Source organism: Chrysemys picta, chromosome 1, assembly GCF_011386835.1.
Source record: "Chrysemys picta bellii isolate R12L10 chromosome 1, ASM1138683v2, whole genome shotgun sequence".
Classification (NCBI taxonomy): domain Eukaryota; kingdom Metazoa; phylum Chordata; order Testudines; family Emydidae; genus Chrysemys; species Chrysemys picta.
In genome coordinates, this window is record NC_088791.1 from 88,958,800 (window position 1) to 89,019,747 (window position 60,948).

The 60,948-nt window shown below is 47.4% G+C and overlaps 2 protein-coding genes across 3 annotated transcripts in view; both read left to right on the forward strand.

Annotated features, from left to right (window-relative positions):
• The window catches only part of DDX47 (DEAD-box helicase 47), a 12,001-nt gene extending 7,440 nt beyond the window's left edge, over positions 1–4,561 (forward strand). Inside the window, exons 7-12 of the mRNA XM_005308923.5 lie at positions 1–34; positions 189–335; positions 653–790; positions 2,378–2,448; positions 2,684–2,813; positions 2,928–4,561. The exon at positions 1–34 is cut by the window's left edge and continues 83 nt beyond it. Of these exons, the coding sequence (XP_005308980.2) occupies positions 1–34; positions 189–335; positions 653–790; positions 2,378–2,448; positions 2,684–2,813; positions 2,928–3,059 (652 nt within the window). The 3' untranslated portion in view covers positions 3,060–4,561. The remainder of the gene's footprint in view (positions 35–188; positions 336–652; positions 791–2,377; positions 2,449–2,683; positions 2,814–2,927) is intronic.
• A 36,909-nt stretch (positions 4,562–41,470) lies between these two features.
• Positions 41,471–48,824, forward strand: LOC101932743 (retinoic acid-induced protein 3). Of its 2 annotated transcripts, XM_042859739.2 has the most exons (5): positions 41,471–41,712; positions 42,923–43,105; positions 43,943–45,028; positions 46,123–46,181; positions 47,046–48,824. In XM_042859739.2, exons 3-5 carry the CDS (start codon positions 44,098–44,100, stop codon positions 47,136–47,138), a joined length of 1,083 nt encoding a protein of 360 aa, XP_042715673.2. In that variant the 5' UTR covers positions 41,471–41,712; positions 42,923–43,105; positions 43,943–44,097; the 3' UTR covers positions 47,139–48,824. The 2 variants fall into 2 exon arrangements, with proteins under 2 accessions (XP_042715673.2, XP_005308979.2); XM_005308922.4 differs by lacking the exon at positions 42,923–43,105 and having other exon boundaries at positions 41,472–41,712.
• Positions 48,825–60,948: the final 12,124 nt, after the last annotated feature.

Below are 60,948 nucleotides of genomic sequence, written 5' to 3' on the forward strand. Positions count from 1 at the left end.
GCAGCATTATATTTTCATCCCCTCCAAATTCAAGGTAATGCCTCTCTTCTCTCCCCATCCTCAAAGCCATTCTTGCCCCTTCTTCATAGTTACTCTCCTGCTCTTTCCCATCTTCTCTGGCTTATGGTTGAACTTGTCCTTTGCTCTCATGTAGGCTGTACCACTGCTGTGTTTGTTGATCCTTGCAGGACAGTTACCTGGTTTATATCCTGAATGAACTGGCTGGGAACTCCTTCATGATATTCTGCAGTACCTGCAACAACACTCAAAGGACAGCTCTCCTGCTCCGCAACTTGGGTTTCACTGCCATACCCCTCCATGGACAGATGAGTCAGGTAGTAGCCTATCTCACTCCTTGTTGTGTAGGTGTATATGAGCTGAGGATGTGCCACTGTGTCATGACCAGCTCGGAGAGAAAAGAGACCATAACGTGTGTAGGACTGGCTTCCTAGAGCTTAATTTAACATTAATGCAGCCACCAAATTCCAGTGTACCAGTATCAGTTGTTCTAAGTGAAAGCTTAATCTCCCAATCCTTCTGTATACAGAAGGATAACAATAGTTTAACAAGAACAGGATCAGTACTTTGCTGTTTGATTCCTTAACTTTTGAATTATAAACTTGTTTCTTTATTTTTCTTTCTACTATCACAGAATAAGCGACTGGGATCCCTGAACAAGTTCAAGGCAAAGGCCCGTTCCATTCTGCTGGCTACAGATGTTGCAAGCAGAGGTCTGGACATCCCACATGTGGATGTGGTGATAAATTTTGATATTCCCACACATTCCAAGGTGAGATACTCATCTTGATAACCAGGGGTGCCTATCACCTGATGCTTAAGATTGATCACCGAAGCTCACTACAGAAGACTTTCTCTTCTTTCTCCTCTGCTGACTGGAGCTCTTAGCTCACTCTTCTAGATGAAGCTGTACCATTTCTTTCTATGATGAAATTTTTACTTGGTCTTGCCTTTTGGGTATATTGGTATGTACTGCAGAGCAGGGGGCGTGATAAGTAGGGATGCTTTCTCTGTGCATGGGGGGGAGTGCCAGGGGATAAATTCGTTTCTGTTGCATCATGCTAAAGGGAAAATATCCACTTTAATCTTGGGCAATATTCCAGTTTATAATGATTCCAGTTTCTGTATGTTGTGGACTTTAAAAAAAAAAAAAAAAATCAGTCAGTGGTAGGGTTTTTTTTTTTTTTTTCTGTGTTTATAATGAATTTTCTTTGCAAGGGAGAAACTGATTAAACTAGAGTGCTGTGAAATTGTACAAATTTATCAAACGGAAACAGACACTTTACTAAACCTGAAGAGTTATTAAAATCTTAGGACATCTCTCTATGCAAGTCATAGCATTATCAGATGTGACTTTTCAGATGGCATTGCTTGTTAAGACTAACTTATAGCTCAATATCTGCTGTTAGGTAAACAATATTCAGTATTCTAGAAATTAAAACAGACTATTGTTTCCTGTCATGCTTATGGTGTACTAGACTCTGCAAACAAATAAGAGGGACATAGTCCCTGTTCTTGAAGATCTTAAATTATGAAAAGACTACGGGTAGATTATAAACCTATTGGGTCATCTAGTCCAGGATTTCTCAAAAGTGGACCACATCTTAATAGTTACTTGTGGACACCTCCCCTTGCAATTCACTGTCTCAGACCTCTTCCCCTCTTATTTCTTGCAATCGTATAACAAGCCAATGGAAAGTGTAGAAAAGTGGCTAAAGTATTTTTATCTGCCTTACTGTGGTTTAGGAAATGAGTTAGTACCATACAACTAGCAAGTGCTCCTCCTCTCAGTTAGGAGACTTCAGATCTAGTTCATCTTGCCCACTCAAGGCTGTTTCCCACTGTATGTTCTCCAGAGCTTTTGTCTAGTATTAAATGACCCTAGCAATGGAACTTCCACGTCCCGTAGACCATTCCACAGTCCAACAGACTACACCCAAAAATGTCTTGATAGTTCACCTTATTTATATAATGGTTTAATTTTGTCCTGCAGATTTTGCAGTGCAGTTGACTGTCAGAAAAGGAAAAAATGAGGAGGGGCACTGTTATAGGCCTATACCATAATTCAGAGATGGGTTAATGCCAGAGAACAAACTAGACAGCTGCTTTCACCATCCCCTCAATTCTCAGGGAGCTACACATGCTACTTCTTTGAGCATAAATCCTGACCGTTGTTTCTCCCCTTCCTCATGGCTTCTATTTTGTCCTAGGGAAATGCATAGTCCTCCCTGCATAGCCATTTACCTGCTGCTTGTTGGGGCCTCCGTATACTTGGGCACAAAGTGCACTTCCAGGGACTGTTTTCAGTTCAGTATTTGGCGGAGCACATCCTGTTGCTGACTGAGATATTTGCTTTTAGGATTACATTCACCGTGTAGGGAGGACGGCTCGAGCTGGACGGTCTGGCAAATCCATCACCTTTGTCACTCAGTAAGTACCCTCAGGGTGTGCCTGCCTCGTCCATCCTGCTTCAGAGTAGGACACACCTGTCCTCCTGCTCCATGAGTAGGGAGCATCTTTTTTGCCCTGAGGAGCAGACAGAGTTCAGTGTGGTGAGCTCTAATAGGAGCTACATACGGCTGGCTGACTCTGGGTGGAGGCTGTGGTTAAGGAAAGCCCATACAGATCAGTCTTCCCAGGAATACTTTGGTTCTCATTTTTCCAGGTATGATGTGGAACTATTCCAGCGCATTGAGCACCTCATTGGCAAGAAGCTGCCTGTATTCCCCACACAGGAGGAGGAGGTCATGATGCTAACGGAGCGTGTGGCTGAAGCCCAGAGATTTGCTCGTATGGTATGTTTCCCTTTGTCCCTTGCTTCTCTCCATTGCCCTGAATTTCTCTCTGAATGGGGAGAGTTCTTGCAATTGCTCACCTTGTATGGGGGTGGGCGTTGTTTGTTTTTTCAGGAGTTGCGGGAGCAGGGAGAGAAAAAGAAGCGATCCCGGGATGAGGCCAATGATGACGATGACACAGAGGGAGCTACAGGTGTCAGGAACAAGGTGGCTGGTGGGAAAATGAAGAAAAGGAAAGCCCGTTAGCCAGATACTTAGACTTCTGTCCCCTTTGAGTTTACATGGGCTGGGGCAGTACCTACCACACAGTATTTCCATCAAACCTGAAGCCTCCAGAACTACACTTGTAAATGGCAGGCCAGTTGGAAAGAAATTTTCCATCATGTCTGCGTCTCCAGCACCGTCTTCAGTCATAGGGTGAACCTGCACCCTGGTAGTATGCTGGAACCCGTCCTCCTACTCAGGGTTGGTATCTGTTCTAATGCTGGGCTGTAAGCGGGAGTCGTCTCCTGCAGCTGGACTGTCCCCTGGACCTGGAAGCAACAGTCTCCTGGCAAAACCCATTTTTATAGGGATTAAATGGGAAGTGTTGGCCTATGGATACCTTTTCCCCCAATCATGCTGCAGCCTATCATCACTCACCATCCAAACCTCAACGAGTGCCTCTTTATAAGACAATTGGAAGGAAGAAGAAAACTGAGAAGCACCTTAAATTTTTCAGAGTATGCATATGACGCTCCAGGATGGGATTCTTGCCTTGAACAGAGACACTCCTGCTGGGGCAAAAACTCCAAATATATTTTGCTTAACCACAAATCAATTTGCTTTTCTGTGTATTCTAACTTATTGTGCCACTTCTGCTAACTTTCAAAGTTATCTGTTTTAAGGGGTTTCCCTCCCATGTAGGTCAACATCATCTCCACCTATCACCATGCTTTCTGTGACAGCTGTCTGATGTCCCAGACATTGCAGTGACTTCATATAGTCTACTCCCGCTGGAGGAGAAATGCCAAGAAAATAGAGAGGCATGGGCAGATTTATGTATATGGCTTTCTATGCTCCCACTAGTAGTCACTGACTCCTGTAGTACCTAAGAGCCAACACGAGGGGGCAGTGTTACACAGTCAAGCAGCGAAGCCCTTTATGCTGGAGGAACAGTAATAGATTATCAGATGTTCTATTTCTGGCTTTTCCTCTTTATCCCAGTACTGCTTTCTTTGTGTATTGCTTCTGAGCTTAGTAGACTATAAGAAGTAAGAGAACCTCTGTGTAAAAAGTGGAAGAAAGAATTCAACTTCCTTTTCAATACACCAGCAGTCTGGTTCTAATTCCTACCGGTAGTAAACCAATGCTAATATGAGCTGAAAGGGTGCTCTTCAGTTACTTTCTAAAACATGCCACCTCCTCAGGCAACTGAATAATTTTGCTGTCTGGGTGGTTTACAAAGTGTCTGTTAGAGCTGGTCAGAAACAAGAATTTCCGTTCCCTAGAAATCCACATATATGGAGGAAGGGGTTCTGAATGGGAAGGAAAAACCAAAATTTTGACATTTAAAAATTCTGAAAAACTGATTCAGGGCCAGTTTGTTAATGTCAAAACATTAAATATTAAATGCAATATATAAAAGTCAGGAATAGTTAAGGTAAAAGTGTTTATCAAAAGCAAGTGTTCTAACTTTCTTGTGAACGTTCATCAAGATTAAACACATTCCTGCAAAATTTCAGTTTACAATAAATAGCATTTTCCAATAATACTTCTGACAAACGGTTGATGAGCTCTATGGCCTATAATACAAACATATGCCTAAGGTGGTGGTCAGCTGATGCATAATATTTATCATTAACCTTGACTGCCTTATCAGCTATTTATCCTGGTCATTTGCAATAACAACTTACTCATACCAAACATCCAAGCAGCTTCAACTGGATGTGCACCACCAAATTCTCAAGTCCATTCCTTCCCAAAAGAGTAGAATGCTATCACTTGGTTGAAGCCTGTGTAAGGGTGACAGTTTGTAACTCCTCAGTGCTAGACACAAGAGCGTTATGTTATTGTAAAGGAGTGTTTCGCTTTTCAGTGGGACTTCAAGCACTTGTTTCTGTCTCAGGAGCAGCTCACAATCCTGGACTTTGTGATCTTAGTTTTAGGTAAATTTGTACATATCAAGTACTCATTTAAAGACTTTCTCGTGCTCAGATTTAAAAATTTTATTAAAGTGAATGTTTAAAATTAAATATACACAGGTTAAGAGGGAAGGTACTGTACAGCTGGGGTCAGGCTTGGGTTGTGGGGGGTTACAGGTATCGGTTGCAAGGGTGAAGAGATACATACATATCACATAACTGGCCTAGACCCGGGGGGGGGGGGGGGGGGTAAGAGTTTTTAAAGTGTCAGTGGATAAGTGGGCTCAGGTACGCCACCCATGGAATGTATAAGGAGTCCAAGTCAATATCGGTGTAACGAATGAGTACGTGGGTGGGGTGCGTCCCTTGGTTCGTCAGGGAAGGAAGTGAGTTATTTCCCTGGGCGGTGGTCTCAGTTACTCAGTGTGGTATTACTACAATGATACAGTTAATCTTCACAACACCTCTGTGAGGTAGGGAATTGCTGTTATCCCCATTGAAGCACAGACCAAGGGCTTGTCTACAGGAACAATTAGCCTGCAGGAAGCTGGATGTGATTCTACCCCCCCATCCGTCTGCTACAGTCTCTTTGTGGGTACCCTGCTGGCATGTAACAGCTCCGTGCAGCGATTTGATCTAGTAGTTCTTTTTGAGGAAAGCACATTAACAAGCATCTGCAAGGTGCAAAAGAGCAGTCACCCAACTTGCTGCCCCCCAGTTGTTTTTGGTGACAGACGCTGAGTGGTGATTTGCACCAAGTTTCATAGGAATTGTGTGGTGGAACAGGGAAAACAACCCCTGCTAGTACTCTAACCACTAGGTGCGCCTTCCCTTTTAAAAGCTTTAAATAAACCAGTGGTTCTCAACCCATGGGCTGCATGCGGCCTAGTTAGCACACAGCTGTGTGCTAAAAAACAATTCAAAATTTGCTGCTCCGGCCTGGCAGGGCCAACGGGGGGGAAACGGTGGCAGACAGCCCTGCTCGAGTGCTCCTGCCAGCAATGGGTCTGTGAGTGCTGCAGGGGCCAGGGTGTGGGAGAGTGGGTCTCTGGGGGGGGGGGGCTCTGGGCATTGAGGGGGTATGGGGTGCTGGTCAGCATAGGTGAGGGAACTATGGGAGTGGGGGGTGCTGGTGCACCCCTGGATTTTACGTGGGTCTCTGCTCCTGGCCCTGCACCAGGGTCCTATGTGTCCAGCAGGGCTCAGGTCTTGTGCCCAGTGTAATAGGGCCCTGCTCTATGGATAGGTCTCTGGGCATGGGGCTTGTAGCGGGGGGGGGGTGCTGTGGTTCTCAACCTGTGGCCCTTGTAACACATTGCTACACAATGATAAATAGGTTGAGAACCACTGCTTTAAGCTTTATTTCTCCCTAAGCCCTACACAGTTAAACTAATGGTAATAGACCCTGGCTTTACAGATGGAGAGAGAGAGTTTAAAAAAAAAAAAAGGAAGCAGCTTTTTAAAAGCTACCCTATACCTGCTGTGTAAAGTGTTTTATTTGGGCTCATTAGTGAGCTGCCGAGCTAGTAGCTTTATCACTCATGACTAACATAGTCAGCTCTGCCAAACTCGTGCTGATTAGCATGTTTGTTGCATAATCCTCTTATTGTCTGTTCTAAATATTAGTTGGCATGTGGTATGAGACGGCAATGAGAGACTTTGTCTCTTCTGGCCATTAACAATAGTACTGCCTCTGCCCTGGCAAAAATGTTGTTTTCATAGTTCTGTATTCCCAGGAGGTGAGACATTCCCAGTGCTCCATTCCTCCTGCCGCTTCCTTACAGAAATGATGTTTAAAATACTGCTTCCCGCCGTTGGAGATTCCAGACTAGTCACAGGGGCTGGGGCAAAAGAAGAGTAGTGGTGGTGGGCAAGAGTTATATGACCCTGAATCCACTGTTTTCCCGCCTGAAATTGTCCTTAAAATCTACATTCTCTCCCTGCGTCTACAGTGATCTCGAACACAACTGCCTGTAGGATTCAATAGCAGCTCACAGGCACAAACGCTGTGAGAGCATCTCAGTCCCCCAGCACTACTAAGTGATGTCCCCCGTCCCATCTACCCTGAGCAGCATGTAGCTTTCCACTGAGTAAGGGGAGTAAAACTGAAAATAAACACACAAAATAAAGAGAAAGGAGGGTGATTGGTAGGAAGGGAGAGCATGTTTATCCACCAATGAGTAAGGGAGCTTTGAACAAAAAGACTGAGAATTGCTGTCCTAAGGTTCCACACCTATAAAAGTGAGAGTTCCACCTTGGCTTAGGACAGGGGTTCTCAAACTGGGGGTCGGGACCCCTTAGGGGGTTGCGAGGTTATTACATGGGTGTCATGAGCTGTCAGCCTCCACCCCAAACCCTGCTTTGCCTCCAGCATTTATAACGGTGTTAAATATATAAACAAGTGTTTTTAATGTATAAGGGGGGTCGCACTCAGAGGCTTGCTATGTAAAAGGGGTCACCAGTACAAAGGTCTGAGAACCCCTGGCTTAGGATCTCAAGCTAAGCAGGGTTGGCCCTGCTGGTCAGTATGTGACGGTATGTTTATACAGCAATTAAGCACCCACGACGGGCGCATGTCAGCTGACTCAGGCTCATGGGAATCGGGCTGCAGGTCTGTAAAACTGCAGTGTAGATGTTGGGGCATGGGCTGGCGCCCAGGCTATGGGATCCTCTCTCCTCACAGGGTCCCAAAGCCCAGGCTACAGCCCTAGCCCGAATGTCAACGCCACAATTTTACAGCTCCAGAGCCTGATCCCTGAGTCACTTGACACAAGCCAGCTGGGGTGTTTAATTGCTGTATGGATATACCCTCAAAGGCCTCCAAGGAAAATCCTTGTATAGCTGAGAGTGGTGGTGGTGACTCAGTGAATGGCAAGCTTTTGTCTGAGTGAGTACTGAACAAGCATTGCAGTATGATTTAAGGGGTACTATGCTGTTGGAGTAGGGAGCTACCTTTTGATGAAACTTAAACCACAACTCAAGGAGCACCGTGGGGTAAAAGGCGAGCCAGAACACAAGCTTCTTCCTTCCAGTGGACATTGGCTCTTGTTCCATGGCACAGGATTGTGAATCTCAGATTCTGTCTTGCATGGGCACTAGGGATCCAAGATCCTCTGTTTCCTAGAAACTTTATAGGGAGAATGTGAGAGGAGGAACGCTCAAATTTCAAAGAAAGCAAAACCACTCCTTGTGAAGGAATATAGGGCGTTCCTCATGAGAAGGGGAGTGGTCCTGAGAGAAGAGGTATTGACGTCCTCCCCCGGGCTGGAATGACAAGAGCTATAAAATTCCTAGCACTAGAAAACCAAAGTGCTTTCCCCACCCACATTCCTGCGCTGCGCCTCACCTACTCAAGCAATGTGTGTTAATTTCAGCTAAAAATATCACAACACGTTTGAATACCGGGAAAGAGTTTCTTGATATGATTGTACCAAGAGCGGGTGCTTACGTAACCGAAACAAGAGGGAGTGGGGAAGCATAGGGTCCTAATACTTATTCTGTCCAGGAGGGTAGAGTGCTAATCTCACCCGCTATTAGCAACACCTGTATCTGATTTCAGAGTTGCAGCCGTGTTAGTCTGTATCTGACTTCACAGGATATGAGCAGGAGACACCTTTCTGTGGGGAGGGTAGCTTATGTCAGCCTAACTATGGAAGTGTCAACACTTAAATTTCACTCCCACCCACGGGCAGCTAGCATAATAGGCCTCGGGAGGTTCCGCCTCCGGCGCAGCTACCAGACCCCCGGTTGCAGGGTTTGGCGGCAAAGTTTTTGCTTTTATTATGCCCTATGCAGATTCCAGGACGGCTGAGGAGGCACATACTGCCTTGGCAGCTGCCCCAGAACCTGCATGGAGCATATCAAAAGCGTCTTCTACAGACGCTTTTCCCCTGGGTGGTGGGCAGGTTGGGTCCAGGGAGGGGAGGCACAGCACAGCTTCGGCCAGCCCGGCCAGAGCTCCTCCAGGCTTGAGGGGAGGCTCAGGGCTTTGGCCTGTCTGGCTGGGGCTCCTCTGCTCGGGGAGGGCTCAGGGGCTCCTCTAACCCAAGACGGGGGACGCTCTGGGCTGCAGCTGGCCCCGGGCTCCTCTGGGCAAAGGGGGGGAGTTTGTGGCTCTGACCATGGGGCGGGGGAGGCGCAGGGGGTCTCGGGGCTCTGGCTGTGGGGATGGTGTGGGCGGAAGGGGCGGAGCTGGGGGCTAGCCTCCCCAGAGGGGGGCTCCACCCGCTGCCCATGCTCCCACCGATGTCATTGCACTGCTACGCCAACTTAACTCCACCTCCACGAGCGGTGTAGAGTCAAAGTCGATGTCATTCGGTTGATGCAGTGTCAGTGTAGATACTGTGTTGCTTATGTCGACTGTTGTTGGCTTTCAGGAGGCTCACACTGACAGGACAATCAATACAAGCGCTCCTGGTGAGGACGTGCACCACTGACGCAAGGAGCAAAGTGTAGACACACACAAGCAATGTAATTACTGCGGCAGTTCTATGGTGATGTAAATTAGGTTGACTTAATTTTGTAGTGTAGATGTGGCCTCAGTCCTTGGCAGAGATTGCTAATAAGGCGGTCATGAAGTACTAATTTTGAGACGGCATTAGACTCCAGCAACTTATTTCAGTTAGGTTGTAAATTGTTCAATGTGATCCTTGATCTCATTCCCTCCAAGCTTGGTCTACAGTAGCCTGAATTTGGTGGCATTCAGGGTTAAAATTCAGATGAGGAATCTGGCTTGAGGCATTGTAGGGCACTGGGATGTATTTGACAATGGGTGTATTGTTGAAAGGGGGTGGGGGCTGAAGATGATCAGGAAATGGATTGTACTGGTTTGTAATTTAAAGTGATGACAGGCTGCCCAGAGCCCTTTTTATGTATAATTTGAAATACATTTCCCTTTGGGGGGTCTCTATACCTGTTACTGAGTGGGAATCCTTGTCTTAAAAAGTAAAGGGAGCCTTTCTTTTCAACACCCTGCTGTTAATGGAGGGAGGCAACCTAAAAAGATTAGGCCAAGGAGCGGAGTTGTCTCCTTTTGCTAGAGTCTAGGATCAACTGACCAGAGGGGTTGAAACTTGAGCTGCCTCGGCCATATCCCTGGACTATATAGGGTGAACCTGTGACCCATCACAGAAACAGGGTATGCAGTGCTGTGAAACAGGTACCCCCTTCATAACCAATGACCTAAATAATTTAGGAGCTAAACCTGGCAGTTTTCTACCAGCACCACTAGCGGGTGGTGTACATTGAGCATTTGGAAGAGGCCCAACTCTGGAGGGAGCTCCCAGAATAACAAATGATTTGGAGTCTGGAGGGACTAATTTATGAAGTGAGACTAGGGTGACCAGATGTCCCGATTTTATAGGGACAGTCCCGATTTTTGGGTCTTTTTCTTATATAGACTCCTATTACGCCCCACCCCCCGTCCCGATTTTTCACACTTGCTGTCTGGTCACCCTAAGTGAGATTGAAATAACTAAACAGCCATAGTTCAGCCAAATATCTATATCGTATTGTAACTGCTTACAAGTATTTTGAAGGGTGTAAGCACCAAGGAAGGAATGGGTATCGGTCAAGGTTGAGCTCAGTGACTTGCACAACAGAAACAAGTATGTGCAAATATTTGTTTCAAGAGAATTTTTGGCTTTTCTGTAGCTGTACTTTGATTACTTTCTGCGAGCATTTGAGTGAGTGATTAATTCTTGAAAACATTGTGCAGAGCAAAAATCTCATGCGTGCACACATAAACCTGGCACCAAATTCCATACAAAACCACAAGTGTGTGTTTGGCCATTTTGAAATCAGACTTTCCCTCGTGTTGAAAAACTTGTTATCAGCAGAAATTACCACCCGGTGAGTTTAGGTGGCTAGCCACACTCCAAGAGTAGCAAATAATTTAAGACTGATCGTTTGCAAGCAACCCGTAGGCTGAATCATGTCCCTAGAATGGGTTTGCATGTGCATGGAGTGAGGGGGAAAGGCAATGTATTTTTGTGCTCTCTACATAAAAGTGAAACATAGGGTTTAAATAAGTAGTACAGCAAAGCCTACTAAAAGTCCTTTTCCAAGCAGCCTCCCTCCCTTCCTTCCACCACTTCCCTTCACCTCTTACATTGGACATTGTTTTGGGGGCAGAACTATCCCATACACGCCCTCCTTTTCTCCCCCTCCCAAAAATCCTTTAGTAGGTTTTCTCCCACAACTCCTTTCAGGCAGTGTAAGTAGTGATGGCTGGGTTTACCTTGTTCTTTTGTGGGGTGTGGAGAGGGGTCTCCACTTTGACCTTGTCCAGAGAACCTAGCATTCTAGAAGGGCTTTAAATTGGGTAACTAATAAGATTCAGTTAGGAGCTTGGCTCTGACCAGAGGAAGTGAGCTCCCTCCCACACATCAGGCTTTGAGCCTTCCTTCCCTGGGGCAATGGAAGAATAATGCACAGGAGGAACCTGGGCTACTTAGCAAGCCTTTAAGAAAGCAATTGGAGGAATGTTATGTTACACCAGAGAAGAACGATCATTGGGGTGTCCCAATCAATGGTATAGACAGACATTGCATGAGGACTGTGGAGCATAGAAGATATACTGTTGTTACTGTATATAGTTCAGTTTCACAAAAGGAACAATAACCATTTAGTTGCAATAGGTTATTGCTCAGACTCTTTCCTGCATAGATGTTTTCCTTCTATAATATGTGCACGTAATGTTTACTTCTATTGTTCATACATCTTTTTATAGAGTCCGCAGATTTAAACGTTGGCCATGGTACCAACCCTGTTTTTTACTCTGTAACTTTGTCATAAGAATGACAGGGAGTCAATAACAGTAGGATTGCACGTACACTGATCTGCCCTCACTAACACTACTGTATTAATATAACATGAGAGGAAGCAGGGAGGTAACTAATCTACCCAAGTAAGAGAACATAAAAGCTGTTGTACTGGTTGAGAGCAATGGTTCATCTAGCCCAGTATCCTGTCTCTGACAGTAGCCAGTACCATAGCTTCACGGAGAGTGTACAGAACAGGACAGTTTTGAAGTGATCATCCTCTGGCTTCTGGCAGTCAGAGGTTCAGAGTTGTCCTGAGCATGGGATTGCATCCCTGACCAGCATGGCTAATTCTTTATGAACTTATCCAGTTCTTTTTTTAACCCAATTATACTTCTGCCCATCAAAACATCCCATGGCAATGAGTCCCACATGTTAACTGTGCATTGTGTGAAAAAATATTTCCTCTTGTTTGTATTAAACCTGATGTTTATCAATTTCATTGTGTGACCTCTGGTTTTTGTATTGTGGAAAAGGGTACATAACAATTCTCTATTCATGTATGCAGTGGTGTGGTAGCCATGTTGGTCCCAGTACATTAGAAAGACAAGATGAGTGAAGCAATATCTTTTATTGGACCAGCATCTGTTGCTGGGGCCTGGTCTACACTACATGGTTAGGTTGATGCAAGCAACTTATGTCATCACTTACATTTGCATAATGTAAGTGCCCCACTACGCTGACTTAATAACACCACCTCCCCAAGCAGCATAGAGTCAGGGTCGATGTAATCAGGTCAAAGCAGTTTCAGGGTATGTCTACACTACGAAATTAGGTCGAATTTATAGAAGCTGGTTTTATAGAAATCGGTTTTATACAGTCAATTTTGTGTGTCCCCACATAAAATGCTCTAAGTGCATTAAGTTGGCGGACCGCATCCACAGTACCGAGCATCAACTTCCAGAGCATTGCACTATGGGTAGCTATCCCACAGTTTCCGCAGTCTCCGCCACCCATTGGAATTCTGGGTTGAGATCCCAATGCCTGATGATGCAAAAACAGTGTTGCGGGGGGTTCTGTGTACATGTCATCAGGCCCCTCCCCCTCCGTCAAAGCAACGGCAGACAATCGATTCACGCCTTTTTACCTGGGTTACCTGTGCAGACAACATACCATGGCAAGCATGGAGCCCGCTCAGCTCAGCTCAGCTCACCATATGTCATCTGGGTGCCGGCAGACATGGTACTGCATTGCTATACAGCAGCAGCTCCTTGTCTTTTGGCAGTAGATGGTGTATTACAACTGGTATCCATCGTCGTCGTATTCCTCAGTGAGTTCGGTCAGAGGCACCTGGGCAGACATGTTTTGTCTCCTGGAGACTCAGTCCTGCCGGCAGTCCTATTAAACCGTCTTGATGATGATGGCTAGCAGTTGTAGTACAGCATCTTCTACCAAGCACCCAGAAGATGCCGATGGCTATCAGTCATGCTGCACCGTCTGCTGCCAGCTTAAGATGTAAAAAATAGATGGACCAGATTTGTTCTGTATTCATTTGCTTCCCCTCCCTCCATGAAATCAACGGCCTGCTAAACCCAGGGTTTTGAGTTCAATCTTTGGGGGGGCCATTCTGTGTGACAGTTGTTTGTGTTTCTCCCTGATGCACAGCCACCTTTGTTGATTTTAATTCCTTGTAAGCCATGTCATCACTCGCTCCTCCCTCCCTCCCTCCGTCAGAACAATAGTTCGCGCCTTTTTTCAGCCCAGACGCCATAGCACTGGGATCATGGAGCCTGCTCAGATCACCGCGCCAATTATGAGCACTATGAACACCACGCGCATTGTCCTGGAGTATATGCAGAGCCAGAACATGCCAAAGCAAAGGAGGCGATTGCAGCGATTGCAGCGCGGCGACGAGAGTGATGAGGAAATTGACATGGACATAGACCTCTCACAAAGTACAGGCCCCAGCAATGTGCAAATATTGGTGTTACTGAGGCAGATTCATGGCGTGGAACGCTGATTCTGGGCCCGGGAAACAAGCACAGACTGGTGGGACCGCATCGTGCTGCAGGTGTGGGACGATTCCCAGTGGCTGCGAAACTTTCGCATGCGTAAGGGCACTTTCATGGAATTTTGTGACTTGCTTTCCCCTGCCCTGAAGCGCCAGAATACCAGGATGAGAGCAGCCCTCACAGCTGAGAAGCGAGTAGCGATAGCCCTGTGGAAGCTTGCAATACCAGACAGCTACCGGTCAGTTGGGAATCAATTTGGAGTGGGCAAATCTACTGTGGGGGCTGCTGTGATCCAAGTAGCCAACTCAATCAAAGACTTGTTGATATCAAGGGTAGTGACTCTGGGAAACGTGCAGGTCATAGTGGATGGCTTTGCTGCAATGGGATTCCCAAACTGTGGTGGGGCGATAGACGGAAACCATATCCCTGTCTTGTCACTGGAGCACCAAGCCACCGAGTACATAAACCGCAAGGGGTATTTTTCAATGCTGCTGCAAGCCCTGGTGGATCACAAGGGACGTTTCACTAACATCAGCGTGGGATGGCCGGGAAAGGTACATGATGCTCGCGTCTTCAGGAACTCTGGTATGTTTCAAAAGCTGGAGGAAGGGACTTTCTTCCCGGACCAGAAAATAACCGTTGGGGATGTTGAAATGCCTATCGTTATCCTTGGGGACCCAGCCTATCCCTTAATGCCATGGCTCATGAAGCCGTACACAGGCAGCCTGGACAGTAGTCAGGACCTGTTCAACTATAGGCTGAGCAAGTGCCGAATGGTGGTGGAATGTGCATTTGGACGTTTAAAAGCGCGCTGGCGCAGTTTACTGACTCGGATAGACCTCAGCGAAGCCAATATTCCAATTGTTATTGCTGCTTGCTGTGCGCTCCACAATATCTGTGAGAGTAAGGGGGAGACATTTATGGAGGGGTGGGAGGTTGAGGCAAATCGCCTGGCCGCTGATTACTTGGAGCCAGACACCAGGGCTGTTAGAAGAGTACAGCAGGGCACGATGCGCATCAGAGAAGCTTTGAAAACCAGTTTTGTGACTGGCCAGGCTACGGTGTGAAACTTCTGTTTGTTTCTCCTTGATGAACCCTCCCCCCCACCCCCCCGGTTCACTCTACTTCCCTGTAAACTAACCGCCCTCCCCTCCCCCCTTTGAGCACTGCTTGCAGAGGCAATAAAGTCATTGTTACTTCACGTTCATGCATTCTTTATTAATTCGTCACACAACTAGGGGGATAACTGCCAAGATAGCCCAGGAGGGGTGGGGGAGGAGGGAAGGAAAAGGACACACTGCAGTTTAAAACTTTAAAATTTTAACACTTATTGAAGGCCAGCCTTCTGATGCTTGGGCAATCATCTGGCGTGGAGTGACTGGGTGGCCAGAGGCCCCCCCACCGGGTTCTTGGGCATCTGGGTGAGGAGGCTATGGAACTTGGGGAGGAGGGCTCAGTTACACAGGGGCTGAAGCGGCGGTCTCTGCTCCTGCTGCCTTTCCTGCAGCTCAACCATATGCTGGAGCATATCAGTTTGATGCTCCAGCAGCCGGAGCATTGACTCTTGACTTTTGTCAGCAAGCTGACGCCACCTATCCTCTTCAGCCAGCCACTTGCTCTCTTCAGCCCGCGATTCAGCCTGCCACCTCTCCTCTTGTTCATATTGTGCTTTTTTGCATTCTGACATTGACTGCCTTCATGCATTCTGCTGTGCTCTGTCAGCGTAGGAGGACATCTGGAGCTCCGAGAACATATCATCCCGAGTCTGCTATTTTCTCCTTCTAATCTTCACTAGCCTCTGTAAAGGAGAAACATTTGCAGCTGGTGGAGGAGAAGGGAGAGGTGGTTAAAAAAGACACATTTTAGAGAACAATGGGTACACTCTTTCACGTTAAATTTTGCTGTTCACATTACACAGCACATGTGCTTTCGTTATAAGGTTGAATTTTTCCTCTTATATTGAGGGCCTGCCAGTTTGGTGTGAGAGATCACTCATGCAGTGCCAGGCAACAGATTTCGGCTTGCAGGCAGCCATGGTAAGCCACAGTCTTTTGGCCTTTTTAACCTTCTTAACATGTGGGAATGGTTTCAAACAGTAGCGCCCTCATTTCCCATACCAAGCGCCCGTTGGGTTGGCCATTTAAAATGAGTTTGCAATGTAAAAGGAGGGGCTGCGGTTTCCGGGATAATATGCAGCACAAACCCAACTACCCCCCACACACACCCAATTCTCTGGGATGATCACTTCACCCCTCCCCCCCCACCGCGTGGCTAACAGCGGGGAACATTTCTGTACAGCCGAGCAGGAACGGGCACCTCTGAATGTCCCCTTAATAAAATCACCCCATTTCAACCAGGTGACCGTGAATTATATCACTCTCCTGAGGATAACAGAGAGAGATAAGGAATGGATGTTGTCTGCATGCCAGCAAACACCGGGAGCATACTCTGCCATGCTTTGTTATGCAATGATTCCAGACTACATGCTACTGGTCTGGCATGGTAAAGTGTCCTATCATGGTGGACAGGATAAGGCAGCCCTCCCCAGAAACCTTTTGCAAAGGCTTTGGGTGTACATGAAGGAGAGCTTTCTGGAGATGTCCCTGGAGGATTTCCGCTCCATCCCCATACACGTTAACAGACTTTTCCAGTAGCTGTAGTGGCCGCGATTGCCAGGGCAAATTAATCATTAAACACACTTGCTTTTAAACCATGTGTAATATTTACAAAGGTACACTCACCAGAGGTCCCTTGTGTGCCTTCAGGGTCTGGGAGCACGCCTTGGGTGAGTTCGGGGGTTACTGGTTCCAGGTCCACGGTGATAAACATATCCTGGCTGTTGGGGAAACCAGTTTCTCCGCTTCCTTGCTGTGAGCTATCTTCATTGTCTTCATCATCATCTTCCTCGTACCCCGAACCCACTTCCCTGTTGCGTGATTCTCCATTGATGGAGTCAAAGCACACGGTTGGGGTAGTGGTGGCTGCACCCCCTAGCATGGCATGCAGCTCCGCGTAGAAGTGGCATGTTTGCGGCTCTGCCCCGGACCTTCCGTTTGCCTCTCTGGCTTTGTGGTAGGCTTGCCTTAGCTCCTTAATTTTCACACGGCACTGCTGTGTGTCCCTGTTATGGCCTTTGAGACTTTTTCTAATATTTTTTCATTTCGTTTACTGCTACGGAGTTCAGCTAGCACTGATTCGTCTCCCCATATGGCGAGCAGATCCCGTACCTCCCGTTCGGTCCATGCTGGAGCTCTTTTGCGATCCTGGGACTCCATCGTGGTTACCTGTGCTGATGAGCTCTGCGTGGTCACCTGTGCTCTCCACGCTGGGCAAACAGGAAATGAAATTCAAAAGTTCGCGGGGCTTTTCCTGTCTATCTGGTCAGTGCATCTGAGTTGAGAGTGCTGTCCAAAGCGGACACAATGAAGCACTGTGGGATAGCTCCCGGAGGCCAATAACATCGAATTCCGTCCACACTACCCCAAATCCAACCCGCAAAGGCCGATTTTAGTGCTAATCCCCTCGCCAGAGGTGGAGTAAAGAAACCGGTTTAAAGGGCCCTTTAAGTTGAAAAAAAGGGCTTCGTCGTGTGGACGTGTCCAGGCTTAATTCGATTTAACACTGCTAAATTCGACCTAAACTCGTAGTGTAGACCAGGCCTCAGTGTAAACACTGAGTTACTTGTCTCGACTGTTATTGGCCTCCAGGAGCTGTCCCACAATGCCCTACACTGACCACTGTTGTCACCATTGTGAAACCCGCTTACCAGGGGTCAGATAAACAAGAAGGTGCCCCTACCCCTTCCCCTTTAATTCCCTATGAATTTTTGAAATTCCTTTTCCTGGTTGCCCATCTTGGCGAGCACATCTAGCAACTCTTCATTGTTGAGTGTAACTGCCAAGGTGACTATGCAGGCTACACACTCCAGACATGCTTCTGCCTGGAGTACACAGCAGGTGTTGGATCTCCTGGGCTTGTGGGGAGAAGAGGCTGCACAGACACAGCTCTGATCCAGCTGTAGAAACCTGGACATCTACAAGCAGATTTCTCAGGGGATACAGGAGAAGGGCTACAAGAGGAACCAGCAGCTGTGTCACATGAAAGCCAATGAGCTGCAGCAAGCATAACAGAAGGGCAGGGAGGCCAACAATAGATCTGGTGCAGAGCCACAGTCCTGCCACTTTTACAAAGAGCTGTGTGCCATCCTCGATGGAGACCAAACCACCACCCACAAGAGCACCGTGGATACTTCCAAGGACCAGGGCTGTCCCTAGGCATTCACAGAATACGCAGCTGCCTAGGGCACCATGACATTTGGGGCACCAAATTAATAACACCACCATGACATTTGGGGCACCAAATTGCCCCAAATGTCATGATGCCCTAGGCAGCTATGTGCTGCATACACGGCAGCACCAGCTCCGGTGGCCAGCCCTATCCCCCGACCATTCCCCCATGGGCTGCGCTTACTGCAAGGGGCAGGGCCATCCCTAGGGGGGTGTGGGACCCGGGACAACTCCCTCTGCCCCGCCTCTTACCCTTCCCCCTGCTCCACCCCTGGCCCGTCCCCATTCCACCTCTTCCCCCCAACCCTCTTCCCCAAGTGTCGCCACACTCACCGGCAGTGGTGGAAAGCGGAGCAACCCAGCCTCAGCCCGCTCCACTCCACCAACTCCCAGCCGTGTCGCTCCACTTCCCGCTGCCGGTGAGTGCAGGGGGCAGTCCTCCCCCCTCCCCCAAGTGACATGGCTGGGGCCAGGGTGGGAGAAGTGGAGCAGGCTGGGGCCATGTCGCTCCACTTCCTGCTGCCGGTGCCAGGCCCCCCACTAATCCCCCAGGCCACTCTGGGCCTGTGGGGCCCTCCAAAGCGTCCCCCCACAGCCCTTGCCTCCCCAGCCCCGCAGGCCTTGAGCGCAGCCCAGACCCTCGGGGGGCAGGGGGTGGGGGGGTGCAGGTGCTCAGGCTGCGTAGGGCACCATAATTGGTAGGGACAGCCCTGCCAAGGACCCCGAGTCCCAGGCCCCTGCTGTGAATAGCGAGGAGGAGGAGATGCATGAAGAAAAGGAGGAGTCTGGGGGACAGGCAACTGAGAGATCCAGCTGCGCAGCGAGCCACGAGCTGTTTATGACTCCACCGGAGTCCAGCCTGTCCCAACAGTCGAGCCCGGGGGAGCCTGGTGCAGGGGAAGGAATCTCTGGTAAATGTGCTGTTTACTTTGAAATTACAGGGATGGCCCATCCAAAGCAGCAGGACACATCTTGCGATTTGCTCATTTTGAATTGTGCTAGAAGAGGAGGTGGTACACCCAAGAGAGGTAGAGTTGCTATCGACTTTTCATTCCCATGTAGAGTTAGGCAGTGGGGGCCACACTGAACAGTTTGTTTATATGCACCGGGATGTCTTGTGAATCCTCTTAACCAGGGGTACATGTACCCCTACAGGTACACACAGGTCTTCCAGGGGGTACATGAACTCATCTAGATATTTGCCTAGTTTTACAATAGGCTACATAAAAACCACTAGCAAAGTCAGTACAAACAAATTTCACCCAGACAGTGACTTGTTTATACTGCTCTATAAACTATACACTGAGTTGTAAGTATAATATTTATATTCCAATTGGTTTATTTTTATAATTACATGGTAAAAATTAGAAAGTTAGCAATTTGTCAGGAATAGTGTGCTGTGGCACTGTGGCACTTGTATTTTTATGTCTGATTTTGTAAGCAAGTACACCTCTACTGCATTATATCAAACTTGCTTTGATCTGCCGGAGTGCGCAGCGCCATCCCCCCCAAGCACTGCTTTACCGTGTTATATTCGAATTCGTGTTATATCGGGTCGCGTTATATTGGGGTAGAGGTGTAGTTTTCAAGTGAGGTGAAACTTGGCTCTGCAAATTAGACTTTTGAAAGGGGTACAGTAGGTTGAGAGCCACTGAACCATGCCACTCAGGGGTGTGAAAAATCTACACCCCTCAGCGACGTAGTAATACTGACATTAACACGCCCCCGTGTAGACAGTGCTATGCCTCTTGCAGAGGTAGAGTAACTAAGCGGATGGGAAAGCTCTCCCCTGTCGGCTTATAGCATATTCATCAAATTGCTACAGTGGTGCAGCTGCACTGATGCAGCGTTTGTTGTGTAGACCTGCTCTCAGAGTGTCACAGCTAAATACAAAGTGGAACAGATTGTTTAGTATATGTATCGGGGGTAGCCGTGTTAGTCTGTATCCACAAAAACAACAAGATGCATCTGAAGAAGTGGGTTTTTTACCCACGAAAGCTTATGCCCAAATAAATCTGTTAATCTTTAAGGTGCCACCGGACTCCTTGTTGTTTTTTTAGTATAAGAAGTTAATACATATTTCAAAGGATCATTCAAGGTGAAGTGACCCATTAACACTTCTCCAGTCATAAGGTTGGGAGGGAAGGCTGCGGGTGGAAGTTAAGTGGGTTACAGATTGTTGTAGTGAGACATAAATCCAGTGTCTCTGTTCAATCCATGATTTTTAGTACCTAGCAGAGTTATGAATTTAAGTTCCCAGGCTTGCCTTTTGAAGGTTTTGTGCAGGTTTCCTTTGAGTATGAGGAATTGTGTGGTTAGATACAGAGTGTTCGCATTGTGAAAAGTGTACATGCACAGGTGATATCATGTTTTTGTGTTTTATTGTTACTACAATCACTATGGTCTTGGACGGACTCACAGAGAAAAATTTTGCCACTTCACTATTTATTCCCTTTCCAGGTGGATATGTTGTACAGCACAAGTCCCAATACAGATCTGCTCTTTGACTCTCTCCATTGTGAAAACTGACCATTTATTCTTACTCTATTTCCAGTCTTTAACCAGTTACTGATCCATGCAAGGACCTTCCCTCTTATCCCATGACTTAAGAGTCTTTGGTGAGAAATCTTGTCAGAGGCTTTCTGAAAATCCAGATAACTTACAGTAATTTAGAATGGTGGGATGGTGGTAATGTGAAATAACTTAAATCAATGCCAGTGGACACCATAATCACTTGTTACCAACCTTTGGGTTAGATCTGCACATGAAAGTTATATCAGCATAGCTATGCTGGCCAGCGATGTGAAAAAAGCCACATCCCTGACAAACGTATCTATGCCAACATAGCTGCATCTAGACCAGGGGTTATATTGATGGAAGAATGCTTCGACATAGGCCAGGTCTACATGACAAATGTATATTGGTATAACTACATCACTCGGGATGGGGGTGTGAAAAATCCACATCAATGAGCAACGTAGTTTTACTGACCTAATCTGGGCTTCTCCCATCAACATAGCTACCGCCTCTTACAGAGGTTGATTAACTACACCATCAGGAGAAGCTCTTCATTAAAATAGCTACAGCCATGCAGCTAAAAATAACTAAGGAGCTTATAATTTAAGAGACAAGAAATGGGACAATAGTTCAGGAAAGACTTTCCAATGGCTACTGACAAGGAGAAGGTCTGGGGATAAATAGTAGTGTCTGTGAGATGGGGCTCTGCCTATCAAACTGACCTATACACTTCACTGAGTAGTCATCACCAGGGGTTAAGGAGGACCCTTCATCTTTAATAGAATATCAAGGTTGGAAGGGACTTCAGGAGGTCATCTAGTCCAACCCCTTGCTCAAAGCAGGACCAATCCCCAGACAGATTTTTGCCCCAGATCCCTAAATGGCTCCTTCAAGGATTGAACTCACAACTCTGGGGTTAGCAGGCCAATGCTCAAACCACTGAGCAATCCCTCCTGACGAGGCAAATTTGGAACTGCTAATGGAAAAATGAGAGACTCTGTCTCCTATTGCTAGCCCTCCTGTTTTCGGTGTAACAGGCTAGTGACCAACCACCCATGTTGCTAAACCCCGTGTCATCTTTGCATCCTGGGTCTATCTGTGATGAAAACAAAAGTAATGTTGAGCCTCAGAACAAACAGTGCACAAGCCAGAGAACATTGTGTGAGATTCTACTCCCTGCCACAATTCAGGCTTGATCCAACCCCCACTGAAGTCCTTCCATTGACTCCACCGGCCACATTGGATTGGGCATAGTCAGTAACAATAGATGCCCTAATGACATTTTCTACTCCCACATACTGGAGGGTCTCAGGGCCTGTTCAGTGTAGTTCTCCACAACTTTACCTCACCTCAGGGTACCATTCAGCGAGGGGCATCTCCAGGCTCCCCTACGGCCTATGCTGGCCAGAATGGAATGACGATGGGGGAGGGGAGGAAAGACATCTTCCTGTGTTATCATTTGTGACAAGTGACTCTCTTGGGGAGGGGGTGAATCTTTAATAAGCAGCTGCAGTATCCACCCTTCTCCACACCCCTCCCCTAAGGTCTTCTTAAAGTACTGACTTGTTTTAAAACGTCAAATGAGCCTTCTCTTACCTGCATGATTGAAGTTAGCATATACCTTCAGTGCATAACTAAAATCTCATGCACTTGGGGTCTCCTTGGGCTGGAGCTGCTCCAGGGTGTCTTGCCCCCACTCTTGCTCTCAGGAAGCCCCAAACCTGTCTGAACTGAAGGCACCAACTGGCCCGTAAAACTATAGGTCAGATGTTGGGAAAATGCCCAGGGGCCTGTTGGTGATTAGCAGGAGGGGTCTTGAAGCTTTTCAAGAGGCGTGGGGGGGGGGGGGGATCAATAACTGGAGTTGAATAGATCATGGGGTCTGTTCAGCCAGGGAGCGGGAGTTGAGCATTTAGGGGGTATGTTCTGATCAAAGAACTTGGAAGTTGAGGCTTGAATCCAAATTCCTTCCTAGCGTTTGTCATTCACGTGTTACATGACGTTTCAAATTAGATGGGGTAGGAACTGCGTCTACCTGTGTGTTTGTACAGCACACATCACACCGGGGTCCTGATACTGAATGGGGCCTCTGGGTGCTGCTGAAATATAATCAGCTGGCACCTCCTGAATGAGCCCCCTCTTTGCACCCCTCTCTTTAGTCATTCACTCAGTCATTTCTCTTTGCACTGCTAAATCCTCCATTCCCTTCTCTGCTCCTGCATCCCTCCCGTTTTTCTATTCCTTCTTTCATTATCTTTCCATTCCTTTGCACATCATATTTCCACCCCACCCCTTTCCCTGTGTACTGCTCAGTAATTGGGTTCCTGTTGCCTTGACAATCAGGCTTATAGCTGTGTTGCTGGCAGGCCAGACGCCAGCTCTTGCCCAGGCTGCAAGCATTAAATAAGAAACATAGAATCATAGGACTGGAAGGGACCTCAAGAAGTCATCTAGTTCAGTCCCCTGCACTCATGGCAGGACGAAGTGTTATCTAGACCATTCCTGACAGGTGTTTGTCTAACCTGCTCTTAAAAATCTCCAATGATGGAGATTCCACAACCTCCCTAGGCAATTTATCCCAGTGCTTAACCACCCTGACAGTTAGGAACTTTTTCCTAATGTCCAACCTAAACCTCCCTTGCTGCAATTTAAGCCCATTGCTTCTTGTCCTCTCCTCAGAGGTTAAGGAGAATAATTTTTCTCCCTCCTCCTTGTAATAATCTTTTATGTACTTGAAAACTGTTATCATGTCCCCCCTTAGTCTTCTCTTCTTCAGACTAAACAAACCCAATTCTTCCAATCTTCCTTCATGGGTCATGTTTTCTAGACCATTAGTCATTTTTGTTGCTCTTCTCTGGACTTTCTCCAATTTGTCCACATCTTTCCTGAAATGTGGTGCCCAGAACTGGACACAATACTCCAGCTGAGGCCTAATAAGCGTGGAGTAGAGCAGAAGAATTACTTCTCGTGTCTTGCTTACAACACTCCTGCTAATACATCCCAGAATGTTGGGTTTTTTTTTTTTTTTTGCAACAGTGTTATACTGTTGACTCATATTTAGTTTGTGATCCACTATGACCCCCAGATCCCTTTCTGCAGTACTTCTTCCTAGGCAGTCATTTCCCATTTTTTATGTCCGCAGTTGATTGTTCCTTCCTAAATGGAGTAATTTGCATTTGTCCTTATTGAATTCCATCCCATTTCTTCAAACCATTTTTCCAGTTTGTCCAGATCATTCTGAATTTAATCCTATCCTAAAAAGCACTTGCAACCCCTCCCAAATTGGTATTGTCTACAAACTTTATAAGTGTACTCTCTATGCCATTATCTGAAGCATTGATCAAGATATTGAACCAAATTTATCTCTGTGGGATCCCACGTGTTATGCCCTTCCAGTTTGACTGAACCCCTGAGAACTAACAATTTCATCACTGGAGACCAGACCAGGTCACCTATATGTTAGTTTTTCTCAAAATAGATATTAGTCTTATAAGAATGTATATAGTATGTAGACTCTATGAAATGCTTGTATATTGCTGCATATATTAATCCCACTTACAATATCTATATCCCATGTTATGAGGTAATATTTAAGTGGTTGCTCTGTAACTGGAAAAATGTTTGCTCTGTAAGTGTAAAAAGCAACAGAGGGTCCTGTGGCACCTTTAAGACTAACAGAAGTATTGGGAGCATAAGCTTTTGTGGGTGAATACCCACTTCATCAGATGCAAGTGATGCGTCTGATGAAGTGGGTATTCACCCACAAAAGCGTATGCTGCAATACTTCTGTTAGTCTTAAAGGTGCCACAGGACCCTCTGTTGCTTTTTACAGATTCAGACTAACACGGCTACCCCTCTGATACTCTGTAAGTGTAAACTCCCACAGTCAGGAGAGAAGCATTACCAAAACTAGGTTACCAGGAGGTGGTATTTCCTGCCCAACAAAAGAAGGCCCAAAGACACCAGACAAACCATTGTGGAATATCAGAGGACAAAAGACTTTATTGATTGCTCCCCGCTCACTCAGGAGGAAGAGACGTGTATGTGAACTTGTCCCATCATCTTGAACTCTGGGGGAAAGGAACAAAAATCCCTAACAAGAAGAAACTGCATCTAAACCAGTGATTCTCAAACTTTTGTACTGGTGACCCCTTTCACATAGCAAGCCCCCCTTATAAATTAAAAATACTTTTTTATATATTTAACACTATTATAAATTCTGGAGGCAAAGCGGGATTTGGGGTGGAGGCTGACAGCTCGTGACCCCCCACATAATAATCTCACGACCTCCTGAGGAGTCCCAACCCCCAGTTTGAGAACCCCTGATCTAAACTGAACCCAGAAATCCCCAGGGGCTGCCTCCTGGGTCTGTCCAAAGGCACTTTGAATAGACAGAGCAAGATGGTAACTCATTAGAGCAGGGGTTGGCAACGTTCGGCACGCGGCTCGCCAGGGTAAGCACCCTAGCGGGCCGGGCCAGCTTATTTACCTGCTGACGCGGCAGGTTCGGCCGATCGCAGCCCCCCCCCCCCCCCCCCCGGCCGCGGTTCACCGTCCCGGGCCAATGGTGGTGGCGAGAAGCTGCGCGGGCGAGGGATGAGCTGGCCGCGGCTTCCCGCCACCCCCATTGGCCCGGGATGGCGAACCGCGGCCAGTGGGGGCCACGATCGGCCGAACCTGCCACGTCAGCAGGTAAATAAACTGGCCCGGCCTGCCAGGGTGCTTACCCTGGTGAGCCGTGTGCCGAACGTTGCCGACCCCTGCACTAGATTATATATGTTTGCTTGCTTTAGCCTGTAAATAACTCTCTTATTCCTAGTTAATAAACCTTTACATAGTGTATTACAGGATTAACTACAGGCATTGTGTTTGGGGTAAGCTCTAGAGTGCCAATTGATCTGGGATAAGTGACTGGTCTTGTGGGACTGGAAGCAACCTGATCTTTGGTGTAAGTGATCATTTATCACTAAGTCCAGTTTGTCTGGGTGGTAAGATAGACTGGAGGGTCTAAGGCAGGGGTGGGCAAACTTTTTGGGCCACATCTGGGTGGGGAAATTGCATGCAGGGCCATGAATGTAGGGCTGGGGCAGGGGGTTGGGGCGCGGGAGGGAGTGCGGGGTGTGGGAGGGGGTGTGGTGTGCAGGAAGGGGCTCAGGCCAAGGGCAAGGGGTTGGGGCACAGGATGGGTGCGGGGTATATGAGAGGGCTCAAGGCAGGGGGTTGGGGTGCGGGAGGGTGTGGGTTGTGGCAGGGGGCTCAGGGCAGGGGTTTGGGGTGCGGGGTGCAGGAGGGGTTTGGAGTGCGGGCTCCATTTACCTGGAGTGGCTCTGAGGTGGCAGCAGTATGCAGTGGGGCTAAGGCGGGCTCCCTGCCTGCCCTGGCCCTGCACCATGCTGCTCCTGGAAGTGGCCGGCACCATGTCCCTGCTGCCCCTGGGGGAGGAGGGACAGAGGGCTCCACGCGCTAGCCTCGCCTGCAGGTACCTCCCCCAAAGCTCCCATTGGCCATGGTTCCCTGTTCCTAGCCAATGGGAACTTCGGGGGAGGTACCCACAGGCGAGGGCAGCGTGCAGAGCCCTCTGCCCCTCCTCCCCCGGGGCCGCAGGGTCATGGTGCTGGCTGCTTTCGGGAGCGGTGTGGGGCCCGTGGTGTCACGGGGGTGGCAATCCCGCGGACTGGATCCAAAGCCCTGATGGGCTGGATCCAGCCCGCAGGCCATAGTTTGCCCACCCCTGGTCTAAGCTGACTGTCTGTGACTCCGTGGTAAGACTGTTACAGTGATCCAGGAGTGCACATTTATCACTGGCTTGGTGAAATCTAATTATAGAACCCACCACCAGTTTGGGCTGTCTGCCCTGTTTTTAACAGTCTGCTCTGAGGTAGGCACTCACAGTCATGAGCCACCCTACACAGCGTGCCTGCCCCAGCCTTGCCCCTCTCAGCAGCCTGCCGGGAAATGCTGTGCTGTGGCTGGCACTCAGCCATGGAGGTAAGTAATATAAACAGACTGAGGTGTGGCTCTTGGCCTTGAGTATCGCTGTTCTCCCTGACGTCCCAGCTCTGCTCTCTCATACATTCCTCCAGCGAAGGTGCCGCAGACAACTATCAGTTCTTGCACAATGCTGACAGGCTATCACCAAGACCGTTTTACAAGAACAGAAATGCCTCATCACTCTGACCTTTCCAGGGCTATTCTTTAAAAGACTCCCTGGCAGCTCTTTTCAGCTTCTTGTCAAACCTCTGAGGAGTCCCATTATTCCATCTCCCTTAGGCCCACCCCATTAACTCCAGCTCATGTTGGTTCGCGCTCTGTTATATTCACAGATGCATTGTTCATTCATATTAGAAATGACTCAGACAATGAGGCTTCTGTCACTTCTCTTGAGAGACTATTCCATTGTTTAATAAAGGTAGGTCTGCGAGTTGTTAGAAAATGGTCATATCCAGAAACCACTTTGCTTAAGGTTTACACTTAAAGCATCACTGCAGGGGCACCTTTGTAGCGCTTCAGTGTACACAGGAAGGATTCTCCCATGGGTGTAGATAGTCAGCCTCCCCGAGAGGCAGTAGCCAGGTTGATGGAAAAATTCTTCCAGTAACCAAGTGCTGTCTACATGTGGACTTAGGTTGGCTTAATTACATTGCTCAGGCATGTGGATTTTTCACGCCCCTGACAAACATAGTTAAACAGACCTGATTTTCTAGTGCAGACAAGGCACTAATTGTATTACTCTTAAATCTATTTGTCCAGCAAAGGCTAGGCTCCTGGGACTTGGGACCGACTGTGCTTTCCTGGATTTTCAGGATGGGTCCTAATTTTTACCGTAACCTGAGCCACTGAACAGATAATGGATAATGTTATGCATGAGTGGTTATGAAAGGAAGACTCTAATTGGCCAGTGGAGGTTCTGACCATCTGGATTAACCATGTGAAAGGTGTGGCTCATCAGCCATCAGTCATCAAAAGACATTTTAGAATCCCAACAAGACAGCAGAGGAAGTGTGGGTCTAGCAGGTACTGGCACCTCTGAGGAGGCCAGAATCTAATGCACCTAGAATGAGTATCTGGTATAACTGGGCACCCCAAATCCCAGTCATTGCTGCCATAACATATGGTCAAGTACTGTATTATTCCAGGTGTTGACAGCTATGAAAGTGAAAATGCTTGGAGCCCTGACTTACAGACTGCTGCTGGTGACTCAGGGTTCGTTATGCCAATACAGAACCACTGCCCATCTGTGTGCCAAAGAGATGCAGAAGCCAGACTTTGAGCCCTTATAATTTGAGAACTGATGACAATGTTTGCAGGGGAGGAGGGATGTTAGCTCCAGTAACTTGGCTGAATCCTATTACAAGGCCAATTTATTAAATCTAAGATTGGGTGTTTTTCTGTAAAATGTTCTAGTTCATTCACCAGTTATTAGGCTTAATGCAGAAATTAGTGGCTGAAATTCTGTGTCCTGTGCTATGCAGGAGGTTAGATTGATGATTATAATGGTCCTTCTGACCTTTCAAATAAATAAATCTATGAACATTCTGCCAAAATAAAATGTCCCTTCTAAATTCAATTGGATACAGTTTTCTGCCCACTCTGTCCTAAATTGTGCTGTAATGTTGCTGTGCGCTGTTAAATAGCTGGTGCGCCCCACCCCAGAGATGATTGCATTTCAGTGACAAGTGCAGTGGTCCTGTAAAGCAATTTACAGTCTTTGAAAGTTGCTCTGTAACACTCTTTTTACATTATTGCTGTTTTAATAAGCAGTGAGGGTAGTTGTTATACTAATAATGAACTGAACACTCTCCTAGCACTACTGTGATCTGAAGAGAAACAGAGCCTGTTGGCAAGAAGAGACGGGTACTGCTGCCCTTCCAGTGATGAGCACAGCACCTGTTCTTTTCTAGGAGACCCTGCCACCACCCCTTTCACAGCCATACCTGCTATTTGTCTTTGTTTCCCTTTCACATTTTATTGGCTGCTAATTGCCTGTTAAACATGAAATCCTTGCACAGGGCTTGGCTCTGACCCACACACTCTGCCTCTGTTTAGCAAACAGCCAATGTCATGTGCCTGTAAGCTTATTTATGAGGTGAGCAGGAACACTGCCTGTTCTCTCACAGTCCTAGGAGCATAGGCATGATTCCAAACCCACAACCTTTCACACCTTTCAGGAGGAGGAGCAGGAGGGCAGAGTGAAGGAAAAGAGGAAGGAGACAGAGAACCAACCAGCCTCATCAGTCAATACAAAACCAAATCAGGCTGGACAACTCCAGGGAGCCCATTAAATAGCAGACTTCCCAAATGCTTAGCTGTAGTGAAAGGACAAAGGATGGGCTGGTGGGTGACATGAAGAAATTAACCCACCAACTGGTTCTGGATGGCATCGTAAATCCCATCAGCAGAGCTAGTAGGGCTAGCAGCCCGCAGGGTGAATCGAAATTTCCCTCATCATATTTTGTTGATGGAATATTGGGGTTTAGACTAAAGGAAAGTTTTCCTGGGAAATGTCTAATTTTAAGAAAACCAAATCGATTCTTTTTAATGAAAAGTTTAAATTTGCAGGAGGAGGTGGGGGGAATGAACTCATTTTCCAAACAGCTCTTGGCCCCAGATCACCACTCTTCCCCCTTCCTTTAAAATGGAATTAGAAGGAGAATAATAAGAGACCACATCATGGCCTAAGTATCAGTACTGACACAGGCAGGGTCTCTGGTCTGAATCACATCAGGGTTGACTCAGTGCTGTTTCTTTCTCAAGCAGATAAAGTTCAGTGTTTAACGTGTGTGGATCTTTCAACTGTGACTCCAAGAAATAAGTTTTGTCTGATGTGTGGAGACACTCCAAGGACCCCATGGTAAGCGCTTGCACTGGTGAGCCTGGACCAACTTTCCCCTCACTGCAACAGGCACAGGGTGCTGGTGATTTGCCTGTCTCCATCCCAGCTGTTGATACAATTCCTGCACTTTACTAGTTTGGATAGGGGGTTAAACACTGGGGAAATAACCCCATAAAACCAAAAGGTGGAGCTCAAATTGCCACAATCCATTTGAGAAGGAATGAGGCTGGGAGTGGTTGGGCTGGTGTGTACGTGTGCACGCACAGACTAATTGATGGCTGAAAAAATACAGGCAGCGTTCTACAGGAGCAATCAGTTGGAATAGGGCTGCTACCAGACCACTTAAAACACGCTTCCCCCCCCGCCCCCCCACGACACATTCCTCTCTGTATGGGGCAGGTACACCTCTCTCAGTCATGCTCTGGTGTGGCTATTATTAGATCACATTTACATTGTTATTTAGTCATTCAGTGTGTGCAGAAGGGTGCTCTTTGCCCCAAGGAATTTAAAATCTTGTTCAACCAATAGAGTGAGGATATGTGTATCATAATGCAGCAGCAGCAACTGATGTGCAAAACAGGGCAGCTGTCATGAAAATATTCTTACGGTGATATGTTATCAGACAATTGTTGCTGAAAGGTTTTGTGAAAGAAGTGATTTAAAGCAAGGATTTTGAAAGAGAATGCAGAACTGAACACAAGTTATTGGGCTCAATACAGAGGGAACAGTAAAATTTAATGGCCTGTGATATACAGAAGGTCAGACTAGATGATTTGATGGTCTTCTCTGGCCTTAGACTAGAAATCTATGAAGGAAATGCAGGTAGGGGGAATTCAAGATTTGTGCTTTCCAGGCCTTTGCACCCTAACATTTACTGTGACTTTAACAAAATGCAGCACTTAAGAAAGATGGCCAGAAAGCTGTTGGGCTTCTTCAAATGCAATATGAAAATTGATGTGGCCCCTTTCCTGAGCGATGTTATTGGAAGGGACCCAGGAAGTCTGCCATTCCCACACCTATTATCTGTCCATTTCAGATTTCAATTTGTAGGGTGCAATGCCCCAAGCAACTTTAAAATGAAACATGTGATCTCAGTGTGATGGGGTTGTGTGCACCAATGTGTCTGAGAAGTAAGGATGTTTTCTGTGGGAGAAGAGATTGTGAGTGGAGCTGCCAGTTTAGCAGCAGCTGGGCAAGAAGAATTTAGAAGGTCCATGTTAAGATCAGCTGCTGCTCTCCATTTCAACTGGCTTCTACAGTGTTTGAATGTACCTGGGTCTCCAGTCCACAGCTCCACAGCTATGGATTTCCAATCACATATTACAGCAGGCTGTTTTTTTTCTTGCTCAGATTTTCTTCAAACATGTCAAAAAACCAGACCACACTGGTAGGAGCCAGACTAGGAGATGAAGTCAGGTGAAAGAGGTAAAGATTTTAGCCCTGTCTACACGACAGCTTTCACTGGTGGAGCTGCTCCAGTTGTGAGTTACAGATCATATTTTTGCCCATACGCTCAAGGCCACTGAGGACAAAGACTGGAGCCTGTTTTTCTACTCACTTATACCGGGTTAACACCACTGGTATCATTGCAGTTATTCTTGACTTACACTGGTAAGTAAACACAGAACCAGACTCCCTGTGTTTAGCCAACTTTGAGGTATTCAAGCACTTAATACATTGCTCAATCCACTGTGAATAATGTCAGTGTGGGGGTAAATGCCTGTATTATGCACATTCAAATAACTCAGCAGCTGCATGGAATTTTACCAAATTCCCCAAATTAACTTCCTGCACAGCTGAGCAGCTGCATGTGAAATTTAAGCATAAAGACTTATTTAACTGAGAAAAACTAAGTACCTGAAACAGGGCCTTAGCATGGAAGGATCTCTATGGAGGGGCTGTAATCCCCTTCTCAAACCTAGCATTTACTTGCTTTCTTTGGCAGCTGTTACACACTGAGCGCATGTCGACACTGAGCTATCCACAGTGATGTCTCTAAAGCTATTTTCTGAGATTTTTTTTAAACGCACTCAGAGCCGCTAGTCCACGAGCAACTTTAAATGCCCTTTCTGTTGTTGGGTACTTGGTACTTGTCCAGAATGGACTGTGTCCTCCATCGTGTTTTGCTTTTACTTGTGTTTTCTAGATCATTCTGGAGTTCCACAATCCTCTGGTCTTGACTAACTTAAATCCGTGCATGTCAGTTGCAGGTTTTGCCAGCTCAGTATTAACTTTCCCTCTTCCATGTGTCTGTTAAATATGCTGGGTCAGATTCTCTGATGTGGCCAAGCTGGGCTCAGCACAGGACCCAAGAAGGAGGGGAAAGAACTAGCACAATGGGGTCCTGATCCATACCACTGGCTTCTAGGCACTATAGTAACACTAAATAATAGAAGCAAACTTCCTGGGCCTGGGCCTGGCTAAGGAGCAGGTTGCATACAGCATTTATACCAGGGGTAGGCAACCTATGGCACACATGCCAAAGGCAGCATGCGAGCTGAGTTTCAGTGGCACTCACACTGCCCGGGTCCTGGCCACTGGTCCGGGGGGCTCTGCATTTTAATTTAATTTTAAATTAAGCTTCTTAAACATTTTTATTTACTTTACTTATTTACTTTACATACAACAATAGTTTAGTTATATATTATAGACTTAGAGAAAGAGACCTTCTAAAAATGTTAAAGTGTATTACCGGCACACCAAACCTTAAATTAGAGTGAATGAATGAAAACTCAGCACACCACTTCTGAAAGGTTGCCGACCCCTGATCTATACCAACCTGACGCTATCTGGGGATTTCCTTACCACAGGGAAATCTACAGCTGCCCTATTAAGGCTGCTTTCTGATGCATTGCCTGAGCAGTGCAAAGCAGCTGGCGGTGGGGAGCCAAGGATCTCACCCACTGGACAACACTGGCCCTAGTGCTTATCCCTGGTTTACCCCACTATTGGTGTCTTCCCATGCAGAGAATTCTCTATTTATTCAGATACCTACTATTTCCTTCCTAAAACGTATCCAGTGTTCAACCCACGGGCTTAACTCCTCATCCTGTGGTTATTAACTTCCCTTTACAGTTTCTTGTGAGAGACTTTATCAAAAGCCTTTTAAAAATGCCTGTGTATTAGAGCTGGTTGGGAAACTTTCATCGAAATGAAACAGCGGGGAAGAAAAGTGACACCCACACCCACACCTCCTTTTGCAACCAGCTCTCTGAGTTCAATAGACTCTCACTCACTGATTCTTCTGCATAGGCACAGAGCTGAGCAAGGGAGCCAGGCAAGCAAAGTTTAGTCTCTCCACAAAACTTCCAGAATGTGTGTGTTGACCTCTGTGATGTTGGGCTGAGACATTTTATGGCAGTGCACTGTACACACTGCACTGAGTTCCACCCCAGGTGATGTGACAAAGAGCCAGAACTTAGGTGTTGTCTACAGTGGGCTCCCCCTGCCCCCACCCCCCCAAGTTTCCTACCATTGCAGTGGTGTAGTTCTACCAGTCATAATAATGGTGAGATCTCTAGTGTAGACTGGGCACCAATGACAGCCAGCCTTTTAATTGTGTAGTCTAGATGAGCTCTGAGCAGGGTTAAAGGACACAATGCTTAAAATGCTAGCAGCCACCAGGAGCCTGACTATGCTAATGCTCCCAATGAAGCTGAACAAGAATAGCTTCCCCCTTCCCCACTGAAAAAAAGAGTCTCATCTAGAATTTGCTATGATGGTGCCAGACACTCCAGAAATACCTTAGATAAACTAGACAGAGGAAGAAAGAACTCCTGCAACACCATCAGGAGTGTTATTGTGACAGGTAACCCCCCCCGTCCCCCCGAGGTGCCACCTGATGTACTGGGGTACCACTGAGCCTGCCGGTTCCACCAGTCTGGGTTCCCTTACACTGCCCTATTGAGCCAGGCTCTCAAGCCTCCTCCAGCACACACACAGGTAGGGCCACACCCAGCTGCAGAAAGACACAGTCACTGAGATCAGCTCTGTGTAGGAAGACTCACCTTGGGAATTGCCCAGCACTCAGGTGTCACCCCCTCTGGAGTGTAAACCCAACATTATATTGTCTTGTGCTGCACAGAAAACTGCACAGCGTAAGCTCATGAAATTCGCCCCCTCCCTCAATATGGAGGAAGATCTACACAGCTTCTTGCCCCCCCACTCCCAGTTATGGATTCCACAAACTGAGTTTCAGAATAAACAAAAACAAGTTTATTAACTACAAAGGATAGATTGTAAATGACAAGGGATAGCAAACAGATCAAAGCAGATTACTGAGCAAATAAAGCAAACATGCAAACTAAGCTTAATACACTAAAGAAACTAGCTACAAGTAGTAATTTCTCACCCTAAATGTTGTTTTAAGCAAGTTGCAGAGTTTCTTGAAGACAAAGTGCTCTTGCTTGCAGCTTAGAACTCTAGGTATTCCTTTCACAGGCTAGACACCTTCTAGCCTGGGTCCAGTCCTTTCTTCCCCAGGTCAGTTTTAGGTGTTTTCAGCAGTCATGTTGGATGGGGGTTCAGTGAAGAACTGACCCTGATTAACTCACCTGCCTCAAATAGGATTTACATATGGCTGGAATCCTTTGTTTCCCAGTTTGATCCCCACCCCGTTTGTGGAAAAATACTACCCTGTTTCCCCGAAAATAAGACAGTGTCTTATATTAATTTTTGCTCCCAAAGATGCGCTAGGTCTTATTTTCAGGGGATGTCTTATTTTTCAGAAATGAAAAATGCCTTATTATCGGTGGATGCCTTATTATCGGGGAGGTCTTATTATCGGGGGGATGCCTTATATTACAACGAGAGGCAAAACTGTAAGTAGGCCTTATTTTCGGAGGATGTCTTATTTTCGGGGAAACAGGGTAGCAGTCCAACATGGAGTCCAGTACCAGGTGACATGATCATATGACACTGCAGTGTCAAAGCAGCCATAAATCTTCAGGAAGACTTCCCAGAAAGGTGGGAGATTAGCATCTTCAAAGTCCTATTGTTCTCCTTATTGGCCCATTGACTAACCAGCCAGACTGATTGCATTTTGTCTGGTGGGCGTTCCCCAGGTGAAAACACTTTTGTAATTGATACATAATCCATATTCCTAATTTTAGATACAAAAATGATACATGCATACAAGTAGGATAATCATAGTCAGTACATCATAACCTTTCCACTGATACCTCATATTTTAGTTATGCCATATTCATATTATAACAATATTTTTATGAAGAATATGGGGCAGAGTGTCACAGTTGCACCTGGGCTAAGTCCACAAGTGACCTAATTTTTCCTACCTGATTTCACTTGGATTGTAAGATCTCCAGGGCAGGGACAATATCTCCCTTTATGTGCAGTACAGGGCCCAGTGAGGCCCAGTCCTGACAGGGGTGCTTTGGGTGCTTACTATAATAGAAGTAATAATAATTATGGTAATTCAACTCCAACACACTTGACTCCAGGAAAACAATTAAGTAGTTAAAACTAACTACAGAAGAGATTAAAAGATCTAAATGTTTAGTTTGGCTAAATGACAACCGGAGCAAGAAAGCAATGAGCGTGGGATTGAGAGGGACACAGTTAGATTAGATACTAGAGCTGGCTGAAAAAAATTCTAGCAACATTTTTGGTAGGAATTTCCCCCCCAAAACGAACCCATATATGCTTCCCAAAATGTTTTGTGAAGATGGGTCAATGCTGAGGAATTTCCAGCAGAACCCTGCCTGGCTTCCCGCCAGTTCACCTGCCCGGCTCTTTGGCAGACTGCTGGACTGCCTCTGCCTTGGGAACTTCAGGGCTTCCAGGGTCTGCAGCTCCGCAGCAGTCCCCCAGGCAGACTACCCAGTTCAGGGGCTCCATTCCCTTACCCTGAGAATTCCTACATTGCGGGGTTTGTTCCATATTGGAATGAACCATGACAATCCTCCAGAAAAGAAAATTACCTTTCTCCACCCAGCTCTATTAAATAGAATTGTTTGAAGGGTATAAAGACCAAATGGGGTGAGGACTTTCTGAGGCTGGGGAAAAGGAACAAAACCAGGACCAATGGGAGGAAACAAAGGAAGTGAACATTTCCTACCAGTGAGCTCTGTTAGGCTGTGGCTAGTCGGGCAGGGGAAGTAGTGAAAGCCCCATCACTTGGGTCATTTGAAACTAGACAGGACAAAGCGCTTGACAAAGACTGCAGGGAAATCTGCATTAGCAAGGGCATGAACACAAAGGACCTAGTAGGTCTTCTCCATCTCAGATGTCTTTCAGATTCTGACACCTGCCCCCTCAGTCTAATTACAAAGCTTGATTAATTATGCTAACAAGCTATGGTTGGCTGGCACACACTACCCCAATTAGCTGATCCCTCATACACCTCTTCATTCCAGGGAAGCTTCCCACACAGCTTTACCTCACATCATAATGCCAAGGATGAGGAAAGGGAGGCACTAATTGGCTCAGACTGGGAATCCCATCCAGTTTGTTCCAGCCAGAAAGGTGGTGGTAGTGATGTGGGGAACAAGGGATTCTTGAGATTTATTGGGGGATGCAGAGGACACCCTAGGGCAGAGAAGAGGAATGCCTCCACCCACTCACCTGTTAGAGACGCTGGTGTGTGCCATGCTTGGAGTTGGACACTGGCATGAGTTAAAAATGAAGAATACAACAAGAAGACAGGAATCAGCAGAGATGTGATACAAACCAATAATGGGCCAGATCCTCAGCTAGCGTAAACTGACAGAGCTCTCCACTGATCGAAGCTGTGCCAGCAAGGGATCTGGCTCAGGGTCTCCTCTCTCCTAATCCCTTTCCCCAGCTGCGGGGGTGGGGGACTCACTCCATCCTCTCTGGGAGGGGAGGCAGAACAACTTCTTCTGAGTCAGCCCTTACTCTGGGAACACCCTCCCTCTTTTCATGCATCAGCCACCATTCCTGTTTATCAAATCCCTTCTTCTAGAGTCAAGTCAGTTTTATACTGTAAACTCCGTAAGGCAGACGCCAGATCTTCAGGTGTTTATACAAACACTGCATGCTGTTGGTGCCCAGTAGATAACACTATTTAAAACAACTCCCTGTTTTTGTGAAAGGGCAGTAGCAGATCCATGGCAGGAACTAAGAACAAATTTTCTTTCCCCTCTTTATATCTACATATTTGTCTGTTGTTGGAATGTTGGTCCTTCTCCAGTTTTCCATTTCAATAAGTAGCTCCAGTGTTTTGGTGTCTGTGTTCAGAGGGAATATTAAAGAGTGTTTGTTTGGAATATTTTAACATAGGCCCTTGTGGCAAAGTTGCCACCCCACCATGCACACTCCTGGGTGGCTATGATATTGCAGCAACTTTTTCCTCAGTTTCTTTCCTCCTCCCCCCAACTATCTTTTGGCCTACTCTGGCCATAGGAGAGTCCTAGCCCATTCAGCCCAACCACTTTGCAGAGATGGGCCTACCCCTTCCAGGGCCAGGACCACCTTTACCAAAGTCCAAATGAAACATAAATAAAACTGGGATCAGCTGGCAGCCACCTCATTGCAGGCATGCCTCTGTTGCTCTAGACCATCCTCCCATCTAACCACAGGCGTCTGTGCCTTGATCAACCCCAGCACACTCCTCCTCTCGCTCAGAGATTCAGATAGGCTACAGCTCCTCACGGCCCCCACTTCCACCTCACCCCTGAAGGAACCAAGCCATGCTGGTCTGGTACTCACCCCCTTTCAGGTTACTTCTCTCCTCTCCTCTTTCCACTGACCTCACCCAGCACTTAATGGCCCCAAATCCTGCTCTTCCCCACCGGGGCTTTATTTCATATTAGTCCGGCCCACCCTCCAGGTGTGAACAGGCAGGTTAATTGGCCTCTCAGGCCCATAGTATCTCTTTCCTGGTATGGGTGGGGTGAACACCCCATCCCAGCACCCCCTAAAACTTCCCCTGCTTATAGCCTTATGGGCCCCATGTACCAGGAGTACATGTGTTAGTAAGAAAAAAGGATTGGAGAAATCTATTCATTTAAACAAGAAAGCTTCTTCACAGTTGAGCAAGCAGCCAGCACTGCTTGGCAAATACGCATATTGAGTGTCACGTACTGTACATGTTTCTAGTTTGTTCCTGAGCTGTGTAATGGCAGATAGCACAGTGTGAAGCTTGAGTAATCTGAAGGAGGTGAAGTGGGGTAAAGAGACATTGTAGAGCTCTGGAATTCAACTTTTTCTTAGCAATTCCTCCTATTTGATGCCATCTGGTCAATTCCAAAAGGAAAATAATTTGTTCTTAAGATGTACTTTTGTGACATGACACCCACCCTCTCTCAATCTCTTTTCCTCCCCACCCCCAAGCATCAACCAACCGATTTAGCAGCACTCAGAGAGCAGGGAACTCAGAGGCAGGAAAATCATCCCAAATATCCTTTCAAATGTATGGCAGAATTTTGACAAGGGGCTCCTGGTTTTCCCTTCCAGTGCCTTGCTGACATTAAACTGTGGTCTTTGAACATTTTTGAGCAGAGGGGAGATTTGAATTGACCACATACATGGCCAAATTTAAGGCTTTGAAGCTCAGTGCCAGTTCCCTACTCCACTGCAGTCCTGGTGGATGGCCTAAAGTTTGTACCGAAATGAATTTAAAGACAGAAGAAGCCAATGGGGTTGGACAATGTGTAAATTAGGGTAATGTTGGGTCAGCACGATTCTGAGCATTAAAAACATGTTTTGAAGGAAAGAGGTGTTTCTGTGACATCACTGAGGCACATTTTATAAGGTAGCTGAGCAGAAGGAATTATGGACATAATTGATACCCAGCCAATATTGCTGGCCAAAAAAAAAAAAAAAAAAAGCACATAATCCAGATGCATTCCAGAGGATTGTGTCATCTCTTCCTATACATCAGTTTACTCTCTTGTGTACTTCATTGTTCTCTCCCAAACCAGCCAGAGAGAGACTGTAGAACTCTGATCTTCACTGGGAGCCACAGGCAGTTTTGCTACTGAATTGAATGGGAGCAGGCTCAGATCCATTGTTTCTGACCAATATACCTTTGTACTTCCCGGGCTGCAGAAATATAGCAACCCTCCTACACACCAGTTACATTTGGCCTGCCAGTGCTTCAGGGCAGGGACCATGCGTAACATTTTCTAAAGCCCCTAAGCATATGTCTAAACTACAATGTAAGCCCAGGGTTAAAACTCAAGCTCAAGCCTAACTCTCCTTCCATCTACACACAAATTGAACTAACCCAGGATCCACGGTGGTGGACAGGGGCGGCTCTATGTATTTTGTCGCCCCAAGCACGGCAGTGAGGCATCCTTCGGTGGCATGCCTGCGGGAGGTCCGCCGGTCCCACGCCATTGGCGTACCCACCGCCGAATTGCGGCCAAAACGGAGGGACCGGCGGACTTCCCGCAGGCATGCTGCCGAAGGCTGCCTCACTGCCGCCCTCACAGCGACCGGCAGGCCACCCTCCGCGGCTTGCCGCCCCAGGCATGCGCTTAGTGTGCTGGTGCCTGGAGCTGCCCCTGGTGGTGGAGGGTCCAAGCATGAGCCAAGCTGGGACTCAGGGTTCAACCCCTCTCGCTTTGTAGTGTAAATGCAGCCCCACTGTCTTTGTGCTCTGGGAGTCTGCCAAAAGTCCCCCAGACTGACTTTTTTTCTACTCTGGACTGGCAAGTTTGGTGAGCAGTCAAGTTTTCCCACACTGCACCACAAATAAAGGGCTACAGCAGCCACATTTTCCGAGGGTGCTTTGAAACATGGGGCTATGGGTGGTCAGACTCAGGCCTGCATAATGCAGTGTAGATGCTGCAGCTCCAAGCTGGGCCCCAGGGTTCAACAATTCCTAACCTAGGGTTACAAATGAATGTAGATGCTCACACCCTCGGTTAACAAACCCAGGGTCTGCTAACTCGAGTTCTGCTAATCCTGGTCTTGCATTCTAATGTAGCCCTACCCCCAGAGTCTGTTCCTATGTCTTGGATGGAAATGTACTTGGGGCAACTGGCTCCTCCCACCCCTACACTTTATTTTTAGTGCACTAGTTCAATCACAGCTGGCATAAGTATGTCTCCCGGGATGCCAGAGTAGGGGAGGGGACCAGGCAGCCATAGGCCCATCACTTTTAAAAGTGGGAGGGCTATGCTTCGGAGGAAGGCAAGGGTAGGGCCTCGGAGAAAGAGGAGGCGCAAGGGCGGGGGCTCGGGGAGAAGGGATGGCACGAGGAGGGGATGTCCACGGTTTGGGCGCTGGTGTTCCCCCCCCACACACACACACACTTTTAGGAAGCTTCTGCTGCTCCTGCTCCTCACCCTGGGAATCTTACTTCCAGCTCAAAGTGTAGATTTACCCTTAGGTGCCTACGTCCCATTGAAAGTCAATAGCACATACATTTCTAAATCTCTGAGGTGCTTGTACAAATGTTACCCCACTTTTCACAAGTCTATACAGCACTTGGGGTGCTGAACGATTAATCATAATTTGTGTGGCATCCTGGAAAATGTCATCATTAATCCTTTTTCAAACATAGATGAAACCTGACACTGCACCCTAGTGAGGTTCACTGTCTCTTTTAAATACATGTAATTAACTTTTCACTTATATCAGTCATGCATTATATATTATGTATATACCCAGGGATAGAGACAGGTGAATTTCAGATGGTTCAGAGGGTTGGTTCAGATAGATACAAAACCAAGATCACTTCTCTGAAACACCCTCTTGGGTCTGGAGAGTTGGTGCTGAAATCTTCTTGAGAGAAATCCCCTTTCCTCTCCTGTGATTTTCACTATTGCCTGCTTCTTTCCTAACTCACTAAAACAGGGACCTACAAGGACTGTTTTTAAGAAACTTTAAATCCCTTTTCTTAAGTGTACACTGAAATGAAATTGGGATGGATCAATGTAACTCTCTGATCATCTGGACAGGCGCACCCCCCCCACACACTATAGAGTTGGCCATAAGTCAGATGATGAAAATACAAGTGGATTTCATTGGAGTGTCAGAATTTCAGGTAAGGAGCTGCCTCTTAGTGTGTGTCTCTTACTATGTATGGCTGCTAGGGTGCTGAGACCACAGCCTACCATGCTGACCAACATTGTTGCATTGTTTTTTTGTACTCCACTATCTGCCTGGCTGTATCCATCCGTTGGCTCTTGTCTTATACTGATAGAGTGTGAGCTGTTTTGGGACAGGACCATCTTTTTCTTCTGTGTTTGTACAGCTTCTAGGACAATGAGGTCCTGGTCCCTGATGAGGGCTCCTCGATACTAGGAAAATACAAATAATAAATAATAGTAATAAGATCCAGTGCCTCGCATGATGGGGCCTGATCTTGGTTATGGCTTCTAGGTACCTACTGTACTGCAAATAATAACTAATAATAATGGAGACTATTCCCAGGAAGCACCATTCAAGCTAAATAACTCCATAAATAAAATGAAATAATTCTCGCATTCAAATTACCCTGTTGACCTTTAGACAGGCTCCTTGTTACAGGTGTGACGGTTCAGAGCCAGACCCTCCTGTGCCCTGAGTTATAGTTTTTATCAGAGCAATAACTGTGGCAAAGATTCCTGATAGCGCACAAGGCATTGTCACCAAGTCCTCCTTTTATTGGGGCACCAGAGCAGAGTAACGGGAAACTCCTATTTTCAGGGAATGATTACGGGCTTGTGGGTGCAGTCACAGATTATAGTGAGATGTAGTGACCATAAAGGAATCAGAAGCAAGGGAGGTCTGAGATGTTCTTATCTGTGGACCTAGCTACATGACAGAATTCCCCTCCCTGCCCAGGGAGAGAACAGAAGGGAATTCATCTCGGTTTGGAGTCAGGATCAGAGGGATACAGAGTATAAGGGTCAGAGTACAGTTTGAAGGATCATTCTCATCACAGGGTTTCTTGTATTTACAACCCTTGCCAGTGATTAGCTCCATGGCAGGGAAGCAGATGTAGGTATGATGGGGTGGGGCTGCACTGTTATGCTTGCCCAGAGGACTCCCACAGTCTCCTGCCCTGCTGGTGCCAGGGAGGTGCAGTTTATCAGTTGCCTTGATGAATAGTATTTGATTCAGTCCTGGGGCTGGGCCTGCCTGAGGTTCCTTCTCCACCCTGCTGCAGGGTGACTACCCCATTGACATCAGAAGTTTTTACTTCATCTCCTGGCACCAGGACTTTATTTTTATAACAGCACCAGGAGTAGTGGAACTGGAATAGGCGTGTCCCACTCCCCGCCCTCCCCATCCTGGTTACTTTTAAAGCTGCCCTTAGAGAATGAGTGCAGACCTGCTGCTTGCCCGAGATTACAGGAGCTGCCTGGCATTACTCTCCACTGGGTGCGGTAGGAATTTCCTTCCTTCGGACACTGTTCCTGAGGTCTCAGCTTCAATACAGGATACCGATAAGGTAATTCAGAGCTGCGCGGCCAAGGCTACAGCTATGGGGCTGAGGTTTGCTAACAGCCTCCAAGGGGAGGCAGGGAACTCAGACCTTTCTCAAGGGTGACCAAGTTGAACAGCCTGGTAGTGTGACTAGAGCCTTGCCTAGGGTTTCTGTTCCTGACCCAGCCACTGACCTGCTGTGTACTTTTGGACAAGTTACTTTGCCTTTCTGGGGATGTCTACACAGCCTTTTGGAGCCCATGGCAGCTAGCCTCCGGCTCAGGTCGCCAGACTCAGGATAGCGGGGCTCCTGCTAGCCCTCTAACTGTAGCTGTATAGACAGCACGTTGAAGTTATGGCTCAGGCTGGAACATGGGCTCTGAAGCCCACCCCCATGCTAGGCTCCCTTTGTGACTCAGTTTCCCCACCTGTTACCTTGGGGGTAATGATGCTTTCTTTCCTTGCAAAGTGCTTTGAGATTGACAGATGTAAAGTCCTTATAAGTATTGTATACTACAGTATTAAAATGAGTATGGTGGGGAGGGGGCATAATCCCAAGAGAAAAGATTTAGAGGGGGCATATCTCATCCCCTTCAGCTCAGAGGTGTCCCTGAATCTCCAGCCTAAGATGTGGGGGACAGAGGCATACATCCTGCAAACTTTCACACACACACACACACACACACACTGGAAAGGGTGCCTTCCCATTTTAAAAGCAATGTCAGGTCTCAGGGATGGCTGTGGACAGCTGTACGTATCAATGCTATTTCACAAGTAATCACTGATTATAAAAAATATGTGTGAAAGAGAAATTAGCAGGTGACTTCTGACCCCCATCTCAAAGATTTTAGAACTCTTCCCATCCCATCTGGTCAGAGCTTGGCCAATGCTGGGTGCTGCACTGGTGAATCTCAAATTTTTCTTTCACTACCAGCGTGTGCTGTTCAGCGTATCTCACTGTCTGCGTGTCCTGAACCTGCTGCACTGGTGAATCTCAAATTTTTCTTTCACTACCAGCGTGTGCTGTTCAGCGTATCTCACTGTCTGCGTGTCCCGTACCTGTGTCTGTGTCCCACGCTTGCTCTTTGCGATCTCCAGCTGTCTGTACATTGTGCCCCTGTCTGTGTGTCTGCTAGAGGGGGTCAAAGAGTGAAATAATCTGAGGTGTGAATGTTTATGTGAATACAAGTGTTGGATTTGCTTCCCTAAGATTCATGTTATTCCTTACTCACAAGTGTTTGGACAACTGCCAGGCATTTATACAAATGATCAGACATCCCCAAAGTTTAATGAATGATGATTCATCTGAAAATCTCCAGTGGACAGCATTTCTCACTCAGCGCTTTGACGTTGCCAGTGTAGACTAGCCCTAAGTCATCCGATCACTGTTAACTTTTCTGAAAAGTGAAACAAAAGAGGTATTTAACACTTTGGCCATGACTGCATTTTATGTTATTGTCTCTCCCTCCTCACTGAGTAATGGATCTATCCTGTCCTTGCTCTTCCTCTTGCTTTTAGTGTATTTGTAAAATGTTTTCTTGTTACCCTTTAGGCATGAAAAATAGGAATTCGTTTGTGCCCCTTGGTTACTGGCCTACCTCAAAACCATTTAGGTTGGACAGGAGAACAGTAAAAGGAGCTATGATGGAGGTATACAAAATAATTAAAGGAATGAAGAAAGCTAATCTAGGGCTTCAGGTCACCCATTCCCATCAAACAAGGACAAGAGGGTGCTTTGAATAAGACAACAAAGTGAAAACTAACAAAAAACAAGTCCATTTTCATGCTATGTATAAGTAACCTTAGCAACTCTTTGCTGCAGGCTATGGAGGCAAATACGGTAGCTTAGTGAATTTCAAGAAAGGATTAAGTGTGTCTATGAATAACAATAATGCCTGCAGTTCCATTACCTAGAATCAAAGTTGCAAGGCTTATCAATCTTTATGCTTCCGGGCATTCAGCGAGAGTCCAGAAGAAAACTCTCCCTATTAGAGTAGAGTATTGCATAATCAGAGACATTCTGAGGTGGGGCTAGGGAATGATTCACGTTCCTCTAAGGTCTGTTTGGCACCTGCTACTGTCAGAGACATTATGCCAGACTAGATGGACCATTGGTTAGTTGTGATGCAATAATTCTTACAAATAGCCTGACTTATAGATAGAAATAGGTATTGGATCCTATCCTCCTTCTTTCCCCAGCTGCTGTAAAACTTAACAAGGTTTATGCTACATTGGTGTCTCAACTTCTTCTGCAGATCTTTGGAAGACTATTCATAGAGACATAGAGTTTAAGGCCAGAACAGACCACTATATCATCTAGTTTCACCTCCTGTATATCGTCGGACACCAGCACTACCCAGCACCGCACGCCAAACCCAACTCCCTACTGACGGCTGTTCTGTGAGTCACCATGGCTTCCACACCTCCTCCAGGCTGCAACGAGAACATTGACTCTGACTATTATTTACTCTGTGACACTGAACAAGCCTGGGGCATCGTCCTGGAAACACTGGCTACAGCTGGTGTCATTGTCACAATCATCTTCATGCTCTTGCTACTCATCTTCATTGGTAAGGTCCAAGACTCCACCAAGCGAAGCATGATCCCTATCTATTTCCTCTTCCTCTTAGGCACCCTAGGGATCTTCGGCCTCACCTTTGCTTTCATCATTAAACTTAATGTCCGGACCGGCCCCACCCGCTTCTTCCTCTTTGGCGTCCTCTTCGCCCTCTGCTTTTCCTGCCTCCTGACCCATGCCTTCAACCTTGTCAAACTGGTGAGGGGGAAGGCCCCCTTTTGGTACCCGGTGTTGCTGGTTATTGCCATTAGCCTCACTGTGGTGCAGATTATTATAGCCATAGTGTATGTAGTCGTCATAGTGGCCAGACAAAATATTCAATTTACTACGATGAGTCCAGAACAACGCAATATGGACTTTGTCATGCTTCTGATCTACGTGCTCCTCTTGCTGGCACTCACCTTCCTGGTCTCCATGTTTACCTTCTGTGGGACATACAAAGGCTGGAAGAGGCATGGAGCACACATCTATGTCACTGGCCTGTTCTCCATAGCCATCTGGGTGGTGTGGATCACCATGCTCATGCGAGGCAACCCAGAATTAAAGAAACAGCCCCTCTGGGATGATCCTGTCATCAGCATTGCTCTGGTGTCCAATGGATGGGTCTTCCTGATGATGTACATGGTGCCTGAATTCTGCTTTCTCACAAACCCACGCAACCCTGAGGACTACCCTCCAGAAAACTATTCTTGCCAGCCTAAACTCGTGAAGAAGAACTTTGGAGTGGAGAACCAAGCCTATATCAAGGAGGAAACCACAACAGGTATAATGAAGTGTGTTGTTACATAGCGTCCTCACTTGCAGTGCCATAGAACGCAGGAGAGCGAGAGAGAGAGAGCACCAACCATGAGTTGGAAGGGATAGGGTGGTTTTAAGAAGGGATTTGAAGACAATAAATGACTTAGAGGTAGGAAGGGGGGAGAGTTCCAGATGGATGGGGAAACACAGGTGACAGAGAACTTCTCAACCTGGAGAGAGGGAAAGGTTATGGACAAGGAGGAGGCTAAGAATGGGGGAGAGGAGTGAGCAAGCAGGATATGAGATGAATATCAGGACACAGAGGTGATCGGGGGGACCCTGCTGAAAGTTTGAAAACCAGGAAGGTAAACAGTCTGGGCAGTTTTGTTTGTTTGTTTGTTTGTTTGTTTGTTTACTAGTATCAGCATTGGGGACTTGCAGAGCTATCCAGATCACTCTGGTAAACTGTTTCCCCCAGTTCTGATCTAGTTTCCAAGACCCACTTAGAAAATACAATTATGTGGGGATGGGGGGAATCTTTTCTGTGGGAATCTCTTTTCCAATGGCATAGGGCCAAATCACATGTCAGTTCATGCTTCCCAGGGCCAAGGGTAAGGGAAGTGATCACTTGCAAGGTGTGGGTCTGCTGGTCAGAGCACATTCATGCCCGGGATGGCAGATTCCCTTGGCAGTCTCCCAAGAATTTATTAAGGAAAGGACATGCCCTCCCACTGAACACTGCAGTGGGGTCATGCAGTGTGTGTGTGTGAGGAGCTCTGGGGTGAAGGGCTCTGTTGAAGTCTGCATATGGGAGGATCTTTTTGTGTAGGATCTGGGATGTGAGGAGGACAACAGCTATGGAAGAAGAGAGAGAAATTTCAATGCCCCTAGCCCTACCACGTCCTTTTACTTAAGATATTTCCCATCAATCTCTGGTTGATAAGAAAATGGGAAACGGTAAAATGATCTGTGGAATTCACACTCTTCCTGCCTGCTGGTTACATAGAGGACAGTCAGGGGCAGTTCTCCATACAGCATTGGGCCCCCTCTGGCATGGTGTTGCCATGGTAGCACTGTGACATTTACTGACACTTCTTCCCTTTTCCTTCTTTTTTTTAGGCCCAGGAAACAATGGGGACCCATGCTACGTTCCACATTATGCTCACTTTCAGATGGAGGTAAAGACATCCCTTCCTTCATCTATTTAACTAGGGAGATGGGATGAAGCTGCCTTCTGTACACGGGATAGGCAGAGCTGGGTGGGCCCTGAGGCTGAGGAATCTTTGGTGGAATTGGTGTTGATGCCTTCATTTGGAGGGAGGCTGGCCCTGTCTGAGTGAGGCTGTGGTGTATCCCCATTCCTTGTTCATTGGCTATTGGGAGTGGTAGTGTAATCAATCCTGGGCAGACGAGGGGCTGTCCCTAAATTGTGTAACACGTAATTTTGGTGACTGTCAGGACCCACTACTCACCCCCTTGCAACACTGAAACAAACATGCAAAAGTAAGGACCCACCCATCCCTAATGCAATGTGTAACTTATGGACAGCTCCCTACCTGCCTCAGTAAAAACTCACTATCCCACCAGGGATGATAGAATCTGTCAGAGCTGGGTAGGGTGACCAGATAGCAAATGTGAAAAATTGGGACGCGGTGGGGGGTAATAGGAGCTCATATAACTCCCCACCACCACCAAATATCGGGACTGTCCCTATAAAATTGGGACATCTGGTCACCCTAGAGCTGGGCTAGGCCTAATCGTTCATGTCTTATCCATACTCCCTGCCCTGCACACACTCTGCCCAGTATAGGATTGTTCTCCACAGTCTATTCTAGAGTGCTTTGTCCAGTCCTTTTCCAAAGGGCTCAACAAGCAATGTGGCTTCCGCCATTTCCCTTGGGAGACTGCTCCACAGCCTAACAGCTTGTGCTCTCAGGAAGTGTTTCCTGATATTCAGTGTACCAGCTCCCCTTTTACTCATTCTCATCCCATTTACTCTTCTCCAGTTTTGAAGTCTGATCACATGATTGTTTCCTTTTCAGAGCCTCAAACCTCAGCAGGAGTTCTCCATCCCCCGGCCTAAAACCCGTGTCAGTCCGTATGAGAATTACACCGGCGGGCAAGACACCAAGTAACAGCTCAGTGATGAGCCAAGAGACAATGCACAGGCAGTCGGGGCTCAGAGAAAGGCCAACGCTTCTATCCTGCTAAACAGAGACAGAACCAGACTGATAGGACTGCGGCTGATGAAAGGGACGGGCCCTTTTTCTTCCCCATCTCCCTTTGGCTTTACACATGCAGCACTTTAATTCCCTTCCATTTATCCAGCAGAGCACTTTGAACATAAATCCCCCTGCCTACCCCTGTTCACTCAGTTCCCTGCCCTCACTCATGTGACTGAGCTCAGCTGTTCTCCTCCAGAGGCAGTGGGTTTCTGATGGCACCAGAGCTTCCTGCGGTAAGGCCCAGGAACCAGGAACCTTGTCAGCAGAGACTTGACCCCAGGCCACTCAGTCCTGATCACCTTAGCATCCTTGTGCACACTGCCAGCTGGTAAACTGAAACAAGCAGGAATGTTCAGGAATCACCTTCTGACTGCCTCCCCACCCAGATACCAAAGTCTCATGTATTGCTGAAAGTACCTGACCCGTACAGCACTGATCCACCCAAGTACTGCAGCCTCTCCTATCTCTAGTTCCATAGCATTGACTCACAGCTAGAGCTGGCTGGCAAAGAGAGAGAATTTCTTTCTTTCTTTTATCCCAACTTTATGCCCCTATAGAGCTGGTTGGAAAATGGCAGGGGGGGGGGGGGATTAATTAAAAGTTTTGGGGACATTAGTTTCCATTGAAATTTTGAAACCTTCTATATTTCCTGACCAGCTCTCCTAACAGCTCCCTCCCTAGACATGCTGCTCACTGTTGATTCCCAAACTCCGCCCCCAAGACAACCTTCCCAGCACTGACCACCAGCACCACCACAGAGCTCCTTCCCAGCACTGATTCCTAGTCCCTAGGACTCCCATCTTCTTAACACTGATTTCAGTCCCCCAAACCTCTTTTCTGACATTTCTGACTTCTGGTTCCTTCCAGCCCCTGAGTCTCATGCTTCCTGGCCACCCAAGATCTCCCAAGACAGGAGGGGAGGTAGACTCCCTCTTTCCCAGAAGTTTGTGTGAGCTGCGTCCTGGTGATAAGTCTGCAGAGTTGACTCTTCCTGGAGTCTGCGATGCATTTTGTAAATAATCTTGTTTGCATTTATATATAAATACACAGACATCTCCAAGTGAACGAGCTAGGTATGTTAGTGGCTGATGATTCTATATTTATTTAATACTTTGTATGTGGAATATTTAATAAAAGCCTGGCTCACAGGAACTGTCATTCTTCATCAGTGAAATGAACCTTCTAGTGCAGTGGAGGAGCAGGGGCCAGTATTTGTCATTTGTGACACTCCATGGGTTGTAGTGAGTGAGTTGGCACAAGCCCCCCAGAGGGAGCAGGGCGGGGACAAGCACCGAACCCCTTAGGAGTTGTCATTGTGGATCAGGGTTAACTTTGTAAGGTGATGCACTGTTGGAGAAGAAGATTTAGTAGCTCTGGCTTCTCTGTGCTACTGTTCCAGACAGAAAATGCAATTCAGATTGCGCGTTGCCCAAGAAATGAAGAACTCTAGAACCAGGCCCTACAAGACATGTGTGCAGAAGGCTGCGAGCGTTTCAGCTTTGCATGCGCATGTGTGTGGGTCTGGATTATATTATTTGTGTCTTGTTCCACACTGAGCACACTGTAAGAATGTAACTAATAATAAATAAGAAGAAATAATAATGTGTATCTATTTATTTCAGTTTATAAAAATGCACCCGTCTAATTGTACCATATTTATTGAACAATCTACAGACTGCAGCTAGGAGCCAATGTCCTAATATGCAGGGATGTTCTGGATTCCCCCCTGGATTCCTCATCTCCACCTATTTATTCAACCCTAAACGCAATCCCATGTACACTCACATTCTAGAAAACACCTCAGGGAAACGAGTAGGCCTTGCAGTGTCATCTGAAGTCAACAAATTCAGGCTCTGGAGAACCAACAAGAAGAAGCAAACTTCACAGTAGTGAACTCCTCACTGAAGATTCCTTGCCTCTAATCACCTCACAATTAAACCAGGGAGCTGTTATCCCCCTCAGATAATCTTAATTTCTGTGGTTTTAAAACAAAGGCCTTGTATGCGTTAGCAAAATTCAGACATGTAATTCACCACCAGCGCAAACTAGCAATAGTGGAAATGTTAATGTAAACCAGTCTCAGGTGTCTAGCCATGGTCAGAGCCCTGTCTGCACTACCATTTCACCTGCTGCTTTCAGCGGTGGAGTTGCACTAGTGAAGAATGACAGGTGCAAATGTTGCTAGTGTTGACACACTTGGATAGACCTGTGGGTTCTCAAGGAAACCAGGACATAGCCCAATTAAGATTTTATTACTTAAAATCAATACCTGAAATTGCACACGGAAACCAAGTAGGGTTACCATACGTCCTCTTTTTCCCGGACATGTCCGGCTTTTCGGCAGTCAAACCCCCGTCCGGGGGGAATTGCCAAAAAGCCGAACATGTCCGGGAAAATGGCGGCTCTGTTTAAGAGCCGGGCTGCCTGAACGCTACCGGCTTCGGGCAGCCCCGTGCCTCCAGACCCTGCGCCACCGGAGCCCGGGAGGGGAAGTGCCCGGCTGGGGGCGCAGGGTCTGGAGGCAGGGGGGCTGCCCGAAGCCGGTAGCGCTTGGGCAGCCCGGTTCTTAAACAGAGCCTCCAGCGGCTGCGGCTCTGTGTAACTGACACTGTGTCAGTTACACAGAGCCCCGGGGGCTGGAGGCTCCAGCCGCCCCCGCTCTGTTTAAGAGCCGGGCTGCCCAAGCGCTACCAGCTTCAGGCAGCCCCCGTGCCTCCAGATCCTGCGCCCCCAGCCAGGCACTTCCCCTCCCGGGCTCCGGCGACGCAGGGTCTGGAGGCACGGGGCTGCCCGAAGCTGGTAGCGCTCGGGCAGCCCGGCTCTTAAATAGAGCGGGGGCGGCTGGAGCCTCCAGCCGCCGGGGCTGTGTATAACTGACACAGTGTCAGTTACACAGAGCCCCAGCCGCTGGAGGCTCTGTTTAAGAGCCGGGCTGCCCCAGAGCTACCGGCTTCGGGCAGCCCCGTGCCTGGAGACCCTGCGCCGCCAGAGCCCGGGACGGGAAGTGCCTGGCTGGGAGCGCAGGATCTGGAGGCACGGGGGCTGCCCGAAGCCGGTAGCGCTGGGGCAGCCCGGCTCTTAGAGCCTAAGAGGAGCAGAGCCTCCAGCTGCGGGGGCTCTGCTCCTCTTCGGCTCTGTGTAACTTATACAGTTTAAGTTACGCAGAGCTGCCGGAGCCCCGGAGGGGAAGTGCCCGGCTGGGGGCACAGGGTCCGGAGGCATAGGAGCTGCCCAAAGCCCGAGCGCTACCGGCTTCACGGTTTGCTGGGCAGCCTCCAGACCTTGCGCCCCCGGCTGGGCGCTTCCCCTCCCAGGCTCCAGCTGCGCTGGGGAAGCGCCGGCTGGGGGCGCAGGGTCTGGGGGCTGCCCGGCAAACCGTGAAGCTGGTAGCACTGAGGCAGCCCTTTCCCCCTGGCTGGGAGTGGGAGGGAGGAGGGGGCGGAGTTAGGGTGGGGGAAGGGGCGGAGTTGGGGTGGGGCTAGGGGTGGGGAAATGGGCGGGGCCATGGCCCGTGGAGGGTCCTCTTTTTTTATTTATGAGATATGGTAACCCTAAACCAAGGGTTGTCAGAACTATATGCGTGTGAAGAGTGAGTAGGTTAATAAAAACAACGAGTCTGGTGGCACCTTAAAGACTAACAGATTTATTTGGGCATAAGTTTTCGTGGGTAAAAACCTCACTTCTTCAGATGCATAGAGTGAAAGTTACAGATGCAGGCATTATATACTGACACATGGAGAGCAGAGAGTTACTTCGCAAGTGGAGAACCAGTGTTGACAGGGCCAATTCAATCAGGGTAGATGTAGTCCACTCCCAATAATAGATGAGGCGGTGTCAATTCCAGGAGAGGAAAAGCTGCTTCTGTAATGAGCCAGCCACTCCCAGTCCCTATTCAAGCCCAGATTAACGGTGTTAAATTTGCAAATGAATTTTAGATCTGCTGTTTCTCTTTGAAGTCTGTTTCTGAAGTTTTTTTGTTCAATGATAGTGACTTTTAAATCTGTAATAGAATAACCAGGGAGATTGAAGTGTTCATTTACTGGCTTTTGTATGTTACCATTCCTGATGTCCGATTTGCATCCATTTATTCTTTTGCGGAGGGACTGTCCGGTTTGGCCAATGTACACGGCAGAGGAGCATTGCTGGCACATGATGGCATATATAACATTAGTAGATGTGAAGGTGAACGAGCCCTTGATGGTGTGGCTGATGTGGTTGGGTCCTCTGATGGTGTCGCCAGAGTAGATATGGGGACAGAGTAGGCAACGAGGTTTGCTACAGGGATTGGTTCCTGGGTTGGTGTTTCTGTGGTGTGGTGTGGTGTGTAGTTGCTGGTGAGTATTTGCTTCAGGTTGGGGGGTTGTCTGTAAGCGAGGACTGGCCTGCCTCCCAAGGTCTGTGAGAGTGAGGGATCATTTTCCAGGATAGGTTGTAGATCGTGGATAATGCTCTGGAGAGGTTTTAGCTGGGGGCTGTATGTGGTGGCCAGTGGTGTTATGTTATTGTCCTTGTTGGGCCTGTCCTGTAGTAGGTGATTTCTGGGTACCTGTCTTGCTCTGTCAATCTGTTTCCTCACTTCCTCAGGTGGGTATTGTAGTTTTAAGAATGCTTGATAAAGATCTTGTAGGTGTTTGTCTCTGTCTGAGGGGTTGGAGCAAATTCGGTTAATAAGTGTAGCGAGAGGGAAACCAGTTAGGGATTATAGTGTGCTAGAATACTGTAAATACATACAAACGAGAGGGAATTGCACAGAACCTGCCAGTTTTATAAAGCCAGCCTAGCGTAAAGAGAGAGAATTTAGGACCAAGGACAAGCATGGCAGTCGGCAGAGCTTCATGTCATGGGCCCAGGACATCCCGGAACCAAGAAGAAGAAGGACAGACTGGTATTCCCAGCACTCATGCAAGTGCTGCACACAGTACAATGGGCCTAGGAAGAGGCATGACAGGGCTTCATGCACACATGTAATAGGTGCAATAAAGACTGTATGTTTGTAAGGCCGTGATTTTTGTGACAAACAAAAGACTATGTGACTCATAGACTTTAAGGCTAGAAGGTAAGGCCGTACCATCGTGATCACTGAGTCTGACCTCCTGCACATTGCCAGCCACAGAACCTCACCCAGCCATTCCTTTAATAGATCCCTAACCTCTGGCTGAGTTACTGAAGTCCTGAAATCCTGGTTTAAAGCAGGGGTAGGCAACTTATGGCATGCATGCCGAAGGCGGCACGCGAGCTGATTTTCAGTGGTACTCACACTGCCTGGGTCCTGGCCACCAGTCAGGGGGGCTCTGCATTTTAATTTAATTTTAAATGAAGCATCTTAAACATTTTAAAAATCTTATTTACTTTACATACAACAATAGTTTAGTTATATATTATAGACTTATAGAAAGAGACCTTCTAAAATCGTTAAAATATATGACTGACACGCGAAACCTTAAATTAGAGTGACTAAACGAAGACTCTGCACACCACATCTGAAAGGTTGCCGACCCCTGGTTTAAAGACTTCAAGTTACAGAGAATTCACCATTTACACTAGTTTAAACCTGCAAGTGACTTTCAGAATTTTGTTGTTTGTTTTTTATTAGCTACTGAGCAAGACTTGTCCATGGATTCTTCACTTATCCATATCTTAATGATCTCGGAGCTATCTGGGAAAGACCCACAACTCAGCCACTCACTTTCTATGTGAGATAGGCCAGACTGAGCACAATCGACCTGTGCTCTACTCTCCATACTGACAGCCAATCAGCTGCTAAGTGAAATTCAAGATATTGGTAGGTATATGCAAGGACCGAAGTGGATGAGGCCACACTACCTTAAGGTGTAGCCTAGGGTTACCATACGTCCGTTTTTTCCCGGACATGTCCGGCTTTTCGGCACTCAAACCCCCATCCGGTGGGAATTGCCAAAAAGCCAAACATGTCCGGGAAAATGCCAGCTGGGCACTTCCCCTCCCGCGGCTGCTCTGCTCCTCCCCTGACTCTTCGGCTCTGTTTAAGAGCCGAGCTGCCCGAGCGCTATGGGCTTCAGGCAGCCCCCTTGCCTCCGGACCCCAGCCGCCTGCCGGGCACTTCCCCTCCCGGGCTCCGGCGGCGCAGGGTCCGGAGGCAAGGGGGCTGCCCGAAGCCAGTAGCGCTGGGGCAGCTCGGCTCTTAAACAGAGTGGAAGAGTCAGGGGAGGAGCAGAGCCTCCGGCCGTGGCGGCTCTGCTCCTCCCCGACTCTTCAGCACTGTTTAAGAGCCGAGCGCTACGGGCTTTGGGCAGCCCCCATACCTCCGGACCCTGCGCCGCCGGAGCCCGGGAGGGGAAGTGCCCGGCCGGGGGCGCAGGGTCCGGAGGCAAGGGGGCTGCCCGAAGCCCAAGCGCTACCGGCTTCACGGTTTGCCAGGCAGCCTCCAGACCCTGCGCCCCCAGCTGGGCGCTTCCCCTTCCGGGCTCCAGCTGCACTGGGGAAGCGCCGGCCGGGGGTGCAGGGCTGCGGGCCCTCTTCACTAGCCTGCACAGCAGGCTGAGTGTACAAGGGGAGCATGTTGCCCTACCAAAGCATGATGTGCCATGTCTGTATGCTTCCAAAGCATCCTGGGGTGCCCAGGATGAGTCTGTTTCTCCCAAATCCCTCCCTGAGCTCCTCCAGGAGGGCGTGGCGCTGCTGTACTTTTCTGGCAAAACATAGGCCTCACTGTTAGTTCCAGAGTTGAATTTCAGTATCTGTCGCTTTACCCTGTGTGGAGGCCTGTAACCTGTATATTCCCAAACTGTACTCTGTAGAGAGCAACCTGGTCACATGATACTGCCACTGGCTCCTCCTTCAGCTGTTAAATTGCATCAAGCCAATTCCAGTGCATTGAATACATTCCTAATGTCACCTTTCCCCTGCAAGCAATTTCTGTATTTGCCAAAGGGGCAGTGGTGTGGCTGCAAACAGGAGAGGAAGTGGCCTGTTCAATCCTGTTGGGAGGGGAGGCATTTCATAAAGCAATCTCTCTAGGGTGTGGCCTGGACGCTGGGGAAGTCTGAGAATCCCGAGCGGTCGTGTTCCCTTAGCAGGAAAACAAAACGCTTGGACCCACAGGGGCCTTTGTCGGGTGTCACTCAGATGGGATATGGTGAGCGCGGGTTCACTTAGGCCCAGCTGCGCTCATCTGTTTTGTGCCCTGTGTAGCGTGATGAGGGAGAGTCCAGTCTCCCCAACTTGAGTGACTTGTCACTGCAGCACTGAGTGACTCAAGCAGACCCAACACACCCTGAGCAACCCTGTGCCTGTACCTGAGGATCCACTGCTGAGGCCAGGTGTTACCTCTCAGACCTGAGGTCAGACTACATGATTTCTGGTCTTAGTATCTAACATCTCTGTTCTTCACTCCCTTCTCTTTCAGGCCAGGTACAGGCTCTCCCTTGCTTGATTCCTCACTCCCCTCTCTTTCACTGCCTGAGCCCCAGGAGCGCCCATACTTCCCTCCTTTTCCCTCCATGTGACCCACCCCTCCGCCGGATTCACTGCGTCTTTATCTAGCCTCTCCTCCCCCACATGACATTCTTAGGTCTGATACTCTCCCACCACTTAAAGTCAACATGCCAGTATGGGGTGAGCCAAACATTTTCAAGGAAGCTGGTGTTTGCTTTCCCTTCACTATGGTGAGCCTACGTCATTGTACATTATGTCATGAGTAGCGCCCTCTTGCACATTTCCAGTATGAACATTACTGCTTAACAATTTGTAAATCTTTCCAAACCAAACCAAAAGCTTATGGCTCTGGTGGGTGATAAACAACAGATGCGGCGGAATCCTGAGCGGGCTGGGTGTCTGTAAATCTGGCTTATTTCATAGGGCGTTTGAAGATGCGCTGTGTCTCTTGGGTTTTAGCCCATGCTCTTTCCAACAGTGGATTGAATGTCATCACTCTATCAGTAATGGGTGTATCGTAGAAAAAAGCGGAGTTTAAAAGAGGGTTTTTTGTTCTCTAGATAATTATTCAGTTGTGAAAATACCATATGTTGCTCTACCACAGATTTAACATGATCCAGAATTTTGTACTGAATCTACTATGGAGATGGTGAGGATACAGGTGTACACTAGTTCTTAAAACAGTTGCAGGAATCCAGGCAAGAGGAGTGCTGGAAAATGTTACTTCTATGCAGAAGATCTACAGTGAAGTGGGGAGAGAGACTGAGTAGCTTTTCTTGTTTTTAATAATCTTCCTTGTTCAGTGTTGGAAGGAAGCAAAGCTTTCTGTGACTGATTTCTTACCATTGTCCCAGGATGTGGCGGAGGATCAAATACGAGACACATGAGGCCTGACCTAGCAAAATTTTCAGCACCCATTGACTGCAGCGCTGAACAACTTGCAGGATCAAGCCCATGAAGTGACCCCTGGGGAAGGGACACTGAGATTTAGTATTGAAATGTTCCCCGAAACATCAACACCCCAAGTGAGTGTCCTAATCTATTGAAGTAGTTTTGATTTTTAACTCTGTCAGTGGAATAATTGCCTGTAGAAATTCATCATCTTAGTCATTTTTGTTTAGTAACAGCCCCGATCTCATCACTAACAAAGTGAATAAACAGGTGGACATATTTACTGTAATGACGGCCTGTAATGAATGCTGGCTCCCATCCATGGAACAGGTGATACAGGAATAAATCCCAGCTGCCTGTGGACGGTGCCATTGTTAGCTAGTTCTCATGCTTATTGCCATACTGTGAAATGTTGTAACTGGCCACTAGGTGGTAATCTTATATCAAGGAAATGCAGCTGTTTTCCAAAAAATTGAGCACAAAGTGGCTCTGAAATACAGGAGAGAACATTGAGGAAGCTGGGAAGTGAGAAATCTGTTTGACTGGCCACACACACCACCATGAGTCTGTGATGGATCCTTCTCCATTGTCCGTTTTAAAAACTGACCTTTAACATTGCTTTTAATGTATAATTTTCTTCTAATTCTCATGCTCTCTCTGTGAGCCTGAGGTTACCATGCTGAGACTGAGATGTAGCAATGTTGCCAGACCTTACGATTTTATCAAGAATCTCACCATATTTGGCTGGGTTTTGGTTGGCTTTTTTCCGTGAAAGCTCCAGCTCCTGGAATCCTGTGATAAACAGGAGACTCTCAGCTTCTTCTTCTTCTTCTTCTTTTTTTTTTTAATTAAAGATTTTCTTCAGAGCTGGTTGAAATTTGGGTATTTCCATTCCACAGGAAATTCTGCCATTGGATATTTCCTTTCATCCTGGATCAGATGAACAGCCAAAACTTCCCACGAAACAAAATTTCCAAATGTTTTAGTTTCTGTAAGGTTGAAGTGCTTCCTTTTGACTTTTCTATATTACATAATTATAAAAGTCAAAATGAAGCACTTTAATACAAAAATATATGACAAGAATATCAAATTGATGTGTTTCTGCAAAACATTTTGTTTACATCAAATCAGCATTTTCCAATGGGAAATTGCTCCGCTGGAAAATTCTTGACCAGCGCTAGTCTTGTCTACACAAGAATATTGCACAATTATAATTTTAAATCTGTTCTTAAGCCAGTACAAAAGGCTGTTTGGACACATTTATTTTGATAATAAGAGGGGTTTGTGTCAGTTTAGCTGAGTTGAACTACCTCCTCCCACCACTTGCTCACCACAGCGACACGATTTTTAGTGCACTAGCTTGATCACAGCTAGTGAGGCTATGTCTCCTCGAGCTGGGAGTGACGCCCGCAGCCCAAAGTGTAGACATATGTACCCTAAGGATAGGTCTACATGGCAGCTGGGTAGTGCGATTCCCAGCTCGGGTAAACATACACGTGCAGCTCTGCTCGAGCTAGCACCTAAAAATAGCCATGTGGCCATGGCAGCACATGCAGCAGCTTGGGTTAGCTGCTCAAGTACATGCCCAGAGGCTCAGGTGGGATTGTTCTCCGGATATGCTTACACTGCAATGAAAAACCCATGGTTGGCTTGTGCCAGCTCATGGGGCTTTTTCATTGCAGCGTAGACTTCTGGGCTTGGGCAGGAGCCCCGGCTCTAGGACCCTGTGAGGTGGGAGGGTCCCAGAGCTCAGGCTGCAGCCCAAGCCCACAAGTCTACACTGCAATGAAACAGCCCTGCAGCCCAAGCCCCGCGAGCCCAGGTCGGCTGGCATGGGACAGCCGCGGGTGTCTAATTGCAGTGTAGACTTACCCTCGGGCAGCTAGCTTGAGCCGCCACCCATGCTGCTGCAGCCACACCGCTATGGTTAGTGCCTAGCTTGAGCAGAGCCAGCATGTGTATGTTTCTTCAAGCTGGGAATTACACCTCCCAGCTGCTGTGTAGTAGACATATCCTGAGTGACTTACTCAAGGTCACATAGTAAGGCTGTGGCAGAGCCAGGAAGTGAACCCCGATTTCCTGAGTCCCAGTCTAGAGCCATAACCACACAGAACAGAGTTCAGTGACATACACAAGAAACCCACTTTATGTGCTGGTTTGAAATTTGTACAAGGAATGGTGAAACTAATAAGGCTGTGAGGCTTCTGTGAGAATGTATGTGGTATAGGAAGGTTTATTTTAGAAATGGCGCTTATGCAACAACTCCTCATCTGCGAACCATGACCTTTGGGAATCATCTGTTGCAACTCTGGCTCGCTGCGAGAAATGAACGGTGTGGAAGGGGATACTGAATGCTCCGAGGTCAGACCCAGGAAGGTCGAAGCTGTGTAAGCTTCTTGCCCTGGACTCAGTATGCTCAGAGAGAGGAGGCATGCTCCCCCAGAGTCCTGGCTGGCTTCATACAGAGTAGTTCCAGAGCATCGCCCCAAGTCTTGTTTATTTGTAATTATATGCCCAAAATGAAGCACATGACCCAAATAACTGTACAATGAATATGTAAAGCAACCCAGATGTGTAAAGCAAACCAGCTGTATAAAGCGATCCAGATGTGCAAAGCAACAACATTCCAGGTGTTTTTCATCTAGTCCACCAGATCTAACAAATAAGAGAATGAAGAAATTCACTGACGCTCTTTATCTTTTCTGATTGAAGTATCAGTGCCAGAAAGTTAGTCATTGCTCAGCTACACAACCACGCATGCCTGAACTACAGATGAACTCTCCTTTCACTGACTGAACTTAGCAAATTTATTTCTCAGATGAAATGCAAAACTGAAGTCCTGACCACATGCAGTCCTTAAAAACCCCATTGCCCTTCTTTCAAGAGAGTTTATTATTTGCATTGCAGTAGCACTGCAAGGCCCCAACCGACATTGTGGAGGGAAGGATTGTGCTAGACATTGTACAAACACCTAGTAAGAGAGCACCTGTTCCAGAGAGCTTATAGTCTAAACAGACAAGCCAAAGTGTGTGAGAGGTGAAGTGCTTTGTTCAAGGTTACACAGTGACAGAGATTTTCTCCTTGGTACATGGTCCAGGTTTGATTTGGGGTATATATATTCTGTTTAAACCCTCCCCGCTCCCCCTCCACCCCACAGTTAGTGAGATATAAAACTCCTGCAGATGAAGAGTGCTGCATCAGAGAGATCACAAAGCACTGGGCAAGGAGGGTAAACATAAATATTCCTTTTTCCGGATCCTGAGGCATAGGAAGGTGATGTGACTTGTCCAGGGTCACATAGCAAGTAAGTGGCAGAGCTAGGAATAGACCTTAGATCTACTGATTTCCTTTCTGTGCCCTATCCTCGGGACCATGCTGATCTTGAGAGGGAGAGAGGAAGGGATCTGGGAGGGCAGGGGCCTCTGAGGTTGACTTTGAGGAGTTTTCATTCAATCATTCCATTGGAATGTGGGGGCTTGCCCCTGTCCACCCCTTCACTTGTTCCATATGGGGGAAGTCCCACAGATCTCAGGAATCGACTGGAGGCCAGAGCTATCTACATGAAGTGCAGGGCCTCTGATTCAGAAGAAAGTTGGTCTTCCGGTTAAGGCACCAGACTATAATTTGGGAGATCAGGGCTCACTTTCCGGTTCTGCCACAGACTCCTTGTGTGACCCAGGCTACGCCAATCACCCTCTGTGCCTCCATTTCCAATCTGTAAAATGGAGGGCATACTTCCTTTTTCTTCTCTACTTAGCCTAGATGCTCTTTGGGGGCAGGGTCTGTCTGTGTTTTTATATAATACTTATCACATGAGGGCCCTGATCTTTGGTGAGACTGCTAGGGGTTACGGCAACACTCAGACATATTGAACAGGGTCCCCATCCCGCTACCTCCGGCAACCCTGAGCAGCACAGCTCCAACAGAGCCTCATGGTCGGGTGTTCCCTGGCCTGCTGAAGCTTCCCAAAGGGGAGAGCCACAGGCTGTAGAGCAGGGGTAGGCAACCTATGGCATGTGTGTCGAAGGCGGCACGCGAGCTGATTTTCAGTGGCACTCACACCGCCCGTGTCCTGGCCACCGGTCCGGGGGGCTCTGCATTTTAATTTAATTTTAAATGAAGTTTCTTAAACATTTTAAAAACCTTATTTACTTTACATACAACAATAGTTTAGTTATATATTATAAACTTATAGAAAGAGACCTTCTAAAAACATTAAAATGTATTACCGGCACGCAAAACCTTAAATTAGAGTGAATAAATGAAGACTTGGCACACCACTTCTGAAAGGTTGCCGACCCCTGCTGTAGATAAATCTTTTAAAATCCTGAGATGTTTTCATCCTCCATGTAAGGCAGTGTAAGATTGATTATCTATCTTGCTTGTTTAAGATTTAATTTGTTTTTATGGTTATAATTTTTGAAAATATGAGAAACTGGGTTGTGTGGTTGTTTTTTTAAAAAAAGGAAAGCTGAGGCTGGAAATGACTTCAGGGCATTGAAGGGATGAGATGTTGAAAACAGAAAAATGTTCCTTAAAGGGACAGACCCATCAGTGCTTTCTCTTCTGGTTTCCTCCTTCAGAGCACACTCTTAAAATGCAATTAGACTTGTGGAGCATATTCTGCCTTCACCTGTGCAGCTGACGCTCACATTGAAGTCAGTTGGAGAAAGATATCGTCAGAGTAGGAAAATGGCCTATCCATGGGAGAAAAGTCAAGTCCTTACCAATCAAGTCAATGGCAAAACTCCTTGTGGCTTTAAGCCTTGCATTATATACTTTTAGTGATTTCATAATCCTTATGGACATGTGGATCTTAGCAACAGCCATAGAAATAAAAACATGGGATTTTTTTTTTTATCACAGAATCACAGAAGTGTAGGACTGGAAGTGACCTTGAGAGGTCATCGAGTCCAGTGCCCTGCATTCAAGGCAGGTAGGGTTGCCCACCCTCCCAGTTTGGCTGAGAGTCTCCCAGAATCAGGCTTTATCTCCCAGAGGCTACTGAAGCCAAACTGGGAAATTTTAGATCATTAAAAGACTGGCAGCGAAGTGGGGCTAAAGCAGGCTCCCTGGCTCTGCGCCACTCCCGGAAGTGGCCGGCATGTCCCTGAGGACCCTGTGAGGGAAACAGGGGGTCTCCGCGCTCTGCCCCTGCCCCGAGAGCCAAGTCTGCAGCTCCTGTTGGCCGCGTGCCTGCAGGGAGGGGTAGCGTGCAGACACCCCCATCTCTCCCAGGGGCTGCAGGGATGTGCCGGCCGCTTCCGGGAGCGGCGCAGGGCCAGGGCAGGCAGGGAGCCAACCCCCTGCCTCAGCCCAGTAAAAGCAAGTGAGGGTGGGGGAGAGTGAACAATGGAGGGAGGGGAGATGGAGTGAGTGCGGCGGGGTCTCAGAGTAGGGGTGGGACCTCGGGGAA

Bases quoted from the DNA above. Each gene is read 5' to 3' on its own strand.
- LOC101932743 (XM_042859739.2), top strand. From the start codon at position 44,098: ATGGCTTCCACACCTCCTCCAGGCTGCAACGAGAACATTGACTCTGAC. The intron at 45,029-46,122 runs GTATAATGAAGT...TCTTTTTTTTAG, and splicing joins CAAGGAGGAAACCACAACAG to GCCCAGGAAACAATGGGGAC. The intron at 46,182-47,045 runs GTAAAGACATCC...TTTCCTTTTCAG, and splicing joins ATGCTCACTTTCAGATGGAG to AGCCTCAAACCTCAGCAGGA.